This window comes from Vipera berus (genome assembly GCF_964194415.1).
Source record: "Vipera berus genome assembly, chromosome: 9".
Taxonomy (NCBI): Eukaryota; Metazoa; Chordata; class Lepidosauria; order Squamata; family Viperidae; genus Vipera; species Vipera berus.
In genome coordinates, this window is record NC_138212.1 from 6,005,730 (window position 1) to 6,065,729 (window position 60,000).

The following is a 60,000-nucleotide window of genomic DNA, read 5'->3' on the forward strand; positions in this document are numbered from 1 at the left end:
TGTCCAGATTTCCGGTCTATTGCCTAAAACCTGGGTTTTTCCTTGCCCCACAAGTGTAACTGAAATCATGCCAGTTTAATTTTGGCTCCACTTGCCTGAGGCTGTTCCAGTAAAAAAGGAAGCTAGCCTTTGGATCCATGCACATTTGATGCGATGTCGGTGCTTGCTCTCTGCTAAAAAGCCCCCAGACATTTAGCAAAGCATGCTAGAGATACACATCTTTTATTTACAGTTTGCAAATTTTGTGCTTGACATGCAGAGCTTGGCTGTTGACTTGCACCGAGATTAGATTAGAATTTCCATCCTGGTTTTTATGATCTTGATCTGCAAGTAAACTTTGAGAGATTGCAAGACATTTGTGATTTGCAGGTAGCCTTCGACTTTTGTTTAACAACCAAAGCTACAATGGTGTTGGGAAAAAAAAGACTTATGACCAGTCCTTACACTTACGAGCCTTGCAGCCTGGTCATGCAATCAAAATTTAGGTAACCGGCATGTATTTATGATGGTTGCAATGTCCCAGGTGTCATGTGATCATAAATTGTGACCTTACCCCTGACTTCCAACAAGCAAACTCATTGGGGAAGCCATCATAAGCCACAAACGTGTGATATCTCACTTAACAACCACAATAAAGTAGGTGAAAATTCAGGCGCAGTCATTCAATGCCTCTCTTAACAGCTACAATGCTTAATGATGAATTTTCCAATCCCAATTGTGGCCTTACATTGAGGACTGCCACGTTAATAGAACAACAGAGAGAGAAGTCATCTCATCAGCAGCAAAGGTAACCATTCTGATGCCCCCCCCCCAAAGCCCACCCTGTGATTAAAACCCATTGTCCAGTTTCTGCACACAGCAGAATGAATTGTGGTTTAATAATTTCACTGCTTGCACTTTGAACTTCTCCCATTTCAGAATAAACACTTTGGGATCAGGGTGTCCTTCTGTCTAACCCGCAGAAAAACCGGTGTTAAGTCAATGTCATTTTGCATGTTGCATGGGTCGTAGGTTTTCATCTTTTTATGTAGCAGCTTTGAACTCATCTTTAAATTCTTTTCCAGGGGAAATGAGCCTTCTGTCCTACCTGAAGCAAATCCAGAAAACTGCAGGCTGCCTTCTGCTGGCTTAGTTCCTCTGCTTCATCAAGCCACACTTTGCTTTAATCATGGTTTAGAGAAGCCAGCATCACTGAGTTTACATAAAACAGTAAACGATAATCCACCCTCTACATATCAGAGTGGCTGGATTCCCATCACACACTAACCCTGAATGAATCCAACCACATTTTTATTGACCACAATGTGTGAATCTACCTGGCTAGATTTTAGATGAAAGCGTTTCTAATCTTACGTGGGGAAAAATGCCCCTGTGCATTGCAGCCATATACGTAGAAAGATGAGCAAAAAAATATATGAATATTTGATGTTTGGACTGACAACAGTACCTCTTAATCTCCTGGGCATGGATCTGGTTTGCATTATAATAAAAAAAATATCCTAGGACAGTTTATTCGGTCTTTAGATTTGTAGCAGAGGAGAGAAAAGGTGCTCCTGAATTTTGTAAAGGTAAGAATGATTTCAGGATGGAGTTTAGAGCAAAGAATCCAATTAGGAATCGTTAACCTTTTCCAGAGCTATTGTTCTGCTCAAAATTTAAGCCATAGGACTCGTGATTGATACAGTTAGAAGAGTGTGCCGATGAAGCTCACAAATCTTTTTTTTTTTTACCTTGAACTTTCCAAAGAACAGGATAAGCTCTTTTCACTCTGCAAATTACACCTGAGCATGCAAACTGTCCTCTAAGGATGACCTTCCAGATAACATAATTCCAAATTAGGGCAGAAGGGCTACTAATGCAGTAATTTGATGAGTTCAAATGGGTACATCTCTATGATTAAAAGGTGATTGTCCCCTTGATCTGGTTTAACCTAAAGGGGAACGACCGCACTGGCCTTGTATCCGTTCCCACCCTGTTGTTTTGTCCTCATGTCAACACTAAAGATCATGTCTTGAGCATTGTAGAATTGCTTTGCTCTGTTAGATGGGCCATGATATTTATTCTCTAGGGAGGTGGGGGGAATAAACTTGATAAGCAATCAGACCAAGGCAATCCCAAGAGAAAGTGCATGAAATGTTAATCCAGGATTCTTTGCTGCAAGGTAAGCGCTCTCATGGTGATAATGATGAAAACAAAGTTTAAAAACAAAGTTTTGGGAGGCTTGGTCTGGCTCCAGTGATTAGCCAAACACATCCCCCATGCTGAGAAGCTAAAGAATACTCTTGGATTTCAATTGCTGGGAAGAAACAAAAAAGACAATGCAAAGTTAATGGTTTACAAAAAGAAAAGGGAAAGTTTTGACCTATTAGATGGGATATTATACTATTAAACAGATGTTTGAATGTGGTTAAGAAAATAGATAACTGTTAGAAATAAAAGTCTTATTATAATTAGAAGAATAGGATTTGTAACTAGAATATTATGTTTTGTTATGAGATAGGAAAGATGAAAATTCTAAAAGGGTTTGAATAAGGGAAGCTTTTGGTTACCCAAATATAATTTATTATGAGCAAATTATAAGCAATAGATTTTGAACATTGATGGGAAATTAAAATTTTTAAAAAGCGGGAAAAACAGGATATTGATTGAACAAATGGACTCAGGAATTCTGAGAGTTGAAGTCCACAAGTCATAAAAGAGCCGAGGTTGCCTACCTCTGTCCTAGACAATCCTGCGGACCCTGCTCAAGCAACACTTATGTGCTACGTCCTGGGTGGAAGGGAGGGAATTGCCAATAATCTTTTCAGCCCTCCTCACCACTCTCTGCACCGTCTTCCTGTCTGAAGCAGGGATGCTTCTGAACCAGGCAGGGATGCTGTATGACTATTCTCCAAAGCGCCTGAAGGCAGGACAAGAAGCAATGGTTGGAAACTAACCAAGGAGAGAAGCAACCTAGAGCTAAGGAGGAATTTCCTGACAGTGAGAACAATTAACCAGTGGAACAACCTGCCTCCAAGAAGCTGTGAATGCTCCAATACTGGAAGTTTTTAAGAAGAGACTGGACAGCCATTTGTCTAAGCAAGGGGTTGGACTAGAACTAGATGATGATAACTTTATTGTCACTTTGAATGTACACCAATCGGCATACATCAAAATGAAATTTCGTTGCATACAGCTCTCAAAGGGTCACCACCTCCGATATATACTCCTTGTTCGGGGCCCGCTCAAATTTCACATTTGACCTCCAAGGTCCCTCCCAACATTATTATTATTGTTGTTGTTGTTGTTATAAAACTTATTCATTAAACATGAACCTCAGTCAAATGAACATTCAAATTGACTGGCACTAATGATTGACATGGGTTGCTGCCAGGTATCAACCAGGTATCTCCTTAAAATGTATAATAATAATAATAATAATAATAATAATAATAATAATAATAATAATAATAATAATAATAATAATAACAACAACAACAACAACAACAACAATAACAACAATTATTATTATTATTATTATTATTATTATTATTATTATTATTATTATTATTATTATTATTATTATTATTATTATTATTATTATTATTATTATTAAAAAATTCCACCTGGCTTAGCAACTGCAATTCTGGTCCTCATTGTGATCCTAAATCGAGAACTAGCTACACTACCTTGGGTGTAAATAATTTCCCCAGAGCCACCTTGAGAAGTCCTCCCGATTTTTGAAGAGAAAGAGCACTCTTGCTTATTTCCCCTTGAATTCTCCCTTATGCATACACTAAGGCAGGGGTCCCCAACCCCCGGTCCGTGGTCCGGCACTGGTCCACAGCATGACAGAAACTGGGCCGCACAAACAAACGAAGCCCCACCTCCAGGATGCAGGCAGCATGCGAAATCACAGCCCCTCCGGTCCACAGAAAAACCTCTCTCTATGGAACCAAACGGTTGGGTGGGGACCTCTGAACTAAGGTGCTTTGGAATTATGTTTTTTTTAAAAAATAAAGAAATCCGTATTCGTGCTAGGAATTCAAGGCCCAGGTCTGCCAAGCTGGGATCCAAAATCTTCACCACCAGGACGCACTCTTTCATAACTCCTAAGAAGCAAAAGTAGAGAGGCAGTTTGATGTTATGGTTAAAAGATCAGGGTGAGAAGCTGAGAAAACTTGTGTTCTACTCCCCGGCTAGGCATGGATCCATCTGGGTGACCTTGGACGGGTCCCTCCCTCTCCGCTCTAGCACGGCGGCATTGGCAAACCACTTCTGAAAAACCTGGCCGAGACAACTGCAGGGATATAATAACAATAACAGTAATAACAATAAAGTTGGAAGGGAGCTTGGAGGTCATCTAGTCCAACCCCCTGCTCAGGCAGGAAACCCTATACGTCCAGGCAATCTTCAGAAGTCACAAACGGACTCAAAGGCTGTGGCTCAGCTGGCTATCCCCATCCCCTCACACCTACCACACACTTGCAAGGATGGATTGGAGAAGAGCAAGGTCTGGCCTAGGTGAGCGGGTGAGGGCCAGGTTCTTCCTGGAGTCGGTTGTCCCTTCTGAAAAGAGGAATTCTGGGTCATGAAACAAGGGAGAAGTTGCATCCGCCATTGGTGCAGCTTGCAAGAGAAATGCTGACCCGCATTTAGTTATTAAAACTAAAAGGAAAGCATCGTTTCCAGAAAAGTGGTCCCCAGCATTCAGAAAGGAAACAAATCTGCCAGTAATCTCTAAAGCAGGGCTAGCCAACTTTAGCAACGTTAAGACTTGTGGACTTCAACTCCCACAATTCCCCAGCCAGGGGAATTGTGGGAGTTGAAGTCCACAAGTCTTACCGTTGCCAAATTTGGAGGCCCTTGTTTTAGAGGCTTTGTTCATTTGGTCAGGCCAGAAAAAAAAGAACCACTCGTGTTAGGGGTCCAACATTGGGACCAATTTTGCAAAACCTTCTTCCTCCTCTTCTTCTTCTTCGGCAGTCCGCACTTTCCATCCAGACCATCAAATTCTGTGACCTGACCCCATTTCAGAACCTGAATACCTTGACGCAAAGTCCCACATACGGTAGAGTTGTGTAACAAAGGTCCAAACATACACCTACATACACATATAAAGTAAGTACAGTATCTTATCTAGTTTGTTTGGGGTTTTGTTTTTTTTTGGACGTATCGCTTTTGGTCTCCCGGGATGCAATTCCCAAAATTTATCTTGGCCTTGAGAAATGGGGATTTTGGAGAAGGGACGGTCAACCCAAACCATTTGGGGAGCTTTGGGACGCTGATAGGGTAGACATCAGCTCTCATGAGCCCCAACTCAGGGAGGCTGAGGATTATGGAAGCAGAAGTCCCACAAGGATTTAATGCTGACTTGGATGGACTTTAAATCAGCCTTGCCATAACATCTTACCCTTGCTAGAAGCAAGCAGCCTCCCCTGGTGGTTTTTGGTGGAACTGCAGCCAGGGTATCTCCAGCTTTCATTGGCACATTTTTTTTAAACCGTCTTAGCTGTCTTTATTTCCTTCTTTAGCTCAGTATACAAATAACCACAATGGAACCAGACTTTTTATTGCTAAGCAAGGTGGTTAAAAACACCCTGCCCAATTTTATCGGGTTGTTTTTTTGTGTTGTTTTTGCCAGTTGCTAAGCGAAACAATGCAATCCTTAAGCGTCCCAACCTGACTTCAATGACTCTCTTAAAACAGAGGTCGCCAAACTTTTGGGCACCAGGGACCGGTTACATGATGAGAGGGTTTCTCCCCCCCCCCCCCCGTGGACCGGAGGGGGCGTGGTTTTGTGTGCATCCCGCGGATGGGGCTTTGCTTGTTTGTGCAGTCCGGTTGCTGGCATGCCACGGAGCGGGGATTGGGGACCCATGCTCTAAAAGAATGTAAACGGCCAGCTGTCTGCAAGGAATACCACAATCCAGTCAGAGCTGAAGGAGCTTCTTGGATAAGAAGTGAAATGTCTGCAAAAGCAAAACAAGAAAGTCCAGTTGCCTCCTGAAAAAGCACCTGGGCGACCGAGAACCTCCAGAGATAGCGCTTAAGTGAATTTGGCTTCCCCCATTGACTTGGCTTGTTGGGAAACAGCTGGGCAGGTTGCAAACGGCATCAGATGCTGCAACCATCGAAAATATGTGTCAGTTGCCAGCTCACCTGAATGAGCATTGGACAACTGTGGGAATGCTTTAATGGTCATAATTAAGAGGTCTGGTCACATACGTTGCTTTTTCCAGGGCCTTTGTAACTATGGACAGTCACTAAACCAATAGTTGTAACTCAAGGATCACCTGTATATCTACTTAATAAAACAGCTAAAACTTTCTCCTTTTTTTAAAGTGATTTTTTTACATCTACACCAGAAGCAGAAATCCAATACAATACAACAGCTTTTTCCAAGGTGGAACCAGATAAAGTTGGGGGGGGGGTTTGGTGTGGGGGGAAGGTGTGTCAGTCTAAGAATGCACAGCTCAGTCTCCAAATTTAGCACACCAGACATTTTCTAAGATGCATAAATGTTCCTGTTTTACTCTCCCTTCATTGTCTGCCCCCTCCCCCATTCTCATTTTTAAAACAGCCACCTCTTTGCTAAACGTACAGGTAGTCCTCGACTTACGACAATTGAGACCAAAGTTTATGTTGTTAAGCAAAAGACAGGGGAGCTTTAAAATCGTTCTTGCCACAGCTGTTAAGTCAATTGTTGCATTTGTTAAGTAACAACAGTTGTTAAATGAAGCTGGCTTCCCCACTGACTTTGCTTGTCAGTTGCCAAACATCTGAATTCTGAATCGTTGAACGTGTGAATGCAACAATGGTCACATGTGTGAACAACGGTCATAAGTCACTCTTCTGAGTCCCGTGGAATTCAAACGGTCACTAAAATGAATGGTTGTAAGCCGAGGACTGCCTTATCCCCGACTTTCAGCATCAAAACTTGGTTGAAAAAGAAAGCTTCCTTTTCATTTCAGCGGTTCGCCTAAATTGACTCCACAAAACTGGCAGTCCAATCTATTGCTTATTATTCATCTTTTATTGTTTTTATTATTTCATTTAAAAGGTTTTATAGAAAAAGCATTTTTTAAAAAAGCAAAAAAAATACATTGTATTAATGGTGCATAAAAACAAGCTGCACGTATAATATATTATTTACACAATTTCATTGCTTCTATAAATTAAAAAAAATGTCCCTGATTGTTATTTACAAGACATATATTAATTATCATTAATAATACTTTGCCCATCAACAAGTCCTTCCAGAGAAGCTACAAATATTTAAAATAATAATAATAACAATAATTAAACTGTTCCCACTCATCCCTCTTTATAACAGCATCCCTTGAGGTAGGTAAGTATTATTTCTGCAGCCTTGTATATAACTTGCTCACTCTTTGCAAGGACAGAAATTGCTTTCAGGTATAAAAACGGTTATTTTCAAAATATCAGCTCTCTCCCCTTTAGTTTCAAGCCCTTAAGTTGCAAACATAGTATCTGGAAATGTAGAAATAGAGAGTTCAAAAGCTGAAGGTATGGATAGCTGAGCAATATGTAACAAGAGTTCACAATACAATCTTTTTAATGTCATCATTAACAGAAACTGAATTAGCTGGGGATTCTCAAATTTGACAGTACCAGGAACCCTACAAGGATAAATTAATTTCTGCAAGCCACTATGAATAAAACAAAGGATTTCATTGGGGGTTAGAGCAGACTGTAAAAAGTCATTACTAATCTTTTTTTCCCCTCTAATCTTTTTCCCCCCTCTTTTTTTTTCCAAAGAGTCCTGTCCAATTCTCAGAGACTGCCAGAGAAATCTCTGCAGCTTTTTTTTTTTTTGGCAGTGGCTTGCCAATGCCTCTTTCCTAGGGATGAGAGAAAGTGACTGGCCCAAGTTCATCCAGCTGGTGTTCGTAACCACTTCACCCAAACTGCCTCTCAAAATTATTCATCATGACTTTCAAATTGTAATCTCAACTTCCGCTGGCCAATTGCTTGCCGAATGTTCCACAGGCAAAGAGAGAAAGGCAGGCGTCAGTAAAGCATGCCAAACTCAACTTTGCTTGTGCAAAGCCCATCAAACTGGGGGAGGGGAAAAAACCAATTTTTTTAAAAACAACCCACAGGTTTTGACCCTCCCTACAAAAGCAGGTTGCTTCTCCTACCCCTGATCTGCAGTTTGAGAATCCCTGACTTAAGCAATTGGAAGGGGGCAACAATTGAATCCAACATCAACAGTGAATCCCCTTGGTCTGCTGATAACAGCAAAAAGCTAGTTATGCTTTTTTTAAAAAAAAAAATCACAGGACACACCCACGTAATTGAGTCACGATTAGCCAGGTTTTGCAGAAGCAGTAAAATACCTTAAGCGAAGTTGGCTGGGCACAGAAGCTTGTCGACCTGGTTTTTCTTTCCCACCTTGTTCTTTGAGTTTCCACATCCAAACCTTTTCCCATCCTTGTTCCCTCCGCGTTCTGCTCTAACTCTTAGATCCCACTCCCCTGCTGAGTGCAACATAGAAGAAACCCAGGTCTCCAGTTTTATCCCTACTGCGCTGAAGTGCTAAATAATATACAATGTTAATGCTACACTTGTTTGGCACCATAGAAACAAGGCAGTGCCACCCCTCCCACCACAATCTTTTGGCTTGGGGAGGGGGGAGTTTCGAAGGTGAAGAGGGTAACTCTTGGTAATTCCCCACCTCAAGGAGTATAGCCAAGAGTTAGCAACCCCACCCGAAAGAGAATAAAACAGTTGTTTTCTTCCCAAAGGTCCCGATGTCAGTGTAAACAAGGCCACATTCTAGGCAGGATTTGAGATGTTGAGGGACCAAGATGTCCACTCAGCATGTCTTCAGGCTTTGGAGGCCCGTTTGGTAAGGCGTTTGACGAGGTTTGGGTTGGGTTTTCTGGGCACAGGTGATTTTGAGGGGACGTCAACGTAGTAGAATGCCAATGGCTGGTAGGTTGGGATGTAGCTGACCACATTTTGAGGGCATGGGACCCACAGAGGAGCTGGAACGTAGAAATACTGGGTAGGCTGGAAGGAGAGAGAGAGAGAGAAGGAGGTTAAGAGGAGGAGAACGCAAGGCCCAGAAGCTAGATCTGGAAACTCACAACCCATAAGATCTTCTCACAAAGAAGCAGTGAGCCCAGCCCAGCACACTGGGACAACCTGAATCAAATCAAGCGTAGCATAATAATTAAGATAACATGCTTCAAGGTGAGTTGAGTTCAGCTCCCAGGGTTTCTGTGGAAGTGTCATCAACTCACACCAAAATTTGTTTCTTCCAGTTCAGTGTAAAAGCTCTGGAATTTCCCAGTTATTCACTATCAAAATACTGACCAAGTCTATCCTGGTTTAACTTTCAGCTAGCTAGGTAAACATGGGGTAAGCCAAAGTCAGATCCATGTTCCTGCTAAACCAGTGGTCTCCAAATTTGGAAACTTTTGAGACTTGTAGACTTCAACTCCCGGAATACCCCAGCTAACATGTCCACAAAAGTTTTAAAGTTACCAAATTTGGAGACCCTTGAACTAAAACAATATTCCCCTTTTAATCTCAATTTGGAGCACAGCTCTTATGCAAGCCGATGTTCTTGACCAGAGCTTTTCAACCTTTCCACCCACTGTACCACTTTTAGGTTATGGCAACATCCGAGGACCACCAGTCGCCTAGCAAAGTGTCAAAAGCTTGATGACAAAAAAAAGGAAAAAAAGTGATGAAGTACAGGTAGTCCTCGACTTACAACAGTTCACTTAGTGACTGTTTGAAGTTACAATGGCACTGGAAAAAGTGCCCCCCAAGCCACAGCCGAGCAAGACACCTGCCTGCCCACCTGGCGGCGCTCTTCCTCCTGTCCGAGGTTTCCATTGTTGTGAGCATTTCTGTTGAGGATTGGCAGTGGGCGTGGGGTGGGGGGTGTTTGGTTTTTATCCCCCCCACCATCTGCTGGGTGGTTGCAGCAGGTTTTGGTCACTTCACATGACCCTGGGACACTGTGACCGTCATAAATATGAATCAGTTGCCCAGCATCTGAATGTAAATCACAAACCCCTGGAGATGCTGCAACATTCCAGCTGATCGGCGCTTCTTCTGGGCTCAGCAGAAGCGCCAGGATCAGTGCCGAGCTCCAGCTGAAGCCTGGCACTGATCCTGGTGCTTCTTCCGCTGAGCCCTGACAGCCCCGAAGAAGCGCTGATCCTGGCGCTTCTGCTGAGCCCTGACAGCTCTGCAGCTCTAGCCGTCTCTCGCTCAGGCTTGTGCGGTGCTGCCACCGGTTCAGCTCATTCTCCTCCCCCACTACCACTTTTCTAGGATGGTCGCGTACCACCTGCCAGGTGCCAATGTACCACAGGTGGTACCCGTACCACTGATTGAAAAACCCTGTTCTTAACAACTGTGGCACTTAAGTCGCACAGTGTCCAGAATGCTTTCTCCAGGACTGCCAACGTGCCCACCTTTGAGCCACCAGTCACCTCTCCAAGGAATTTGTCTTTTATCAACAAGAGGTTGTAATGGCATCACGAGGTGGCCTTTGCTTTTTTAGCTGGATTACAACCAAATTGCCCCGAGCTCCTTTGAACATTCAACCGAGGGTGGAGAAAATGTTACTGAGATAAAAAAAAAAAACTTCAAGGTCTTGCCTCCTCCCATTTTTAGATTGCAGAAGCAAATCGAAGGAGCCACTTTTTAAAGGTCAACACAACAACAAACTCCCAACTCTCGGCATTGTCCTTGAGGCCTCTCACCTGTTTGGGACTGTTTTTCCCAGCCGGCCGAGTTTTGCCCAGATTTGTTGTCTTAGAAAACTTGGCCAGACTTTCATCCTCTGAATTCTCGGAGGGGGATTCCGAATGATAGTCCGACGTCTCCGGCTCTGGAGTTGACTTCCCGCTGGTGTTCTCCTCTTCCTTCACTGTGAAGTACTGGTTATTCTCACCAAGCCTGGAGGAGCAGAACCGATGAGAAAGTTCAGACTAGTGGTCCTATAATCAAGGGGCTAAAATTCAGCAGGTGCTCTGATTTGGGGATTGGCTGGTTGGCTTGTGAAGGAAGAAATCCAAGTCAGCCACCTCTTTTTCTGAGAACTCCAGGAGAGGAACACAAGGGCCTGCCCACAAAGAAGAGGGGGAATCAGGCTATTCTGCAAAGCACCTGAAGGCAGGAGAAGAAGCCATGGATGGAAACTCATCAAGGAGAGAAGCAACCAGGAACTAAGGAGAAATTTCCTAACAGTGAGAACAATTAACCAGGGGAACAGCTTGCCTTCAGAAGTTGTGGATGCTCCAACACTGGAGGCTTTTAAGAAGAAAATGGACAGCCACTTGTCTGGAATGGTACAGGGCAGGGGTAGGCAACCTTGGCTCTTTTATGACTCGTGGACTTCAACTCCCAGAATTCCTGAGCCAGCTGTGCTGGCTCAGGAATTCTGGGAGTTGAAGTCCACGAGTCATAAAAGAGCCAAGGTTGCCTAACCCTGGTATAAGGTCTCCTGCTTAAGGCGGGAGAAGAAGCAACGGATGGAAACTCATCAAGGAGAGAAGCAACCTGGAACTAAGGAGAAATTTCCTTGACAGAACAATGAATCAGTGAAATGGCTTGCCTCCAGAAATTGTGAGTGCTCCATCACGGGAGGTTGTTAAAGAGATGAAAAAGAGTTAAAATGACCAGCAGTCATTTGTCTGAAACGATACAGGGTTTCTTGCTTCCAAGGTCCCTTCCAACTCTGCTCTTCTGTTCTGTTGAAATGACAGGATGCAGCCCAACACACTGACCTGCAGCAAACCTCCCCAGGATCAATCCAGATGGAAATTTCCCTGGGCAGTGCTAATTCTGAATAATCCAGACCGCAGGCCGTGCACGCCTTTAGGAGGGAATCATCAATGTGGTGCTTCCTATTGATCCGGATGCATCTGGGAAGAAGGAGAACAATTAACCAGTGGAACCACCTGCCTCCAGAAGTGGTGAATGCTCCAACACTGGAAGTTTTTAAAGAAGGGATTGGACAGCCATTTGTCTGAAATGGTATATTGGGCAAGGGTCTGCAACCTTGACAACTTTAAGAATTCTGGGAGCTGAAGTCCACAAGTCTTAAAACCCTGGTATAGGGTTTCCTGCCTGAGCAGGGGGTCAGACTAGAAGACCTCCAAGGTCCCTTCCAACCCTATTATTAATATTGTTGTTGTCAATTCAGAAAAGGGTTTGTTTCAAGGTGGACTTGTGACAGGACCGTAGATTGAAAGGGAAGAACCATATCACAAAACAAATCGATTTTTTAAAAACATTCTTTGCATTGTTCATTTTTTTTTCAGTTGGTGGTGGTTGTTTTTTTAAGAATTCACCCTTCCAGAAAAGAATGGTGCCAATAAAGCCACAATCGTTCCACAGGTGCCACAACACCACTGTGCAAATCTGTGTAATCACCAAGAGCCTTGGTGGAGCAGTGGGCTAATGCCTCCTTAAGTAACACCAGCTGCCTGCAATTAGTGCAGGTTCGAGTCCCACCAGGCTCAAGGTTGACTCGGCCTTCCATCCTTCCGAGGTAGGTAAAATGAGGACCCAGATTGTTGGGGGCAATTAAGCTGACTTTGTAATAATGCCGCTTGGGGGGGGGGGGCGAAAGCCCTAATAAGCAGGCATATACATAGAATGAAGGCTATTGCTAAGCACATTGATTTGTGCTTCTTAGATTGTAAGCCGCCCTGAGTCTTCGGAGAAGGGCGGGATATAAATGGGATTTAAATAAATAAATAAATAAATAAATAAATAAATAAATAAATAAATAATGCAGATGGTGTCAAATGCCCACGCTAAGTGTCTGTGCAGATTCTCAAGTCATCCAGGTCATGCTTGTCCCCAGTGCTTTTTTTGTAAAAGAAAAAGGTGCCGGAACTCACATATGTCATACAACCCGCCTTGCCTACCCTACAAGGTTCCATCCAAAAAAGGTGCCGGAACTCCGTTCTGAGCGTTCTATGAGAAAAAAAGCCCTGCTTGTCCCAAAGATGTTTCCCCACCCACCCACCCCCAGTGTCATTGTAACTTTGGACAATCACTAAACAAACTCTTGTAAATCAACAAGGGCTGTCTGTAGGAGCAAGTCCTTTTGTTCCCCTAATTTTTCATCCCCCTGCTGGACATCGTGGTATCTGGCTGTCCCCTTTTGTTCTTGCTGGACCGAGAACTTTTGCTGCCTTTTAAGACTCACTCCTAAAGTGTGTAGCTGGGATTTCAAAATAAGGATCACGTCAATGAAGAGAGGAGGTGCCGAGTCACACCTTCGTTTTGGAATCAAAACACTGCTACTCCCCCCCCCACACACACACACATTGCTTGGAAGCTCAAGGGCGGCATTGGCACCACAAAAATCATGTGGACGAAAGCAGAGCCCGTCTACCCTGTGCAACACTCTGCTGCAACAAGTTCCAGGCAGGGCACAGCACACACAAATTGTGATGTGACCTGCATGCTAATAATCCTCCGAGTAGCCCAACCAATATGCAAACTGTGCCCTATCAGTTTCACAAACAGCCTTGAGATGTACAATAGTTATTTTACAGCTGGCTCTGCAAACAAATGACTGCATTTTTTTTAAAAAAAGACGACACTCATTTGTTGCTTCACAGTGTACTTAAAAGGCTGGGGGTGGGAGGGGAGAAGAGGAGTGGGCTTATGCTGCAGAACAGGAAGTACCCACACCTGGAGCATGAATGGCTGATCTCCACCTGTTTTCTTTTTTCCTATTTAATTGGGAACTTTTAAAAAAATCCCAAGTTCCTAGTACTTATGATTCAAGAAGCAGGTTTAGCATTTCATGTACAGGTAATCCTCCACTTACGACCAAGTGCTTAGTGACCGTTGGACAGTGTGCCTCCCCCGCAAAAGTTACTTACACCCCAGTTCCAGAGTTCCAACAACTGCACACATACCCACAATCAACATGATTGCCTTGCAGTTGCTTGGCAAGGGCCTCACCTTTTTGGCTAGTTATAAATTATAATAATTTATAACTTTTTTTTTTTGCCCCTTTCTGGCCTTTTCTAGCAAAAAAATACCCATAGGTACACTGATTTGCTAAATGACCAGAGCGTTCATTTAATGACCGCCGCCAAAAACCAAAAAAAAACAGGTCCAGTCGTGTGGGGCCTTGGCTTACAATGGAAATTCCATCCTCCATTATGCTCGTAAGTCAAGGACTACCTGTAGTTCATCTGCTATGCTGTGTACTAAGCTCATTATCTCCGTTGCCTTTCCTTCTTAAGACAATAAGAAACAGGACGCCCTGAAAGATGGATGCAGTCGTAGCTCATCCTGAAGGGGTTGAAATCACACCACCCAAATTCATCCACCTCGACGCCATCTTTGTTAGACTGTTCAGAAGAAGTTGTGGGTGCTCCGTCGTTGGAGGCTTTTAAGAGAAGACTGGACAGCCATCCGTCTGGAATGGTACAGGGTCTCCTACTTGAGCAGTGGGCTGGACTAGAAGACCTCCAAGGTCCCTTCCAACTCTGTTAATTCTGTTAGGATGGGAAGGCCCAGGGTGGTGGTGGTGATGGTGGTTATCCAGGTTCATCCAACCATTCATTCAAACACGCTAGGTTAGAGCGATTTTGTAATGCCTGAAACCCTGTCCTAAGAAGTCCCATCGAAGGCTGAGGTCCCCGCTCTAAACTGAGACAACAGAGCAGGAGGGGGGGAAAAGCCATCCAGTAGATGGACTTCAGCTTGTATCTTCTCGACATAAAGTATGTTCCCCCACAAATCCAGATCCAGTGAGAAAGAGGATCAAAGGAACCAAACAGGCCAGGCCTGAACAGGACAATTAAACGGTGGAACAGCTTGACCTTCAGATGCGGTGGGTGCTTCATCACTTGAGGTTTTTAAGAAGAGACTGGACAGCCAGTCCAGAGTCTCCACCTTGAGCTGGACTAGAAGACCTCCTTTTGATTGATATCTGCTGATCAATGTGGCTAAACTACCCCCTTATCCAACTTCTAAGATGTTGTATCTAACCCCTTATCTTGATTACGGCAATGTTTTTTTTTTCAACCTTGGCTACTTTATGACATGTGGACTTCAACTCCCAGAATCCCCCAGCCAGCCAGGGGATCTTAAGACTTTGCTTGAACGGCCTCGGAGGAAGAAAGTAGCGACATAAATATTATTAAAAAATCTGTGCTGCTTCTGGAAGCTGCTTTTGGCTTTTTTTAAAAAAAAAAAAGCCCACAGAGACTCTGAAGACAGCTGCTTGGCTAAACGGGAAGTTTCAACTCCTTCCTGTCACAACTAGGGTAAATGTAACAAGAAAAAAAACAACAAAAAACCAGCAACCACTTCCATTTCCTCCCATTTCAGCGCGCCACAATCTTGTTGACCAACAAAAGGCTGTGAAATTACATTTCATCTTGGCGAATGGTGTAAACTCAGAAACCTCAGCAAAGGCCCCAAATAACTCTGGTGTTTTCTACACAAGTGTAATAACGCACTTCATAAGGAGAGGCACCGGTTTGGCGGTGAAAGCACCAGGCGAGAAAAACAGGAGACGGTGAATTCTAGTTTCAGCCTTAGGGATGAAAGCCAGCTGGGTGACTTTGGGCCCGTCCCTCTCTCTAAGGCCAACCCACCTCACAGGCTTGTTGCTGTGAGGAAAATAGGAGGAGGAGGGGATGGGGGGGGGAGAATTATGTATATTTGTTACCTTGAGTTACTTATAAAAATAATAAAGGCAGGATCAAATCAAAGTCCAGGATCAAATCAAATCAAATCAAATTTCCTATCTTACGTTGCGGTTTGCAACCTTTCTGAAGAAAAACGGACACACAGGATTATATCAAAGTATATAACCCATGACTTTACACCCCTTGGGAAGCTGATATTATCAGATCAAATCGGCACCGTTTTATTCTTTGGATTTGTTCACTTTGTGTTTTGTTTTTTAAAGGCCCTTCCATTTGTACCGTCTTTGGCTGTCCTGACTTCATCATGCAAATCGCAGAAAAATTATTTGCAAGGCAGGGGAGCGAGTCTTCAATGTTTCCACCATAAGCAAAACTTGTATTTTCCCCTGAAGGCTGCAATTTGACAAGCTGCCAGGTACAGTAAATCTAATGTTGTCAAAAGTTAAAAGGGCGGGCTGGTTGTTTTTCGTGCTTTCTTTCAAAAAAACAAAACAAAACCAGTTTCAGGTCGCCTTGACTTTCAGCTGCGTGCCAAGCTGGGGAAAAAAAACACTGCTTTAAACTATCCGAATTAAAATACACACACACACACACACACACACACACACACACACACACACATATATATATATATATATATATATATATATATATATATATATATATATATATATATATATATATATATATATATATCATGGGATCTCGGCTATATCCGTTGTATTACTAGGCAAGCCAGAGGCAAACTATGCTAAAAGCCCCATCGTGAAGCTGCACTGCAAACAATGTGAATTTCCCAGCCAGCTAGGAGTTGATGTCCAAGCCATCTTCAAGCCACCGAGGTTGAGAAAACGGCTGCTTTAGAACATCGGCAGCAGCAGAGTCCCGACGGTGCTTTCCAAAAGGCAACTAAGCCTTTCTTGGTTTCTGAAAATGTTCCACTTCTCATCCAAGAAAGATTCTTCCCTTCTGACTGAACGACGAGGAAGTTTCTGGGATGAGAAGCGAAACATTTTTCAAGGAGGGGAGTGGGAGGGGGGGAAACCCAAGAAAGTCCACCTGCCTTTTGAAAAAGCAACTTTGGGACAACTGTGACCTGGATGGATTGAGAACCTCCGTAGACATCGGGAACAGAGCACAGACATTTTGCTTTTCCCCAGTGTTACGATAAACCAGCTTGCTTGCCCCGAAGGCTTGCGCGGTAGACCGGAGCTTGCCAAGCCCACCCTTGGCTTACCTATACGCCTGCCCTTTCAGCGGATTATCTGGATACCAATGCTCATTGAATCGCTCGCAGAGGATCTTGGCCAGGCACTCGCCGAAGCGCTCCACTCGGTCTTTCTCCAGCTTCTCGTGACGGTTCACCAACCGGGAGATGAACCGAGTTCCAATTTCAACCTCTTCTTTCATCCTGACGCCTCTGTTGTTGTGTGTCCTGCGGGGGCAACAGCAATTCCATTCAGAGACCCAGCACTCTGCTAAAGGGAGGGAGGGAGGGAAGGAGGGGAGCCCCCTGCGAAGAGAAGACCCGAGGGGGCTTCAGCAGGGAGGGACGCTGGGCGCTCACTGGGTGAAGCTCCGCGGCGGCTGAGATCCGCTCGAGAGGAGCCCGTCTTTTGTTCTGAGGTTGCAACACAGAGGCACCGAAAGGTGAGTCGGATTTGTGACTCATCAAGGAAGGGGGAAGGAGAGAAGATTGCGAGGCTGTTACATCAGAGGCTGCGAGGCTGCAGCAACTGGGTCACACGGAGGCCCTCACTCACACGTATACACATCGGCATTCCTCAAAGGAAAACAGACGCAGGGTCACTCAGAGGCCGTCTAGCCCAACCCATCCCAAGTGAAAGTACGAGCAACATGGCTGGGGCAACACGGTCTCGCTCCAGCCTTGGCCTCTGGTTTGTGGACACTGTTCCCAACTCACCAACCACCCCTTGCCAAAGAGGCTGCGAGCAATTAAAAACTCTCCCGATCAGGTTTTTTTTTTTAGGTTGCATGGACTTTTAATTCCCAGAATTCCCCAGCCAGCCAACCTTACTTAAAAGACTGATATCATGATTAAGAGGTTGATATCATGACTATTTTTGGTCCCACTATGTGTTTTCCAGGGCTTATTTTTTCCCCTCTATCAATTCTTCAAAGAAAAATGTATGTGTTAGGTTTAATATCCAGCCTTTCTTCGCAAAGCCTAGGTATATATGTAGCACTCCAATTTCCCCCTAACAAGCCTGCAAGGTACCCACGTCAGAAAGAAAATCAACCAGCCTAAGACACCCATGGAACTACCACAGCCAAAAACAACTTTAATGCTTCTCTTCCCAGTCTGGATCCCTCATAACCATCGTTACCCTACTAGTTGGGTTCACACAACTTGCTGATCCTTAAACCCAGGTGCTGGGTTTCCCTCACTTGCTAAACTCAAACAAACACACAATATTCCACTATAACAATACGGCTGGCTTTGGACCAGAAGCGACCAATCCTACTTTAACTCTGTGTGTGTGTGTGTGTGTGTGTGTGTGTGTGTGTGTGTGTGTGTGTGTTGTGTTGTGTGAACCTGCTAGGGGTTTTCTTTGGTATAAAAATTCTGAGAATTTCAACAGGCCTTGACGCAACCAAAAAGCTTCATGAGGAAGGAGCATTTATGAATCAAGTTATAAGGAAGGGGGAAAAAAGTTAGTGGTGAGTTTTGCCTTCCCCACCAAACCCACAAGTTTTCCAAACCAGAAGGGGAAACCACCCCACCAGTTCTTCTTCCCAGGAAGCATACTCAGTCCAAGCGATGCCTCTCCAGATGCTGGCAGAAAACAATGGGAATTAAGAGTCCCGCACATCTGGGGTGGGTGGGTGGGGGTGTCATCTCTCAAAGCTAGGTTAGTGTAGCTAAAGCCACAGCAGCCGGATTGGAATCGTCTGTTAAAACGAAGTCCAGCCAGATAGGTCGAGCTAACTACAAGTAGTCCTCAACTTACGACGGTTGAGGTTTGCAATGGACCCCGGAAAAGATATTATTTAGGCTCATTTCTTACAGTTGTCACCCTCCATCTGTGGACACAGGACTGCATGCGGGGCACTTGGCAACCGGCTCGCATGTACAGCGGTTTGCAGTGTCCAGAGCAGGCACATGACTTTGATTTACGATGTTTTTTTGCTGAAAACGGGCATATTTCCAGCTTTAGGCCAAAACCGCTAAACCATGGGTTTGCTTAATGACCTCCACACACAAAAAAGGTCATAATATCAGGTTAGTCACAGTGGGTGTCCCACTTTATGACAATTTATACCTGTAATGAGCAGGCTCCGTTACGGTCAGACATCACGGACTCCTTGTACACAATTTGAAGCTCCCACCGTTTTTCAAAAATGGAACCCCTTAATTGTAACTTATTTAATTAATTTAATATAGCTGCCCACTCCAGTGGCCTCTGGAGAACAAAGAAGAAGCTAAACTGTGCATTTCATTCCAGCCTCCGTTGCATCCAGCACAATGTGGGTTATGCATCACATAGGTAATCCTTGAGTTATAACCATTAGTTTAGTGACTGACGTTACGCCGTTGGAAAAAGTGACTTAGATCATTTGAAGAGAGGATTAAGAAAATGCCAGAATGTGCAGAAACTAAGAGAGATATTGAAAAACAAAGAAAAGGAAGATACAGAATAATATTAATATGTATTGCCAAGTAAAGAAAAAGTGACTTAAGACCATTTTCTCAGCACTTATGACCGTTGCAGCATCCCCGAGGTCATGTGATCAAAATTCAGACGCTTGGCCGCTGACTCGTATTTATGACGGTTGCAGTGTGTCCCAAGGTCATTTGATCCCCTTGGGCGACCATCTGACCAAGCCAAGTCAAGATTCACTTTACAACTGCTTTAACTAACTTAACTTCACTGTTTCACTTAACAACGGCGGCAAGGAAGATAGTGAAAAAATAAGAGGCAAAGCTCGCTTTAACAGCTATCCCATTTAGCAACCAAAATATCGGGGCTCCCTTGTGGTCAAAGTCAAGGACTACTTTGTGTATGGGGCAAGTGTGGCTTCACACAGTGTGGCCGAGAGGGTGTCGCTCAGGATCACACAAAGGAGGAACTGCCGTGATGCCTGTGCTCAGGCAGACACAAACAGCCGTAGCCCAGATAAGAAGAATACGTCCAGCGGTCTAGTCACAGGACTTTGTGAACAAACTCTGCACCGTTTCCTGGAACGGCCTGTTTGTGTTTCAACAAAGTCCCTGCTAGTGAAAGAACACAGATATACACACCCACAACGGTTGCAACATCACAGGCAAGGCCCAAGGCACGCCAGAAAACAAAACAAAGGGAGAAAACGAGTTGTGTGTTTGTCTACAAGCGCCAAGCACATGTGAAAGGTGCACAGATCTTGATATGCCTCCAGCCCAAGCCAGCGCTGTGGGCTGGTTTGTACACATACACACCCTTCCCACCAGCAGTGACCTTTCTCCCTGAGATCGCGTGTGCAAGACAAGGGATTTACAACTCACTCATGCAGAAAGTTCCCCTCTCTGCCGATTTTTAAGAAATGTGAATAACCCCCAATAAGGATAATATTGTCAGGATTGCAGCAACGATGCCCCACCTTGCCTTACGGCCTCCAAAGCCAGGTTTCATTCCGAGGTATTTTGTAAAATCTGGCCAAAAGACGGTTGGTTCCTGGTTTTTGCCCTTTACTAGAATCTATGCACATGTCCTTTATTACACGGTTGCCCAACCTAATGTCATCTAGATGAGTTGGATCTCAACTCCCATCATCCCCAGCCAGGGTGTCTAAGCTTACATGAAGCAAGTAACGTAGCAGATGGGCTGAAGAAGAAGAAAAATTAGCTGCAGCCCAATATGGGAAGTCTGGATCGGATCAGGAGAACCTCAAACCTCAAGAACTTCCATACTCAGCTGCAGTCTACCTCGAAATAACAGAAGAAAACAGCAACTAAGATGATTAAAGGCCTGGAGACTTAAAACATATGAAGACCGGTTGCAGGAACTGGGCATGGCTAGTCTAGAGAAAAGAAGGACTAAGTTATGACATGATGCCAGTATTCCAGTATTTGAGGGGCTGCCACAAACAAGAGGGAGCCAATTTATTTTCCAAGGCAAGACAAAGAAACAATGGACCGGAAACTAAACAAGGAGAGAAGCAACCTGGAATGAAGGAGGAGAAGCTTCCTGACCGTGAGAACAATTAACCGCTTGCCTTCAGAGGTTGTGGGTGCGTCATCACTGGAGTTGTTTTTTTTTTAAAGAAAAGGCTGGACACAGCCACCTGTCTGAAATGGCACAGGGTCCCCTGCTAGAGCAGGGGGTTGGGCTAGAAGACCTCCAAGGTCCCTTCCGCTCTATTCTGATTGAAGACTGAAGACAGGTTAAGCATTGCTGCTGAACGCCTCTGTGGCTATCCGCAAAGTATCTCTCTGATAGCCCTTCTAGCTTTAAGCATATGAGCATTATCCATGAGCATAATAAAGAAAAGTCCACAGAATTTTTTTTATTTTATTTTATTTTATTTTAATTTTTATTCCATTTATATCCTGCCCTTCTCCGAAGACTCAGGGCGGCTTACAAGCTTAGCAGTAGCCTTCATTCTATGTATATGCCTGCTTATTAGGGCTTTCACACACACACCCCAAGCGGCATCATTACAAAGTCAGCTTAATTGCCCCCAACAATCTGGGTCCTCATTTTACCTACCTCGGAAGGATGGAAGGCTGAGTCAACCTTGAGCCTGGTGGGACTCGAACCTGCACTAATTGCAGGCAGCTGGTGTTACTTAAGGAGGCATTAGCCCACTGCTCCACCAAGGCTCTTTATATGACCAGCTATATTAAATAATTATGATAAAAAGCCACCTGGGGTGCTTTTTTGGGCTCAGTTGTGGTCATAAGTCAAGGACTACCTCTGTTAAAGGTATTGTTGCAGCATGTAAGCTGTTCCCGAGTAAAGCCTCTGAAGCACTAGTTGAACACCACCTGCCTTGACAAAAATCACCAATCAGCCAACTGCAAAAGGCAGCTTTACTTGGAACAGCTTATGTACTGCAACAACACCTTTAACACAGGGAGTCCTTGACTTACGACCACAGTGGAGTCCAAAACTTCTGTTGCTAAGCCAAAACATTTGTTAAGTGAGTTCTGCCCCATTTTACAACCTTTCTTCCTACATTTGTGAAGTGAATCACTGCAGTCGTTAAGGTAAGAACACGGATGTTAAGTCAATCTGGCTTTCCCCATTGGCTTTGCTTGTCAGGAGGTTGCAAAAGGGGATCACGTGATCCGGGACACTGCGACCGTCATAAATACGAGCCAGTTGCCAAGTGTCTTGGATTTTGATCACGTGACCCTGGGGGATGCTGCAACGGTCGCAAGTGTGAACAACGGTCATAGGTCAATTTTCTTCCAGTGCCACTGTAACTTCAAACCAGTATTATTAAACAACATCGATCCATCCCAGGTCCTTGAGAAGGACTCTCTTTAAGCGTACAAAAATACCAAATCCCTCTAAATATCTGGCTGGCTCTGCAACTAACCAGAATTAACTATAAGAAGAATGGAAAAGAAAGCAAAGATAGTAGCCATAGTGACAGTTTGCAATCCCAAACCATCTGGAGCACCACTTGAACAATATTGGCATTGATAAAATCACAGCCCTGAATAGCAAAAGCAGATTTACTGTACTGGGAACGGCTTTAATCCTGCAAGGATACCCTTCGTATTATTAAATAGCAACATCTGCCCGATCCGAAGTCCTTGGAAAGGACCCGATAAAGTGTGCAAAAATGTCAAATTCCAGTCTAAACATTTGGCGGACGACTGGGCCGGGAACCATAATAATAGAACAACTGAAGGCCACCACCAGCTAATGAACAGGCAGCTGTCACTTCACCTTGCTGTGAACTCAGCAATAGATAACAGCCACCCCCTCGCAAGAAGAAGGCAAAATCCTCCCCTTTTTTGCAGCTTCCAGAAGCTTCCCAGAAGGAGCAAGGCCCAAAACCTTGATCTTATTTGGGGAGAACTTTAAAACACACACACACACGGCAGAATTGGCTTTTTTCACATTTTAAAATCCTTCAACCCTGCTGGGCGCCAGTCCCAGTGCAGCCCAGGAGCCGATGGCAAGCACCAGACCTCGACTTAAAATTCATTTAGTGACCATTCATAGTTACGACTGGGGGGAAAAAGTGACTTCTGATGATTTTTCAGTTACAACCTTTGCAGCATCCCCAGGGTCAGGTGATCAAAATTCAGATGCTTGGCAACTGGTTCACATTTGTGACCGTTGCTGTGTCCCAAGGTCATATGAGCCCCTTTTATGACAAGCAAAGTGGATCGGATAACCAGATTCGCTGAACCACCAGGTAATTAACAACTGCAGCGATCTGCTTAACAACTGTGGCAAGAAAGGTCGTAAAAATGGGCAAAAGGCACTTAATAAATGTCACACTTAACAATGGAAATTATGGTCGTAAGTCGAGGACCCCCTGTGCACACTCCCACCTTATAGACCAGGAATCCGGTCCTTGACCATTAGCCAGAGAGAGTCCACACTCTCCCTGAGGACATCTAGGCTGACCCCAATGCGTGGCACAGAACTGTGTTGCCTGGAGAATACAGGCAGTCCTCAGCTTACGACCGCAACGGAGACCAACATTTCTGCTGCTAAGCAAGAGAATTAAATGAATTTTGCCCCGTTTGACAAGACTTCTTGCCTTAAGACGGTGAAGTGAAATCACTGCAGTTGTTAAGTGAGCAACACGATTGTGAAGGGGCTTCCCCCATTGAATTTGCGCGTCAGAAGGCCGCAAAAGGGGACGAAGTGACCTGGGACACTGCAACCGTCATAAATAGGAACCATTTTGCGGAGCATTTGAATTTTGATCGCACGACCGTGGCGATGCTGCGCGTGAACATGAAAAAACCTGGTCACAGGTCCCTTACTTCAGTGCCAACGCTTGTAAGACGTGGAATATGTGTGCCCTCCTACCAGTTTTTGGCCAGCCCTGCCAGGTAAAAGCTCCCAGCTACTGCACACCTGCCAGATTAAGCCAGTTTCCAAACAGCCTGAAGCACTTGGGGAAAAAATTCACAAAATGTCCCCACCCAGTCACAAGACTGGCTAATTGCCATCCCCGCAGCCGGCTAGTCTAGTCCCAGCATCAGCCAACTCACCTGGAGTCTTCCTTGTCTCCAAAAGACAGGTGGGGGGGGGAGACCACCCGATGCCACTTCAAGAACCTTGGTGCTCCAGCAGAGATCTCCTTATCTGAAAAAGGCCGGAAAGAAACAATTGAGATTCCTCCTTGTTTTTTTTTTTGGGGGGGGGGGGGGGGAAAGAGGATAAAGAGACAGGAAATATTTGATTCTAGCCCTGGGGTGGGGAACCTTGGCTCTTTTATGACTTGTGGACTTCAATTCCCAGAATTCCTGAGCCTACCGGACGAAGTGTTCTCATCCTCAATTACATCGGTCCACTCCCACCCAGTCAGGCAGGAAAAGAATATTATGAATTCCACTGGTTCTAAGAATTTTGACTGGGAGGGTTAGGAAGAGAGTTTTCTCTGCCACTGCCCCCTCCCCCGCCCCCAGGTGTGGTCGGTCCCCACTTATCTGTTCTTCCAGAAGAGTTTGAAGATTGGACTCTGTCAACTGGCATGGGGGAGGGGGGTCAAAGAGGGCCATGCGATCTTGGGGGTGGCTGGTGACTTGAGGGTGCCCCTTCTATCCTTTAAGCTGTCCTTCAACTTGCTTTTTTAACTGTTTTTAATTGTATCTCATTGGTTTTGCAACTTTTATTCGTAAACTGCCCAGGCTCACCTACACAGTGAGATGGCCACTATCTAAATTTGATAAGAGAAATAAACTCAGGTCTGTCTGTCTGTCTATCTCCACACTCTCTCCATCCATCATCTATCAATCTGCCGGTCCATTCATCCATCTATGCATTTCTAAGCAAACCTCAGCTTGAATTACAGGGTTACAGATGTTGCTGTGATTGCCAATTGGATTTAGGGGACCCGAAAAAACGGCTTGAGTTTGGACAAGTTAGAAGTTGAAGGGGCTCTAAGACAACTGTCCCCTATTGATAGACGAGAATATTTAAAGTTTCAGGGTTGAACTGTGGGTCCTTGATGCTCTGTGCCTGGTTGTTTTCTTGCAGATGTTTCATTACCCAACTAGGTAACACCACACCAGTGCTACTGATGTAGTGTTGATGTTACCTAGTTGAGTAATGAAACTTCTGCAAGAAAACCACCAAGCTCAGAGAGCACCAAGCATCCCCAAATTGTCCCCTAACTGGAGCAAAGAATCATAGCGGCTCTTTTATGAATGTAGAGCCTTTCATTAGCATTTCTGCAAAAAACCACGTGTTTCCCCTCTGAATATTTGCCCATCATTTCAATCCCTGGGAATTTTTTTTCTCTCTCTCCGATTTTCCTTTTTGACTTTGACTTTCTGTGGACTGCCCTTTCTATCTATAGTCCCATTGATAAATATAGCTCATTCTCGGGAAACTCCAAGGCTCCTTGCCAAGATTGTGGGTTGGGGAAACAGCAACAGAGGCAGCAGAACTAAATTTGGGAAACCATCAGTCCAAATCTTATCTCGGATACACAGGCGCGCGCGCACACACACACACAGAAAATCACTAGATGACAGACTTCACACAACCTAAGCTCTAAACTCATGTTAGCTAGCAATGCAAAGGCAATGCAGACTAGCATGCAAGTACCCTTTGCATCCAAATTCTGGGCTTTCCTTACAAGACATTCTTCTATTAGGGTATTTTGCCCCTTCTGATCAATCGCGTCCAATTCTCAGACACTAGCTGGACAAGGCTCTGCAGTTTTCCTGGCAAAGATTTTCAAAAGTTTGCCATTGTCTCCTTCCCAGGGCTAAGAGAAAGTGACTGGCCCAAGGTCACCCACCTAGCTTTGTCCCCAAGAACTCTTGTTTTCTAGGCTGAAGCCTTAAACACAACACCAAACTGGCTCTCTCCATTAGGCTTGGCTTCAGCTTAACAGATGGTAGAAACTTTAGCCAAAGTTGATTTCATGGCTCAAATATGACCTCGACCAGGTTGTGATTCAATCAATAAACTCTTGATTCACAGAATATGGCTTAACATGATATTGCAACGCCTGTTTAATTCTCAGAACGCTCGTTATTGTTAGGTTACCAGAACAAACGGCCAACCCACTGAAATAGCTGGGTCAGTTTGGAAAAAGGACATTTTTCTTCACACAAGAGGAGACAGCGCCGTTTACATCTTTTCAGACATCCAATCACGTGCCAATCTAGTCCATTTCTCTGTGAAAATTCAAAAAACTAAAGTACACTTTCAAAATGGGTAAAGGAATCACAAGGACTGGAGCCTCCCAGTTCAGAAGTAGCGTACCTTTAAGCACTAAAATCCAGCTTGTGGGCAGCTCCCCCCCCCCCCCCGCGCGCCACTGTTAAATTTACACAAATGCTTTTCAACTTTAGGAACTTTTAAGCCAGTGTGGATTTCAACTCCCCGAATTCCCGAGAATTCAACTTCTCTAGGAGTTGAAGTCCAGACAGTTCAAAAGTTCTCAAGGTTGAAAAAACACTGAATTACACAGGAAGGACATTTTTGGGTGAGACACGCCAAGAAATCAAACAAAATACACACCAATCTGGCAGGTGACCTGATGGACTGGCAGGCAGCGCAGGGAACAGATCACGTTTAATAACAATGTTCCTTGCAAAGAGAGGGTGTGTCAGGGGCGGCCTTCAACGATCTTCCCATGTCAGGCACTGATAAAGACTTGGAACTTTCAGGCGTGTTTCATCAGCTTTTGGGAAGGCCAGTGAGTGTGTGTGTGTACACAAAAGAATAATCAGGAGAGGATAAGCATCAGTAGGAGGGTAGATAAAATGCAAGGGCAGATTGGCACTCAGTAAGGAAGTGGACATGGTGATGGACACATGCAAGAGCGGAGAAGGGTGGGACCAAAAAGCACAGGAAGGATGATTTTCATAAAGGGAAAAGCTAAATCTGGGGGGGGGGGTTTCACCCTTTAAACAGTATTTCTCAACCTTGGCAACTTTAAGATGTGTGGACTTCAACTCCCAGTTGAAGTCCCTTACAAGTTGCCAAGGTTGAAAACTGTTGCTTTATGGGTCAATTCATAAGGCCCTCAACAATTGCACGTATGCAATTTGTCTAGCTTTCTTTTCGCCTTTATTTTATTTTTCTGACTTTTCACCTTTATTTTTAAGGCACTGGATTGAACTCGGGAACATTGGGGAACATTTAATTTGAGAAACGAAGCATGTGTTACATAAATACAATTCCCTCCCTCTCTGCATTTGGATGTGTCTCCATACACACAAGTCACATGGCACCTACAAAATGAAACCAGTTTGGCCTCAAAAGCTGTCTAAGCATGACAACTCTTTAAGACAATGGTATACGATTGCTTTTCAAACCCAGAAATTTCAGGATGCGTGGACTCCAACTGCTAGAATCCACCAACCAACATGCAAACTGGCTGGGAATTCTGGGACTTGAAGTGCACATACCTTAAAGTTGCCAATTTTTTTTTTTAAAAACTGATATATTCCACCCTTATCTGCCTCCATGCACTCAGCAGAAATGATGGGAAACGTTGTATGGATGCACAACGAGTGACCTTATGGCTTATTCAATTATTTCACTTTCCCAAGTTCACTCAACACACACAACCGGGCTTTATGGGTTATCACATCCAAGCCTCAAAAAAAAAGAACCAAGAGGTTGGCTTAGCATGCTAATACAACAGCTGGATTCCCATTCCAGTTTACCAAACTCCATTTTACCTTGGGAATAGCGTGTTGTGCAAACCCAGCTCCTGAACCGCAAATTAAAATTACAAGGACCGCTTTCACATGAGATGCCAGGCTAAAATGTAGTTTTTTTGTTGTTGTTTTTTGGATGCAACTTGTCTGAAAGCAATATCTGGGTTTCAAGGAGAGAATGGGAGCCTCGTGCAGGCCAGCAATTAATTATGCAGCTGACCTGGGGTGGTGGAAGCAAGCGTGGGCCTTGGGACTCTTATTTATCCTTGAGAAGAGGTGGGCACCTGGAGGTTTGCCCTAGCCCAGGGGTAGGCAACCTCGTCTCTTTTATGACTCATGGACTTCAACTCCCAGAATTCCTGAGCCAGCCAAGCTGGCTCAGGAATTCTGGGAGTTGAAGTCCATGAGTCATAAAAGAGACGAGGTTGCCTACCCCTGCCCAGCCTAGCCCCATCAGGAACGGGGGAGGGGGGGGGTTAGCATCAGAAACTATTGGGCAGGTCAGCTGTTGTCCTTAACCAAACGGGAAGGGCTGAATCCATGAAAAAAAGAACCCCCAAATTCTTCCTGCCCCACCCCCCAAAAAGTTGCTTTAGATTTGCCCAGACTTATCCTTCTCCACCTCTTCCCAACGAGGCGCAGAACTTGAGCGAAAGGGGGGAACCACGCGAACATTTCCCCGCTCCTTGCCCCGAGTTTCCCCCCCCCCCCAAACGGCTTTGCCGTGCAACGCCTCCCGTTCCCAGCCGGCTCTCCCGTCTTGCCGGTCCTGGGGGTGGGGGGGAGAGAAAGAGTTGCGTCCCGAGGCTACTTAGCAGAGGGCGCCGGGTTGGAGACGGAGGAGAAAAAGGCAAGAGGAAAAAGGGCAACATTGGGGGGAGGGCAGGGGAGGGGGGGGTCAGGGTGGAAGCAGAGCCTGGCGGAGATGGGGAATGGGGGGGGGACGACGACGGGAGCGTGGAGCGGACGGTAATCGAGGCGCAGGGAGGTCGGGAGAAAGGCGCCCGGGAGAGTTCGGGGAATCTTAATAATAATAATATTTATTTATTTTATTTATTTGATTTGTATACCGCCCTTCTCCCTAAGGACTCAGGGCGGTGAACAGTGAACATAAATAACAGAATGCACAAATAGTTATCTTAAAACAATAATTAAAACAGAACCCATCAGACCAGACCGGATTGCTTAAACAGATATGTTTAAGATATAGAGAGAAAGATATAGATATAAAGTTGGAAGGGACCTTGGAGGTCATCTAGTCCAACCCCCTGCTCAGGCAGGAAACCCTATACCATTTCAGGCAAATGGCTGTCCAGTCTCTTCTTAAAAACCTCCAGGGTTGGAGCATTCACAGCTTCTGGAGGCAGGTTGTTCCACTGGTTAATTGTTCTAACTGGTTAATTGTTCTAACTTCTCGGGACCACCACCACCCCCGCCAGACGCCCCCCCACTCGCGTCCCTCCTGGCCGATCCCCCCAGTCCCCGATCGGCGTTTCCACGTGGATGAGAGAGAGAGACTGCCGCGCATCTGAAGCTCCGAAAGCGCAACGCTGTCCCGCCGGGGAAGGGAGAAGCCCATTCAACCGGTGGAACGGACTCCCAACTCATAAAGCAGCCGAGTCCCGCGGAGCCCCCCACTGAAATAAACCCCCCACCCTCTCTCTCTCTCTGCCCGGGCGACCCCGGTCCCGCGCGCCCGCTCTTCTTTCCTCCTACCTCCCGCGGCAACGTGCGAGGCTCGCCCGCCACGCGGTTCTCCGTCTTGCGCTCTCACGACCGCTTCTGCGCGGCTCTCTCCGGCGCTTCTGATTCATCCCCGGGGACGGGGGCGGAGCAAGCTGGGGGGGTGGGGGGGGTGGGAAAGGGGAGGAGATTCCCCCGGGCCCCGCCCCCTTTCTGGCGCGCCAATCGGGTCGCGCGCCGTATAAGGAGTTCCAGGCAGCGTGGGAATTTCCCAGCCGAGAGGAATCCGGGTCTGGCAGGGCGAAGGCGATAGGGGGCGCTGCGGCTCCCCCCCCCCCGCCCGGCCACCCCCACCCCCGGCGGAATGTCCCGTGTTTATTATGCAGAAGAGCTAGCTCAGGGGTAGGCAACCTCGGCTCTTTTATGACTCATGGACTTCAACTCCCAGAATTCCTGAGTCAGCATAGCTGACTCAGGAATTCTGGGAGTTGAAGTCCATGAGTCATAAAAGAGCCGAGGTTGCCTACCCCTGAGCTAGATAAAGGGGTTCGGTTTGCAATAGAGGCAAACGTGCAGCGCTTGAAGTGGGAAGTTGATTGCAAAGTGGGTGTGCCAAGGAAGGTGCTTGACATTCTTGCTCTCTTTTTTTAATCTTTTGCAAAAGCAACCTCTGTCGATCAAGTGACCTTCTCTTCTTGATGCTAAAGAACCCGAAAGGGAAGCCGTCCTAAGTTTAGATTTCTTTATTTTGCCCAAAGTTCCTTTTTGCTCTTTAGTGCTTTGAGGTTGTACCAGACAAATGGGTAACCCCGCTTCCTGCACAGTCTTCCGCATTCGGGTGGGGAGGGGGGAAAAAACGCAAACTGCAAACTGCATTGCCCTTCAAAATAAACACTTTGAATTTAATTTTATTTATTTTATTTTATTTTAATTCCATTTATATCCCGCCCTTCTCCGAAGACTCAGGGCGGCTGACAAGCTTAGCAGTAGCCTTCATTTTAGATTGATTATTTATTTACGAAATTTAGAGAGCGGCCAGTTCACTCAGAGTGATTTTATTAGGTTATGTGCTTTTGTAAAGATGTTCTCGGTTTGGCTCTTGAAGTTTCCCTTGTAAAGCCAAGTTATAAATATAAAACGGTTCAATTTTTCCCCCCTTACGAACCTCTTTCAGATTTGCCCCTTTTTCAGTTCTGCTCTTTATTTTTTCCAAGAAAAACTGGTTGCTGTAGTTAAACCTCTGTTCTGCACGGCTTTAATTTATCTTTATTTTTATTCCATGTTATTTTTTTAAAAAAAAACAACAACTCCAAGCAGCAAACATATCTAATCTTCCTTCTCCTATTTTCCTCACAACAACCCTGTGAGGTGGGATTGGGCTGACAGACTGACCCAAAGTCACCCAGCCGGCTTTCATGCCTAAGGCTGGACTAAAACTCACTGTATCTGGGTTTCTAGTCTGGAGCCTTCACCACTAGACCAAAGCTGTTAACTATTATATTTCATATTCTTTTACATACTTGTATTTTTGCAGAGAAATGTGAAGCAGTTACAAATATATTATTTTATATCAATGGTTGCTGATTACTTATCAGCCTGTTAGGCTATTGCTTCTGTGGCTAAATGTTAGTATGCATCCTAGAAGAACAGGCTACAAGTAAAATCAGTTTGATGTTCAAATGTTATTCATTTCTTGCCTTTGTTTTTTAACTAAGGAAATAAACAACTTCTAATTTGTAACAAGTTCAAAAAAAAACATTTTCATGGGCCTTGGCATTGTTGTGCCTAATGGATACATCAATGCTGGGGATAAACCAAGGAAATTTAAAAAGAAAAGGTTAAAAGAAAAAACAATGGAGAAAAATGCAAAAAATCCATGTTTGTTACTGCCTCAAAGCACTGATAAAGTCTGGGCTGACCCCATTACCCATCAGAATTTGTTTTTTATCTTCTTGGTAAACTTCTGAGGTTCTGTACTTCCTTATCTTAATAGCTATCAAATCTGTGAATGACCTTCCTTCTTTACATATGGAAAAGATAAGAGTGAGGATTGGTACATTTTCTTGGGGAAAAATAAAGGCCACATCTAAAAAGGGGGCAATTGTGAAAGAGATTCACAAGGACCAAAAGGCAAAATATTTAGCTTTATAACTTTGCTTTACACAAGGAAAATTCAGGAGCCAAACCAAGACAATAAACAAATAAATTTAAGGGACAAGGGACAGGTTTCTGAAATAAAGGTAGTAGAAGGCCAAATCCCTTTAAATAACATCCTGTCCAAAAGTGCTGGAGGGGATATTAAGTGTAATTACTGTTAGAAAGCTGATAGGGGATCCTTATCAAAAGGAAGTACTCAGAAGTTGCATTTTGCAGTGTTTTTTCCCCCCAAACCTGGCAACTTTAGCATGTGCGAACTTTAGCTAGGGGGAGTCCGGGGAGCTGAAATCCACCCATCTTAAGGTTGCCAAGTTTGAAAAGTACTGATTAAACGGGTTGAACCAGGTCCATGAAATATTTGGCAGTCAGGGGCAGCCACCTATGTGTGTATGTGTTATAATTCCAACCAGGGAGATGTGGTATAAAAAAGGGGTGAGCTTTGATTGTGGCCTCTATTTTTTCCAGAATAGAATACAGAATTTATTTATTTGTTTGGCCATATCAAAACAACATATAAAAGTAGACTTTTTGATATCCCTTACCAGCAGCTGCATTTGCCTTGTTTTAAACCTGGGCATAAGTGCAACAGGTATTTCCTATTTTCTCAAATCCAAGCCTCCAGCAATGCCTTCCGTCCACCAGATGATTTCTCAACCCACAAGATGGTTTAAAGGCAGGAAATGGTCACTTTTAAAACACACCCTGTCGGTTAGCAGTGAGATTCAGCCTGGCTGAAGAGCTTGATGAAACGAGGGCATTACCTCTACAGATAGTCCTTGACTTACTGAGCCCCAAATTTATGTTGCCAAGTGAGACAATTGTTAAATGGAGTTTTGCCCCATTTTCTTGCCACAGTTGTTAAGTGAATAGCACGGTTGTTAAGTGAATTTGGCTTCCCCGTGGACTTTGTTTATCAGAAGGTTTGCAAAAGGCAAACACGTGGCCCTGGGACACTGCAACCGTCATAAATATGAGTCAGTTGCCAAGCATCTGAAATTTGATTACATGGTGATACCGCAATTGTCGTAAGTGTGAAAAGTGGCCGTAAGTCACCTTTTGAGTATTGTCGTAACTTCAAATGGTCACTAAATGAACTGTTGTAAGTTGAGGACTGCCTGTAGTAATTTTCAGAGCAACACAATCCAATTTTATCTTAAAGTGAGTTTTATGCGCATAGTCGTCAACTTTTTCATATGATAAAGGTTTTGAGCACCAGCATTGATAATGTTACCTGTTTGGGTCATGAAACCTCGGCAAGGAAACCAGCAAGCTCAGAGAGCTCCAGGGGCCGCTCATTTCTGCCCTGAACTACAAATATTCTTCTTTAGGGATGCAAAAAATTCCCTCTTAGGATGCCCTTCAGCTTTGTTTTCTTTTCTTGCACTTTTTGCTTTTCCTTTATTTCTTTTTTCTTCCTTACTTTATATTAGTTTGTGTTAGTTTTTATCTTTTTATCTAAAGGTTTTAATGGAAGGAAGGAGGGAAGGAAGGAAAAGAGGGAGAAAGAAAGAAAGAAAAAGTCAGAGAGAAAGAAAGAAAGAAAAAGACAGAAAGAGAGAAAGACAGAGAGAGAGAAAGAAAAACAGAAAGACAGGGAAAGAGAGAAAGAGAGAAGGAAAGGGAGAAAGAAAGAGAAAGAAAGACGAGAGAGAGAAAAAGAGGGAGGGAGGGAGGGAGAAAGGAAAGAAAGAAAGAAAGAAAGAAAGAAAGAAAGAAAGAAAGAAAGAAAGAGACAGAAAGAGAGAAGGAAAGGGAGAAAAAGAGAAAGATGAGAGAGAAAGACAAAGAGGGAGGGAGGGAGAAAGGAAAGAAAGAAAGAAAGAAAGAAAGAAAGAAAGAAAGAAAGAAAGAAAGAAAGAAAGAAAGAAAGGGAGAGAGAGAAAGAGAGAAAGAGAGAAAGAGAGAAAGAGAGAAGGAAAAGGAGAAAGAAAGAGAAAGACAGAAAGAGGGAGGGAGGGAGAAAGGAAAGGAAAGAAGAAAGAAAGAAAGAAAGAAAAAGAAAGAAAGAAAGAAAGAAAGAAAGAGAAAGAGAAAGACAGAAAGAGGGAGGGAGAAAGGAAAGAAAGAAAGAAAGAAAGAAAGAAAGAAAGAAAGAAAGAAAGAAAGAAAGTCAGAGAAAGAAAAAGAGAAAGACAGAGAAAAAGAGAGAAAGAAAAACAGAAAGACAGGGAAAGAGAAAGAAAGAAAGAAAGAAAGAAAGAAAGAAAGAAAGAAAGAAAGAAAGAAAGAAAGAAAGAAAGGAAGGAAGGAAGGAAGGAAGGAAGGAAGGAAGGAAGGAAGGAAGGAAGGAGAGAGAAAAACAAACGCCTTCCAGCTTCTTATCATCGGGTTTTCCCCCCACCTCCAGCCCGTCTGTTCCGTAAAGGCGTTGAGGATTTCCGAATTTCGCAGCGCTCATCGAGTATTGCAAGACCGCGCGTGGCGTCAGGCGAGCTTTGCCGTCTTTAATAGGGGCGCGGGGGGGGGGAGAAACCCAATATCCCGCGAAAGACGGAAGGGTGCAGGCGGCGTCTCCCGAGTCACGGCGCGAAGTCCGTCGCCCAGCGATACGTCGACCTGGAGAAGAAGGGAAGGAATCCGAATGGAGTCATTAGTCCAGGCTTTGGGTTTTGATCGGGCCAGAGCGCGGAGCGCAGCGGGCTGCAAAAGGGGGACCGACGGTCTACTTTAGATAACTTCCCATCGACAAAGGCAGCGGGGCGGAGGGGAGAAACGGAGGCCAAGCGGCGACGCTTGGGCGGAGGAGATGAAGGCAACCCGGCTCTTTCGGGTGCGTAGTTCGGAAGAGGAAGCGGAAAAGCCGCGGAGGTTTGCAAGCGCGAAAGGGGCGCGTGGCTTACTGCAGCGTTTTCCAACCTTAGGAACTTGAAGATGCGTGGACTTCAACTCCCAGAATTCCCCAGCCAGCATAGCTGGCTGGGGAATTCTGGGAGTTGAAGTCCACGCATCTTCAAGTTCCTAAGGTTGGGGAACGCTGGCTTACTGGAGCTGTTAAGGTGGACGGAAGGGGAAGGAGGGGGCCGCGCAGATGCTCTCTGAGTTCCCCTTGGGGGGGGGACATTGTATTGCAAACCCGGCTGGTCGTGCGAGCGGAAGGAGGGGTGGCTGGAGGAAAGGACATTGAAAAGCGTAGTCCTGTGTGGGAGATAACCAGGATGAGCCCGAGGGAGGGAGTCAAACCATCATCAGTCATGAAACCCTGCATATCCACAAGAGATCTGAGCCCCGCCCACCTCGAGTGCTTTTCTTATCTCGGGCTCATTTCCCTTGACCTTGAGGGTGTGGGAAGTCAGCCCCCCCTCCCAAAGAAATATTTTTGGGAATATTAAAAAGGCAGAATATTATATTTCCCCAAAGGATCTTCAAGGGAGAAACCAACCACCCCCGCCACCCCCAAGTCTCCCTGCCCCAAACAGAAACCAGGTCTGCAGAAATGCAAATGTGATAATCTTGTCAGAAAGATTGTCAGGAAGCTGGGATTAGAAAAACAAAGATCCCTAGAATCAACAATCCCCAACACACACACACAAAAAAATCCAACACAGGACATAGCCATCAGCCACAGCTCCAGGGAAGCAGTCCTTTGGGACATAATAGGATTAACCCACCACCATCAGAATGCCTTAAAGGCACACTCAGACTCAGGTCAGAGTTCATGCCACAGGAACAACTCCACACAAAAGCCCAAGAAGGTATAAAAACCCACCACTCCCTACTACATGTGGTCAGCTTCCCGAGAGCCACGCTTCTGTCTGGCTCTCCTCTTCAATAAACTGCAACCTTCTTTCTAAAGGAGTCTCCATTTTGTTCATTCCCGGCTTGGATTGGACCCTGATGAAGATTTTTCTTTCAACAACCACTACCTTAGTAGCTCAGATTCTTGTGGAGAGCTTAAGCTTACAGTAGGTTTTTATTCTTGTTTGAATTGCCTGAATCTCTTGATTTCCCCGTCTAAGAACAGAGAAGAGTCCAGGGTTTTGTTGATTATAGGGCTGGAAGTAAAAAGCACCCTTTTTTCTGATCAGCTCTGAGATAACGGGGTCAGGAGACTTTTTGGAGACACAAGTAATGAGCAGTCTAGGTACGGCAGCCAGAAGGACTCCAGCAAATACTGTTTCCATTTGCTTCTGATTAATTGTGCCTGATTCTCGGAGGCTGCCTGGACAAGTCCTTGCAGTTTTCTTGGCAAGATTTGGGAAGCGGATTGCCATTGCCTGCTTCCTGCGGCTGAGAGAGAATGTCTGGCCCAATACTAGGCAGTCCTCGACTTACAACAGTTCCTTTAGTGACCGTTCAAAGCTACAGCAGCCCTGAAAAAAAGTGACTTACGACCATTTTTCACACTTACGACCTTGGCAGTGTTCCCATGATCATGTGATCAAAATTCAGATGGTTGGCAATCCGGTTCATCCTTATGACCATTGCTGTGTCCCAAGGTCATGTGATCCCCTTCTACAACCTTTTCACAAGCAGTGTCAACGGGGGAAGTCAGATTTGCTAAACCACCGGGTTACTGACTTATCAGTTGCAGCGATTCACTTAGCAACAGTGACAAGAAAGGTCGTAAAATGGGGCAAAACTCAGCGAATGTTTCACTGAGCAACGGAAATTTGGGGCTCAGTTGTGGTCATAAGTCGAGGCCTACCTGTAAGGGAGCTAGGAGGGACCTTGGAGGTCTTCTAAATCTAGTCCAACCCTCTGCTCAAGCGGGAAACCCTATACCAAGGGTGGGGAACCTTGTCTTTTTATGACTCGTGGACTTCAACTCCCAGAATTCCTGAGCCAGCCTGGCTCAGCATGGAAACCTCTCCCTTTCCCCTCAGCTTGGCTGGCTCAGGAATTCTGGGAGTTGAAGTCCACGAGTCATAAAGCGGCCTAGGCCTAGGCCAGGGGTAGGTAACCTTGGTTCTTTTATGACTCGTGGACTTCAACTCCCAGAATTCCTGAGCCAGCATGGCTCAGCATGGAAAGCTCTCCATTTCTCCTCAGCACGGCTGGCTCAGGAATTCTGGGAGTTGAAGTCCACGAGTCATAAAGGAGCCAAAGTTCCCCACCCCTGCCCTATACCATTTCAGACAGATGTTGTTCAATCTCTTCTCAGTCCTACTTTGGGTGCAAAGCCAGATTTTTTTTTAATTTTATTTTAGCCTGATGTTTTAGCCACCCTGTCAATCGCCTCTGCAAAATACTTACAGAACTGCTAAAGTAACAAGCAGTGATATCCCAGTTATTCCCAGGATAAGCACAATAACACCCCTTTTCCTGAGATAATCAGGCTGGGACAGCAGATCTTGAAGAGACGGTAACTTGTTCACCACCACTTCTTCCTCTTCTGACGTTGGCGGGGAATTCAGGATGGCTTTAAACATTTCCTGCAACTTTTTCTCTTTTCCCAGCCTTTTTTCTGTCACTGCAGTGGAAAAAGGGACAACACACACACAGCACAAAACGGTTGGCCTGCCACTCACAGCTAGGCAATCACTGTGTGTGGGGGGGGGGAGATTCTAAGTCAGGGTCTCTAAAACTTGGCAACTTAAAGCTGGATCTCCCTCTGAAATGCAAGGCTTTCATAACCGTATCGTACCAGGTATATGAAGGAGTAATACCAGAAGGGTTTTGATATAGATAGTCCTTCATCTACAACACTTCATTTAGTGACCATTCAAAGTTACAACGGCCCTGAAAAAAGGGGCTTAGAACCATTTTTCCCAGTTGTGACCTCTGTATCAGCCCCATGATCATGTGATCAAAATTCAGATGCCTGGCTACGGGTTCGTACTTGCCACCGTCGCAGTGTCCCGAGGTCATGTGACCACCTCTTGCGACCTTCTGACAAGCAAAGCCAGTGAGCAAGCCAGATTCACTTAACAACTGGGTTGCTGACTTACCAACTGCAACGCTTCACTTAACAACGGTGGAAAGAAAGGTCGTCAAACGGGGCCAAAACTCACTTAGTGAATGCCTCACTTAGCAACCAAAATCTGGGGGTCAACTGTGGTGGTAAGCCGAGGGCTACCTGTAGCTTCCCTATTTACATATGGCCATCCCCGGTTTGAAGCAAATAGTCTGCACCGCGGGAAAATTTGGGGGCCCCCTCTCACCATTGACGTAAAAAAACTTCCTGACGACCACATCGTTTTCCACTTCAAGTTCGCAGGCAAAGGTCCCGTGATGGGATCCAAGGGTTGGTCGAATGAGAAGAGAAGGATTGACTCCAAAATTAAGGATTTGGAAGAGGAAGAGTTCGTCCGTCCGGAGCTGTGGATTGAGGTGGAGAATCAGGTCCTGGAAGTAATTGTTCTGTCCCAGCCCATGTCAGTCCTTGTTCTGCTCACAAGGAGAAACCCCTCTTCCAAGAAACAGGCAGGAACTGCAAGAAAAAACCAACCCCTTTTATTGTCACAGACCTGAGTCAATGTCCAAGGCAAACAAACACACTCCACAGAAACTCGATCCTCAACACAAATGGCTGCCTTCGGCAACCAGCACCCCCCCACACACACCTTCCCTTTAATAATTCAGCCAAGGCGTGGCTTCCTAATGCTTTCTCCTTTGCCTTTGAGCCACCCCATTGCATTCCTCTGTCCTACTCGCTTCTCTTGCCGGCGTTTTCGTGCATCCTGGATTTGTCCCAACTGTGCTTCATCACTGTCCAACTCAGGCTCCCAGCACAGCTGTGTCTCGGCCTGAGCGCGAGTAGAGGGGCCAGGCTCCTTGTCCAACTATAAGTCTTGGAGCTCCTCAGAGCCTTCCTCTGACTCTGATGTCACTCCAGGCCCCTCCTCCTCCTCCTCCTCTGATTCCTCAGACTCAGCTGCTGGATCCACCGGCTGGCGAGGAATCACAACGGTAGCTGCTTCAGGGTCCTTGGTGCTCTCTGAGCTTGGAGGTTTTCTTGCAGACGTTTCATGACCCAACTGGGTAACATCATCAGTGTGCTTATGATACTTAGTTTGGTAACGAAACGTCTGCAAGAAAACCTCCAACCTCGGAGAGCACCAAGGACCCTGAGCTACTATTATTTTCTCTTCTATGAGTTATAGCACTTTTGTGAATAGTTTATAAGGGATTATACTAGGGTCTTACGAAATGCAAATAATAGCCATTCCTTGGTACAGACAGATATGAGAGGAATTGTATTTTCCCTGTGCAGGTGGTCCTCAACTTGCAACAGTTTATTTAGCAGCTATTCAAAGTTACAACAGCACAGGAAAAAAGTAATTTATGACCCTTTTCTCACACTTAACAGCCATTACAGCTTTCCCCATGGTCACACGATCAAAATTTGGACGCTTGGCAATTGACTCATATTTATGACGGTTGCAATATCCTGGGATCATGTGATCCCCTTTTGCGACCTTCTGACAAGCAAAGTCAAAGAGAAAACTAGATTCGCTTAACAGCCACAGTGGTTGGCTTAACAAGTGTGGCAAGATAGGTGATAAAATGGGGCAAAAGTCACTTAACAAATGTCTCGCTTACTGACAGAAATTTTGGGCTCAGTTGTGCTTGTAAGTCGAGGATTACATGTATTCAAATGGGGTAATGCAATTTATTACCACTACTGATAAATCTATAAACAGGGTTGGACTAGATGACCTCCAAGATCCCTTCCAGCATCATCATCATCATTATTGTTATTGTTGCTATTATTATTATTATTATTTATTATTATTATTATTATTATTATTATTATTATTATTATTATTATTATTATTGTTGTTGTTGTTGTTGTTGTTATTGTTATTGTTGTTGTTGTTGTTATTGTTATTATTATTCCTTGATTGATCAATCTACAATACTTTGACTAGAGACAATGGATTAGACAACTTTATAAGAGACTGGAAGCCTTTTGTGGAAATTGTATCTGTTAAATATAGTGGCAGGTTGACAGGGATATGAAGTTTACTGTAACATTTGGGCTAACCTGTTGACTGTTGGATTTTTTTTTCTCTCTCTCTCTTTTACATAGATATTGTGATCAGATGTTGTGTTGATTTGATTATTAGACAGACTTCCACATCTGGGAGATTTCTTTGTTTAATATCGTATTTTTGCGAAATATCGATGGGAAAGTTTATAGCTATTTGTAGACCCGTGATATAAGGGGAGGAGAACATATTAGTTTTTTTTTTTGAAAAAAAATAATTTTTCAGCATCCAACTGGGGTAGAACATTTTAGGTTTAATGTTAGATCTATTTGACTTTTTTTTTCTTTTCTTTTTGCACACAAGATTTTTTTTCTTTTCGTTGTAAGTGTTGGCTGTTTGTTTTTCTGTCTTTCTGTTTTGTCTTTTATTTTTGTTGATAAAGGAAAATAAATATGTTAAAAAACAAAATCTAAAATACCAGTGTGTGGCCCAGGGGGCTATTTGAGGGTAAATTTCCCCTTAGAACAAAAGAACTTTATCTTCCCTTAAATCTTAAAGAGTTTCACACGTGATCTAACCTCAATCCACAAGGAGTTACTTACATCTTTGACAAATTTCCATCGGAAGGTCCTGTCTGAAGAAGTCTGGAAGGCGACTTCGCAGTTCAGAAAAGTTGCATCTCCTTCCAATTTGTGTATATCCTGAACTGGAGAATCATGAAGATAATCTCTGTGTGTGTGTGTGTGTGTGTGTGTGTGTGTGTGTGTGTGTGTTTTACTGCCACCAAATGCTTGCCTGTCCCTAGTTTACATTAGCTGCATTCACACAAAGCATTTAGCCAGGTCAGAGAGTATACACAAAACATACAGGTAGTCCTTGACTTATGACCACAGTTGAGCCCAAATTTTCTGCTGCTAAATGAAACGTTTGTTTTGTCCTCTTTTACAACCTTTCTTGCCAGAGTTGTTAAGTGAATCACTGCGGTTGTTAAAGTGGTTAAGGGAATCTGGCTTCCCCCTTGACTTCCCTTGGCAGAAGGTCGCAAAAGGGGATCACGTGACCCCAGGGTACTGCGACCGTCATAAATAACGATCCAGTTGCCAAGCGTCTGTGAATTTTGATCACCTGACCATGGGGATGCTGAAATGGTCGTAAGTGTGAAGAACAGACTTAAGTCACTTTTTTCAGTGCCGTTTTAACTTTCAACGGTCACTAAAATGAACTGTTGTAAATCGAGGACCACCTGTATTAAACAATATTGCTTGGTAACTTTGGCTTTGGCCCTTTGTGTTTGGTGCACAGCCAATCTGTTAGCTCAGACTTCACTGTGCTGGGCAACTTCAGAACATGCTTTAATTCAGAAGCCAGATGTCATGTGTGAATGGAGTCCCTGGACTGGCCTGAAGTTCTCAGGGGTTTCAGACAGGGGTCTTTCCCAGCTCCTCCTGGGGGGGTGGGGGCTTTGCAGCTTCTTTAGCAACTCTCTAGTTTAAATGGCAAATCTCTAGTTTTAAAAAAGGCTCTGTTACTGGGGCAATCGATGGGTAGCTGGCAATCCACGATGGTACAAGAAGAACATTTGTAGCGGTGGGCCTCTTTCTGGTAGCCTGCAAGGAACATGAAAAGGGGTTGTGAGAACATAATGCCTTGGTAAGGCCACACTTAGAATACTGCACCCAGTTTTGGTCTCCACGATATAAAAAAAATATGTTCAAGCTTTAGAAAGAGTACGCAGAAGAGCAACAAAGATGATCAGGGAATTGGAGGCTAAAACATATGAGGAACGGTTGCTGGAATTGGGTATGTCTAGTTTAATGAAAAGAAGGACTAAGGGTGACATGATAGCAGTGTTCCAATATCTCAGGGGCTGCCCCAAAGAAGAGGGAGTCAAGCTGTTCTCCAAAGCACCCGAAGGCAGGAGTAGAAACAATGAGATGAAAATTAACAACATAGACCTAAGGAGAAATTTCCTGACCGTCAGAACAATTAATCAGTGGAAAAACCTGCCTCCAGAAGCTGTGGTGCTCCAACACTAGAAGATTTTAATTAGACATTGGAAAACCACTTGTCTGAAATGGTAAGTAGAATTTTCCTCCAATGGGATTTTCCCATGTATTTTACCAGGAAACATAGATGGGGCAGGCTAGAAAAGTCAGTGCCCTCCTATCCATAGCCAAGTACTCTGAGTTGGTTGGCGACATCCATTGTCCTGTATGAGTTCATGGTGACCTAACCCTAACCCTAAGTGGAATTTTCCTCCAATAGGATTTTCCCATGTATTTTACCAGGAAACATAGATAGGGCAGCCTAGAAAGTTAAGTGCCCTCCTAACCATTCCCAAGTACTGTGAATTTGTTTGTGATGTCCATTTTGCTCTCGATGTTCATCAATCAATCAATTTCAATTTCTCGCCGGGGAAAAAAGGGTGTTCTCAAAGTTGGAATTGCTTGATTGAACTTTTTAGTCCCACCCAGTCTGCCGTTACCACCGCAGCTACGCCCACCCAATGGGCCACACCTACCCAATGGGCCGCCCCCACCCGGCACCCGACGATACATAAGTGGGTTTTGGGTTGCAGTTTGGGCACTCGGTCTCTAAAAGGTTTGCCATCACTGGTATAGGGTTTCCTGCCTGAGCAGGGGGTTGGACTAGAAGACCTCCAAGGTCCCTTCCAACCCTGTTATTCTGATATAGAAAGAGAAGTTAATGAGGAAGTGGGGTAGATGGGAGATAGTGATAACAATTGGGGAAGGAGGGCTTTAAAAAGCCAGATTTTTGGACTTACCACATGGTGGAATGCAAGGTGGTGCTGTAAAGGCAGAGGGAAAGCTGAAATGTAGTTTTTCTGATTTGACATTTGAGCACAACTTGAACGCACAGATGCAGATGGAACAATATGCTGGATCCCCTATTTCGTCGGATGGGTCTAAAGTATTGAGCAATCCACACAGTTTGCAATGTCCGACTCAAAGCAAGGTGGACTTTTATCCTTTTAAAAGCTAACCAATCCAGCTAATTAGTTTAATAATCCAGGCGAATTCTTCAGAAAAACTCCTAAACTAGGCGTGAAAGACCTTCTCATAATTTACCCGCCCTTGAAACCATGGATAGTTATGCCACCGGTTTAGCTGACCAGGTTACAGAAGGAGCAGCTGCATTCGCACAAAAATGCTAAACTCGGCTGGTTCCCCTATCGCCAGCACCCTCCTTTAGCATTGGTGTGAACCCAGCTTGTATGTATGCTGCGAACCCGAAAAAGGAATCAAGTCAGAATGGAATACAGCAGGTTGTGTAATCTCTTACCTGGAGGTATCCTCTTCTTTCTCCCTTTTTTGTTCCCTCCCTCCGTCTCCCTCTTTCTCTTTCTCTCTTTCTCTTTCTCTTTTGATTTCTCCCTCCCTCCCTCCCTCCCTCCCTTTCTCTCTCTCTCTCCCTTTTTCTCTTCCTTCCCCCCCCCTCTCTCTCTCTGTGTATGTGAGAGAGAGAGAGAGAGGGAGAGGATGGGCTCCTGCACAAGCCCAAAAGCTTGAAAGATTAGACTTCTGCTCCTGGAGATCAAAAGTCATCAACCAACATAGGAAGGTGGGGATACAATAAATAATTTTAAAAGCCGACAAGTGTATAAGACACCAAGTTAAAAAAAAAAGCACTTTTCTGTATTATATTATTTATCTTTTTGTTCGTATTCCACCCTTCCTAGGCTGGTCTATCTTCATTTAAAAAAAAAAAAGACTTGATTGATGGGTGGGAGTGTGTGGCGTTTGAAAACAGCAGAAACTGCCTCTTTGCAAAGCTAAGGATGAGAATCCGACACCAGCACTGATGATGTTGTCTAGCTGGGTAATGAAATGTCTGCAAGAAAACAACCAGAGAGCAGCAAGGACTCCTGGATCCAACATCAGGCAAAGTGTAGCGAAATCACTTTTCCTAAAGTGGCAGCTCTTACCTGCGTTGAGTTGTGCCACTTCTTTCTCCACTTCTTTCACAGCCTCAGGAACCGCTTGCTGAAAGGGGGCTGCAGAGAGAGGGAGAAATCACCCAGTGGTACTCTTTCCTTCGATCAAGCCATGCACAACCTGCTCCAGGCATGGATCTGGCTCTTCTGGACATTCAAGCAGCTACTGTGGCCTCTGCTTGAATTACTACTGTCTAGGCCTGAACAACTCACAGTTACCGAGGAAGTTCTGCTTTGGTTTTATTCGTTAAAATGCTTTGAACAGTTTACAAATCAGGAACAAGTAGTCCTTGGCTTACAGCAATTCTTTTAGCGACTGTTCAAAGTTACTGGTGGCTGCAAAAGGCGAACTTGCCACATGTTGCCTGGTGTTGGGTGGAGGGGGTCCCTGGTGCTCCCTGACCTTGGTTGTGAAAAGTGGCCTGTGACTGTTGTTCACACAACTATGGCGGCCTCCCCGTGGTTGTGTGATTAAAAATAGGAAGCTCGGCAACTGACAGGTATTTATGACGGTTGCAGTGGCCCTGGGGTCATGTAATCACATTTTGTGAGCTTCTGAAAAGTCAATGGGAAAACCAGATTCACTTAACAACCGTTTTTCCTGCTTAACAACTACAGTTGGTGATTCACTTAACAACTGTAGCAAGAAAGGTTGCAAAATGGGGCAAAATTCATTTAACAACTTTCTCGCTTAGCAACAGAAAAGTTGGACTCAATTGTAGCCGTACGTTGAAGACTCCCTGTATAATATGGGATTTATGCATTTACTATTTACTATACTACTATGGGATTTATGCATTTATTATTTACTATACTACTAAGGAATTTATGCATTTACTATTTACTGTAGTACTATGGGATTTATGTATTTACTATTTACTATACTACTATAAAGGTAGTATAGGGACGCGGTGGCTCAGTGGGTTAGGACGCTGAGCTTGTCGATCAGAAGGTCGGCAGTTTGGCGGGTCGAATCCCGAGTGCCGCGTAGCAGAGTGAGCGCCTGTTATTCGTCTCAGCTTCTGCCAACCTAGCAGTTCGAAAGCACGTAAAAATGCAAGTAGAAAAATAGGGACCGCTACGGTGGGGCATCTAGTCATGCCAGCCACATGACCACAGAGATGTCATCGGACAAGCGCTGGCTCTTTGGCTTTGAAACGGAGATGAGCACCGGCCCCTAGAATCGGAAACGACTAGCACGCGTGTGCGGGGGAACCTTTACCTTTACCTTATACTATTATGGGATTTATGCATTTACTATTTACTATAAACCTGTGCATGCAATATTTTCTAAATCTTCTAAATCCAGAAAATAACAAGTAAATCTTCTAAATCCAGAAGACTTCTGTAGCATACAGGTGTGGCCTGTGCTCCATATATCCCACATAGGCCATCTCACTTTCCTCAAAATTTCTCTTAGCTGGCCTTGGTCTTACAAAAAGGGTGGGACATAATCTCACCGATGCAGCCACGTTTCATGGAGCACACCTACCTTTAGCCATGCCTTTCTCTTCCAAATAAAAAACCACTCTGCCGAAAGCATCCTTCAGCTTCTCTATCTCTGATACATCTGGGGCAGAAAGAGAGAGACGGGGGGGTCAACTATGAGTCAGTTGTCAAGCATCTTTAATTTTGATCACACGACCGTGGGGATGGTGCAATGGTCGTAAGTGTGAAAAACGGACATCAATTATTTGTTCAGTGCTATTGTAACTTGGAATGGTCACTAAACAAACTCTTGTAACCTGAGGACTACCTGTAGCGTGGTTTGCTCTGCCTCACCTTTCAGGCTCGTGACATCTTTTTTCTGGCTGTGGACCTTCTGTGAAATAAGCTAAACTCCTCTCAAAAGATCCCAAAGATGCTTTTTTTCCCCACGAGGCAACTGGACTTCCTTGTTTTTCTTTGGAAGACATTTCGCTTCTCATCCAGGTGCAGCTCCGGGAGAGCTGAAGAAGCTTCCTGGATGAGAAGCGAAAAGTCTTCAGAGGAAAAACAAGGAAGTCCAGTTGCCTCGTGGGGAAAAAAGCACCTTTGGGACAACCATGACCTGGATGACTGAGAACCTAGCGACCTAGAACTCGAGAGAAATTTCCTGACGGTTAGAACAATTAATCCGTGGAACGACCTGCCTCCAGAGGCTGTGAATCCTCCAACATTGGAGGTTTTTAAGAAAAGATTGGACACCCATTTGTCTGAAATGGTATAGGCCAGGGTTTCCTGCCTGAGCAGGGGGTTGGACTAGAGGACCTCCATGGTCCCTTCCAACTTTATTGCTATTACTGTCTCCATAGACCCTCCTTTCAAACTGCAGAAACCCGACAAATGGTGCCTTTGAGCTGCTCCTTAGGCCCACTGAAAGCACCTGGAACTCTCCCCCGCTGGAGGTGAACCTCTAAGGCAGGTGTCTTCAAACTTGGCCCTTTTATGACTTGTGGACTTCAACTCCCAGAATTCCTCAATTCTGGGAGTTGAAGTCTACAAGTCATAAAAGGGCCAAGTTTGAAGACCCCTGCTCTAAGGCCTACCAGTGTCCAACCTGTCAGAGCATGCACAGTCTTATTGCGCTGAGATAACCCAGGAGTAAACACAGTAAACAGTGGTTTGTATTAAATGGTGGTTTATCTTACCCTAGCTACAATATTATACACTAGGAACAACATACATACACGTGCTAGTACAGCAGGATCCAACAAACCACAGTTACAGCAGGAAACAGAAGAGAAAGAACACAAGCAGCCAGAGCCTTCCTTTTATACGAAGGCTCTTAAAGGGATACAGACCCTGCTGAGTTATTCCCACCATTACATCACACATCTCACATGACATAAGCTGGTAAGCTGTTAAATTATGACCTTGATACAGCCTCTCCCTTCCCTGGACGGCACTTACCCACTTGAGTCTTGCTCAAGGGAGCGAAGGCAGTTTCTAAAGTCCTGAGACAGGCTTGGTGCTTCTCGCTCTGATAGCCCCAAAAATATTGACATATGCGAAGGCGCTGGGCTGCAGTGGAGAAGCAGGTGAAGCAAGCGGTTGCCCCGGAGGAAAAAAACAACCAGAGGATCAGGGCCTCTCCAGCGGACATGACGACGGAAGTCTCCAGAAAGATCCATCTGAGAAGAGAATTCTTCCATGAGGTCATAGGGAAACTCCCGGGGGCCAGTTATGACTTCATAGCTCCTGGTATGGCAAGCCGTGGGCTGTTGAGGAAGAAATGCCTGGGTTGTAGAAGACAGTTCAGCTGGTCCTCGACTTAACGGCCACAACTGAACCCAAAATTTCTGTCGGTTAAGTGAGACGATTGTTAAGTGACTTTTGCCCCATTTGACAACCTTTCCTGCCAAAGTTGTTAAATGAATCACCGCAGTTGTTAAGTGAATGACACGGTTGTTAAGTGAATCGGGCTTCCCCCCATTGACTTTATTTATTTATTTATTTATTTTATTACATTTATATACCGCCCTTTCCCGGAGGACTCAGGGCGGTTTACAGGGTGATTAAAAACCAAAAATACAAAAGTTAAAAAACCAAGTTTAAAAAAGATTAAATTTATCCCTGTATAAATAAAACCCCAATTAAAATAAATTAATCCTCAGCCTGGGCCAGAGAGCTCGAAGAGCCAGGTCTTCAGGCCCTGGCGGAATGAACGGAGGTCGGGGGCCGTCCTCAGCTCCACTGGCAGCTGGTTCCAAAGGGCAGGCGCCCCCACTGAGAAGGCCCTATCCCTGGGTGTTACCCGCCGGCAATGTCTTACCGGTGGCACCCTGAGACGACCCTTTGCTTGTCAGAAGGTCGCAAAAGGGGAATCATGTGACGTTGGGACAAAAGCGACAGTCATAAATTATGAGCCGTAGATAAATAACCACCAATATGTTGCCAAAGGTCTGAGGTTTGATCAGAGGAGCATATGGGTGTGCTGCAAAGGTTGCAACTGTGAAAAATGGTCACCAGTCACTTTCTTTCAGCGCTGTTGTAACTTTGAACGGCCACTAAAGGAACTGTCATAAGTCGAGGACTACCTGTACAGTCGTAGTCCTCGACTTACGAGCCTGTTAAGCGACCATTCGAAGTTACAAAGGCACTGAAAAAAGAGACCTGACCGGTTTTTGTACTTAACCGTACTTACAGCTTTTCTGGCTTCCTCCGTTTTTTTTAAAAAAAATTCGGTCCTAAGGGAAAATAATAGAAGGAAATGCCATGTTTTAATTGCAGGCCAGCCATTGGTGCAAGGAGGGCGTCCTGCCTTTGGGAATTACAGAAACTACTCTTTTTCCCAAGGAAAAATTAGGCAAAATGATCCTTCCACCCCACTTCTCTGCCCACAGGTCTCATCAGAGGATTTTTATTTATTTTTCCAGAATGCCTTCTTTTGAAATCAGTTAGACTTTGGGGGATTGCCAAATTCACACCTGTTCTGTGCTAGGAGTACAGCAATAATGGCTGAAGATTCTCTCTCTCTCTTTCTCTCTCTCTCTCTCTCTCTCCCTCCCTCCCTCCCTCCTCCTCCTCCTTCTTTTCTCTCTCTCTCTCTTTCTTTCTTTTCTTTCTTCCTTTCTTGTTCTTCCTTTCTCTCCCTCCTCCTTCTCTCTCCATCTCTCTGCCTCCTTCCCTCTCTTTCTTTCTTTCTTTCTCTTTCTTTCTTTCTTTCTTTCTTTCTTTCTTTCTTTCTTTCTTTCTTTCTTTCTTTCTTTCTTTCTTTCTTTTTTCTCTGTCTCTCTGTCTCTCTTTCTCTCTCTCTCTCTCTCTCTCTCACACACACACACACACACGCACGCACACACACACACACACACACACACACACACACACACACACACGCAGCAGATAAAGGGATAAATGCTTAGGTGTTCTCTGCTGAAACAAAGAGGAAATTCTCCCGGCTGTCACAAGATGAGCAGCGGGCATCCTGGGTTCCTGCAATTCTGGATTTTCCTGGCATCGTGACAGTCAGGCGTTCTGTGTGCAGAAAAGCCAGGATGGGAAAGATGCAGGATCTCTAAAGCCAGACTTCGGTCTCCATGGAAACCAGACAGTTCTACTCGAAGCTGGGGAGGTGAAGAGAAATATCTTTTAGACCGGCGGAGGGGGAGGACCGAGATGGCAAGAGGTAGTCCTAACCATGACAACTCGATCGATTAGGAAGGGGTTTAAAAGGGGAAAAAAATGTGCCTTCGCAAACCCAGCCGCCGCCGCCGCGTCTACCTGGATGGAGCCTTTGTTCTTGACAATTCCCAACTTGGTCTGGTTTTTACCTTCAGTGCCGGCTTCCTTACCATCCCTTTTGCTTTCAAAACACCTGCTGTTTGGGAGTCAGAGGCCGGGGGAAAGTCCCAGTGTGTCTTTGCTGCAGGAGGTGAGAACACCTCATTAACCTTGGCTTGGCTTGGCTTAGCTCACGGATGGGAAAGTACCAAGACACCCGAGGGTGTGTGTGTGTGTGTTACGCGTAAAATTGAGAAGTTGCACAAAACTCCCGGAAGACAATATTTCTATTGTTGCCCAGAAATTGCATCAGGAACTGAACCGGACATGACCATTTTTTAAAAAAAAGAAAAAGAAAGGGAGATGATTTAATTTCCTAATTCGTAGGTGAGGGGAATCTTCCTCTGGGAAGATTGCAAGTTTGTTCTCCAAAATGTGGCCTGCAGGAAACTCCCCTGCCTCCCTCAATCGGAGGCCCTCCAATATTGTTCAATATCTCTGGAGATTCTGTCCTCCAGGTCATAGTTATCCCGAAGATGGTTTTTTTTTCACGAGTTGCCACGTGAAAAAGCATCTTTGGGATAATATTGTTAGGACTACAATTCCCAGCGTTCTCAGCCCGCTGGGAAGAAAGTGGTCTTTGGGAAGGAAAGGACTTGTTCTGTTTAAAGCTCCGGTTAATCTTCCCTGGGGCATTTTGGGTCAAGCTCTGCACTTTTTAATTGCAACCTGGCAACAATGAGACAAGGCAGTTGGCCAGCAAAAAAAGGTTCAATCACTCCTCTTTTCACTGTAAGCTGCCCAGAGTTGCTTGGAGGAGATGGGTGGTGTAGAAATGTGATGGACAAATAATAATAATAAAAAAATACTTCTGATCCAGCAAGGCTGATTAAGTCCCTCCTGGATCTAATTTGGATGCTGTCAGATCCAAAAACGAGCACGGTGTAAATCCAAGTTGTCAATTTATACCTGCGCATAAAGCTATCAAGGGCTCAGGGGCTACATTTACATGACTGACATTGCTTGTCTTTTCATAATCAGGGTATCTGAAGCTCAGGCAAACCGGGTTTAGCACAAGAACCAGACTTCTGTGGATTCAGATAGGCAGGGAAGTGTAAACCCTGCGAAAAGAATGCCTTGTAAATGGGCTCAGAGGCAGTTTACACTGATCTTCCTTTTGAAAGATTTTAGTCTCTCCACATGTTGCACGAAGTGTCACTTGATGAGCGATAATACTGTTAAAATTATGAAATATGAAAACCTGGTTAACAATCCAAGGGGCGTCCTCCATTAATAGATGCAGAGAATTCCAAAGCTTTGTCTTCAGAGTTAAGCATTTTATTCTTGTATGTTTCCCCCAAAAGTCTCACCTCTGGAGTGAAGGAAGTGGCATATTTCAACCAGCAGTTGTCTTATTGTGTAACTGGAGAAGTTCTCTTTGCACTCCAGATAGGACAATGAGCCTTGGTCATTTGTGGCAGAGGCAGCAGTAGCTTTTAAACGGGGCGGCGTGGAGCACAACCGTTCTTTCGGCCTCCACATTTCCTTTTTAAGGCCCGTCCTCGTTTTATATTTATGAAAGGCTAGGGCTGAAACCATTATAGATGGACTCGACTTTTTTAGAAGTTTGTTTTGATGGGGATGACAGCTGTCTCGAGAGCTTTTGATAGGAAAGGTGGCATAGAGATGGGGCAGGCTCAGGTGCTCAAAGTAAATACTCATTTCCAAACAAAGTCTAATGCCATGGATTCCTCCTGTCACTCTTGCTAAATCCTTCTGGCTGCTGAACTCCTTTGAATGTTGCCCTCTGCTGGTTTTGGTTTGTAGAAGTCTATTGCAGCCTAGAGCAGAGGCCCCCAACTTTTTGGGGACCGGTTGCATGGAGACAGGTTTTCCCGCCGACCGGAGGGGGGCGTGGTTTTGTGTGCTGCCTGCATCTCAGATGGGGCTTTGCTTCTTTGTGCGGACCGGTACTGGTTCACGGACTGGGGACCCCTGGCCTAGAGATATACAGTATCATGGTTGGGCACTCTAGAAGCCTCTGGACAGCTGCCCCCAAATTATGCCCTAGACCAGGGGTAGGCAGCCTCGGCTCTTTTATGACTCATGGACTTCAAGTCCCAGAATTCCTGAGCCAGCTATGCTGGCTCAGGAATTCTGGGAGTTGAAGCCCATGACTCATAAAAGAGCCGAGGCTGCCTACCCCTGCCCTAGACAGTCAACTTTTCATAGTATGAGAATTGCTAATTACTCTATCAAGGAACCTGGGTCCCAAGAAGAAAAGAAAAAAAGACATACCTTTACAGGTATTCTTATATATTTAAAGTCAATTCTAAGGTCATGTAACCATGCTGCCCTAATAATATCACCTTAATATTATTGGTAATTATAAAATAACAAGAGAACTAATTGTCATCTTTCTCTTTCATCTTTCCTACTACCTTCTCCTCTTTATGATTTATTGTTTTCATCTTATGATTTATGATCTATGACTTATCACTTTGTCGTTTAGTATGTACACTGAGAGCTTATGCACAGGAGACAAATTCCTTGTGTGTCCAATCACACTTGGCCAATGAAGATTATTCCATTCCTGTCCTAAAGGGAGCTGAACTGGCATCTGCCAACTTTCAGTAAGCCCAAACCCAAACAGATACAGGTAGTTCTTGTTTAGCAACCAACTCATTTAATAATAATAATAAAGTTGGAAGGGACCTTGGCGGTCATCTAGTCCAACCCCCTGCTCAGGCAACCATGACATAAAGTAACTTTATGACCAATCCTTGTGTTTACAACCTTGCAGCAGATCTGTAAAGGAAAGCTAAAGTAAGATTGTGAGCTCATTTGTGGTTGAACTTAGCATCCCGCTTCACGGAACGACTGAGCTGCGGTTGTCAAATAAGAATTCTCTGTATTCAAATGAGAGCTCCACTAAGCTCAAATCCTGCTGAGGCAGTTCCAATTCCAGGAAATACGTGATCGAGATGCTCAATTCTCTGCCAAAATTGGTCTACTCTGGAAACTATACTCTCCTCTGGTGGGCCCTTTCCTGATGTGGAGATGAGAATTGTGTCTCCTTTGGTCTATGCATCATTACTTGAGCAACACTGCCCTAGAGACTTGCCTGAAGATCTTCCTGGGTCATTATTTCGATCATCCAATGGATGCATGGGTCAGCCTTATGGGTGTTGTGGACTAACACTCCTGGGGAATGAATGCTGCACTTAGAAAGAAGGTCTCATGGTCAATGTCAACCCATCCCACAAACAACTCTTGTTTGAGACAACTGTATACACTCTTCTGTGGTCCCTAAGTAACAGGCGTGACTCTCATATGTCTGAGAGGTTGGGAAAATGACTGGCTTTGTAACAGCAAACTGCTCCTGGTGGTGAGGTTCTTCACATCCTCTGAAGCAAACCTGAGTGAGCTATTCCAGTGTTTCTCAACCTTGGCCACTTCGAGAGATGTGGACTTCAACTCCCAGAATTCCTCAGCCTTCTGGGAGTTGATGTCCACACCGTTTGAAATAGCCAAGGTTGAGAAACAATGAGCTATTCTATTCTGTTAGCAAATACTACTTACTTATGCGGTGGATTTTTTTTTTACAGCTGCATCTTGCAAAGCTACTCAAAGTGGTCTACAAGTCTGATAAAACCATCACCACCTTAATCCCAGAAATCACCTGAGGGCAGAACAATGGGTGGAATCTAGAGAAAGCCAACCTAGAAGGAAGAAGAAATTTAATCAGAGAATTAAATCAGTGGAATAGTTTGCCTCCTGGAGTTGGGGTGCTCCATCGCTGAAGGTTTTTCACAAATAGACTGGACCACCATTTGACTGGGATGGTACACTGTCTCCTGTTCTTAAGCAAGGGGTTGGACTAGAGCATCTCTCAGATCCCTGCCAGCCCAGTAGTTCTGTGTTCTAATTATGCATTTTTCAAATTCTTTGCAAAGACCATCTTTGACGTCTAGGTTTTGCAAACAGTTCTCATGCCTGGAGACGACAGTGATGGCTCTGTTTTAAGACCATGGAAAAAGAAACAGCAGATGTCTCTACTCGAAATGAAATGCATTTCCCTTTTTTGTTTTATGTTGCAAATGTTCCATTACCTGCACAAAGGCTTTGGAACGTGATGGGTCATCGCAAAAGAAAAAACAACCAAAAAAAAAAACCCTGCACACAAACCTGGACAATACATTCTTTAATGGAGAAGAACGCTCTTGGAAATCTTTTCACAATCCTGTGCGCTTCCAGGGGACAATGGAAACCGGAGACTTGCGGAGGAGGGATCAGGCATTTGATGGTGCCTCCCCGCAAAGAGCCATTAAGGCACAGAGGCATCTGTCAAACCCGCTCCCTTACGTAGAGACGTTGCTTCCTTTGCCTTCTTCAGCTTGAAGGGTGACTTTTACTACTGGGGCACTGTCACAAACGTCCTTGGCAAATGTAGCTGCTTCTTGGGGTAGGTCTCCTCTGGACGTCCCTCAAATTTAGCTATTTTACATGTAGACGCTTACCTGTACGTTTGGCTGAGTCCTGGGAGATTGATGGGGGAATAAAACCTGGGTCTCCCTGGCGCCAGTCCACAACTTGACCACCATCCCAAACGGGGCTTTTCAAAACAATTAGCCTGTCCACCTACTGATCACGTGCCAGTCCTGTTGTTAACTCTTAGCAATATATCGATCAGTGCCTCTCAAGCTTGGCGACTTGAAGATGGGCGGATGGGTAATCCTGGGAGTTGGAAGTCCACCCATCTTCAAGTCGCCAAGCTTGAGAAACACTGATATGGATACATCCTCTCTTTGACTTTGTCTACAAATATTGACAGGAGTATGGATGTGTATGTCACGTTTTCTCTTATTTTTCCTCCACAATAGCATCTTGTAAAGGTTGATAGGGCTGAGGGAGAACCATTAGGCAGAAGTCCACCAAATGAGCTTTTTGTAGCTAAGCAGAGCTAAAAGCTGAGATTCCACACACTCAATCCAGCCCCTTCCCCAGACGGTTTCCAATTAAAGCCTGGCTGCAGATGTGGGGTCCATCCTAATATTAAGGGGCTTTTGCTTTCATCTGTGTAATCTTTAGCCAGGTTGGCCAGGAATGGGACCTGGTGTCCAATAGTAGGATTATAGCCGTCTCTGGGCGAATCACAAAGGGGAAGAGATCTCTGTCCGAGAACCAGGTCACCTACCTATTCCTATTCCGAGCGACCAGATTTTCCCAGATTGATCCCTTCCCCGTTATCACTCTCAAGAGTCCCCTAGCATGCCTATAGTTAGGGAATATGGGAGGTGGAATTCCAAACCCTCTTGAAGTTCACCAGCTTGGCAGAGGCAAACATGGTGGACGCAGCGTTTGCAACGGGCTGGGCAAGGACGTCGTATCCATGATGTGGTCATCATGCAAATTGCATGTACTGTGTGTTTTGCATTCCTGTGAAAATGTCATGGCTTGTCCTGGATGTCGTTAACATGTGTGTGTGTGTGTGTGTGTGTGTGTGTGACATTTTGCTCTCCTTTCCGCTTCTAGCAAAACAATTCTCATAAGTCTCGTGGATTAGAAGAGCCATACATTTTCACAAAGGGACCCCCCCCCCTTTTTTTGTCTACTGCATCCACTTGACTCCGTTCTGGTGGAACCAAAACGTAATTTTGTTGGCAGGGGACAACCCACTCAGTTCCCAAGGCCCTCACCTGTGACCTCTGGGCTTCCTCACAGGTTAAGGGTCTCAGGGACAGAGAAGATGCCGGAAAGGAAGGAGAAAAGCAGCAGGTGGAGTTTAGATAATGGGGACCAGGAAAGGGAGGAAAGTGTGTCTTCCACAGGAATGTCCTTGACCTGGGAAAGAAAAGAAGAAGCCAAATGAGATACAACATGCTTCAGAGCTGGTCAGCCAAGAATAAAAACAGGAAGCATAGTTTTAATTTCTCAGGGGCTGGTAGAGGGGGGAAAAAAAGCATATCTCACCTTAAGTTACCTGTCTTCTCCTAGTCCTGGGGTAGGCAACCTCGGCTCTTTTATGACTCGTGGACTTCAACTCCCAGAATTCCTGAGCCAGCATGGCTCAGCTTGGAAACCTCTCCCTTTCCCCTCAGCATGGCTGGGTCAGGAATTCTGGGAGTTGAAGTCCATGAGTCATAAAAGAGCCGAGGTTGCCTACCCCTGTCCTAGTCCACTGTTCTTTCACTTTGGTCAAAGCAGAAGGCAATGAGGGTGGCTCCTACTTCTGAAACCCTGGAGAAGCTTCAACAGAGCTGGTCCCCTTTCTGCCCTTAAAAGATTCAAAATGGAAGCAAACACCCTGTTGCTTTCAAAGAGAACTTTTCTCCAAACCCAGATGTGGATTCTGGCCCAGGGGTTTGCAGCCTGGTCCCATATTCATGCCAATCTGGAGTGGATTTTGAATCATCTAATCTTGAGACCGGCAAATATATAAAAAATAAAGAATGATTTGGACATCTGGAAACCAGTTTGCATGCAGAGCAATGAAGGTCTCTACTGATTTCAAGTCCCAGAGATTGGGGTGTGGGTGTGTGAGGGGGGAAATTAGGTGGCCAGAAACAGATAGACCAAACGACCCCAGATGTGTTTTAGGAAGCCAATGTTCTGTTTCTCTGCATCAGCAATCCATCAAGCTCGAACGAAACAAACAAACAAACATAAAAAAAATGGGTTCCCGCCATTCTTCCTTCATACCATCACCCTTGTGTCTTCCCTTTGCAGCAATCGGCAGCTCTGTCTCCCAGGCTAAGGGACAGTTATGGATGCTGAGAACAGACCTTGTTGGAAGAGATTCCTGGAAATGTCTTTTGCAGCTACTAAAAGAAGCACATATCTTGAGTACCGTCATCATTTAGAAAGCTGAGCCTCAAAGCTGATTCCCCGATGAGAATCCAAGATGGGCAGGATCAAAGCTGGTTAGTTAATAAGAACCAGAAGCTTAACAGGCTAAAAAGTAAAAATCGGCAGTGATATGAAAAGACAATAGTAATATGGAACAACGAAGTAAAATGTGACTGAACAGCTATACCCAGGAAAGGAAGGTGGTTGGGGGGGGGGGGGAAGAGAAGCAAGCTGGGGAAAAAAAAGAATTAGAAAACTATTGTGGGTGGTCCACAAAACATGTGAAAAGAATTATTATTTGGAAGTTGTGTTTTTTTTAAAGGGGGAGGGGCGCCTCTTGGAGCCAAACTTCGTTCTGTCTGCAGTTCGGTCGATGCCAGAGAGGTTTTCAAAAACTGGGTCATCTGCGGGCCCAGCAAGGAGATGCAGCTGGGAGATTTGGGCGGGGTACAAGTTGACGCTGATCTTGTGGGCACCGGCTTCAGATCACCACCATTCTGGGCCCTTGGCAACCACGGCACCTCTTTTGACTCTGAAAAGGCTCCTTGGCTTGCCAAGGAGGTGGAAGGGGGTGGGCCCTTGATTCTGGAATGTTCCAGAAAATGCCCCGAGGACACAGCTGTGGTGTCTGTCCCCCAGTTGCTGCAAATGGCAGAATCAACATCCATCTCTTCTTGAGATGGTTTCCAGCCCAATGAAGGACTTCCTGGGAAAGAGGCTGGAAAGAGTTGGGGAGAAGGCAGAATTCCAGTTCAGATCCTTCAAGAGAAATGTTCCATCATCTTTCGGGGTGTCCTTACCTGCAACCTTGGTGCTCTGAGAAGCTGTCCCATTCTTTAGTTCCTGACAGCCCCTCCCCTCCCCCTCCCTCTTGGTTTGGACTGCTCGCCCGCCTTGCTTCACACCAACAACCACAAGTCAACACTGTTCTGAGAGAGAGAGAGAGAGGGGGGGGGAGAGGATTGCTTTGGGCAAGGTGCTACCGGTCAGCCTATGAGGCAAAGCCGAAAGTCACCGGCTGAATGTGGCCATTGTGTGCAACCACCGCCAACCGAGCAGCAAACGGCCAGAGGCAGACTCTGGACCCCTGGCTTAGCCTGAGCAGCTAGAAAGCCAGCCAGCCAGCCTTCCTTCCGCACGGCCAAGCTTCTTTTCTTGGGGTTTAAGCCGCTGAGTTCCCTGGACTCCCTTCGCGATGTCGGCTACGCTGGCCAGCCCACCAAATGGGTTAAGACGCCAGGTTATGAGCGTGGGGTGGACCCAGGCACAGGCGAGGGGAATGCAGGAGAAATGAGCCATCACGCCCGCCACTCTGCAGTCCGGGCCAGTCCTTCTCCTCCGATACCGGAGAAGGTTTCTGGGCTCGTCTCTTTTTCATTCACCCGAACAAGCTGGTCTCTTGTGGCGGCTGCCGAAGAGAGCCCAACGCCAGCTCCGTCGTCTTGCAGGAAGCCACACAAAGAACGTCAGCCCTCTCTATCTGTGCAGGTTTCCCGAAAGGGCGTCATGCAGATCTCTTCGATCCACAAGAGCATCAATCTTGGCATCCTCTGCAGCTCCCTTAGGCCCGAAAAGCTAACGCGCAATCCCTCTCTATAGCTCGCCCCCCCCACGCCCGCTTCAGAGCTGTGCCCCACATTTCTCTCTTCACAGCAAACTGCCATCCACCCGAAACTGCGGGGTGGGGGCAACCGCTGTCTGAAGACACCCCGGTTCAGCCCCATTACCACCGCCGTCGCCGCCATGCAGACATGCCAACCGGTTGCCCAGCAGGTATCCTTGTCTGGTGCCGCGTCTGCTCTGCCCAAGAGGTTATTAAACCTCTGCACCTTCAGAGCTGTTATACACAGGGCAGCATCCTTGTCGCCTCTCTGACAGTCACACCCCTGGTTTTGCACAGAGCCTGTCTCAGTCTTGCCTGCTTCCCCATCGAGCTCTCTCCTTTTTCTTCTTCTTCATGCATTCACCTTGGCACTTGCAGCACACAAAAGCCACCCTCCTCCTGCATTTGCGTTCCACTCCATCCTCTTCACGAACAATACATTTCTTCCTGCCCGCCACACTGCCTGCATGTACAAAATGGCACATGCGTGTGACAGGACAGACCCTCTTCTTCCTGCTTCTCATGCTACCGGCCCCAGCATCTATCTCGAGCCCCCATCTGCCCAGCAAACACGACCCACGATGTACAGACTCCTCCGGGCATGTAAACACTGGGAGATGGATTGGGGGGGGGGGAAGAGAGAGAGAGAGAGAGAGAGAGAGAGAGAGAGTGAGAGAGAGAGAGAGAGAGAGAGAGAGAGAGAGAGAGAGAGAGAGAGAGAGAGAGAGAGAGACGGTTTGTCCAATCTGTCTGTCTGCACATTCCCCATTCCCCTCTTTCTTCAGTCGCGGTGGGCTTCTCTGAAGCTCTGTGCCCATTTTTAGAGGGAGAGGGAAGAGACCCAGGGTGTTGCTGTGAGAGGGAGGGGAGCACAGGGTGTCTGGGAATTCTAGCTCCTCGGGTGGGTGTGGCCGCCAAGGTTTGTGTCTACATCCAAGTAGGACTAAGCCTTTTTTTGATGCCCGTTCAACGGTGTGCCCATTGTTTGTGGGAAAAGGTGAGGGTTTTGGAGCAGAGGCTTGCTCCCCAGGGTGACCTGGGTGGGTGAGGGGGGGGGCATAATATTCCATTAGGAAGGGGCGGGGTGGATGGATGGCAAACCCTTCAGGAAACCCACAGGGGAAGCTGCCAGGCATTCATCTCCTCTTCCGTGGAAAGGGGGGGGGGAGAAAGCAGCACCCCTAAAAGAAATGCCCATGCCACTTCGAGAACAGTTGCCCCAGGTGGCAACTGTTGAAACTGCAGACAAACAGGACTTCTTTCCCTGCTCAGCTTCGTTCCCATTTGCCCCCCAAAGATGGCATTTTGCAGCCATGGCAGCAACCTCCCCCCCCAACACACCCCCTTTCCTTTCTGGGGTCATTGTCCTTCCTCTTCCCTGTCACCGCCCCCACAGCGCCGGCTCCCCACCCCTTTGCGCAGGCTTCCCAGCTTCTGAGCCGTGCCTTGCATGCCATCTGCCACCCCACCCGTGCCAGGACCCTTTAGAGACCCTCTGAAGACCCCTTCTGGCTGCTCCGGGAAAGCTCTTTCCCCAGCTTCTTGTTCTCCATCACCTGTTCCTAGCCCCCCCCGCCCCCCCCGCTCCCTTCCCTTGCCCTGCCCTGCTGGTCCTCTTGACCCCCTTGCCAATTTCACCAGCTCAAGGGCTGCTGAACTCCTGCGCCCACCACAGAGGAAAGGTTAACCTACTGGTGTCTTCTCTGCCATCCGCCTTCCTTGGTGGCCGTCCTCTGTCTTTGGTGTTAGCTCAGCTGCATGGACCAGTCTGCTGATGGATGGATCCTCTCTCTCTCTCTCTCTTCTCTCTCTCTCTCTCTCTCTCCCCATCACTGCCTTGCTCTGGCGGTACGTGTCTCTCTCTCTCTCTCTCTCTCTCTCCCTGGGCCACTGTCTATGCTGTAGCAACGCAATGCGGCTGTTGTCTGGAACGGAATGCAACTTTATCAGACTCCCAGGATCCAGACGGTAGGGAGGGCGGAGAGAAGGAGGGGAGAAGAGGGAGCGGTGGAGGGGAGGAGGGAGGGAGGAGGAGGCTGGCTGGCTGGCTGGCTGGCTGGGAAAAATTCAAATAGCAGCCAAGCCAGACAATGAGCAGCAGGTGAGGGAGCCAGGTGTGGTTTTGCCCACAAAACCTGCACTCTGTGCCCAACAGGCACGGGGATACCGGTAGGGTGCCAGGGACGAAGACCCTGCCCCACAGCTTCGGCTGCAGAAAGCAGAATAGACACACACAAACACAGACACCAAGCAAACACTCCGTGCCAGAAGGGCCAGACATGCTGCGATAGTGCTTTTGCCACAGGTCAAGAGTCTCCTATTGCCCAGGTGTGCCAGGGCCCAGGATGGAAAATGCTCTAATGCTCTACCTGGAATATCACACGTTCTCGGGGGGGGGGGGGCACAGTGGACCATGAAGCAGGGCCAGGAGAGGGACAGTGGGGCAGAAGAAGGAGGTGAAAAGAAGGTGAGGAAGAATCCATGGGGGATTGTACTGTAGGAGGGGAGCGGAGCCATCCTAGTCAAGGGCAGTATACCTCAAAGAGTATTCAATAGGAAAGACCAATGTAGATAATTGTTGTGTTCTTGCCCCATTCTTATGTTGCTGGAAGTATCTGATCAGCCACTCCAGTCCACTGGATTTAAGGACCTTTGTTCAAATCAAGGCAGGCCATTTTCTCACGCTTTTTACTATGTGTGCAAAACACAAGGTTGCCACATTAAGTGCATATACGGAGGGGGGGGGAGAGAGAGAGAGAGAGAGAGAGAGAGAGAGAGAGAGAGAGAGAGAGAGAGAGAGAGAGAGAGAGAGAGAGAGAGAGATTGTGCAGGAACCCCACATTGATATACCCAACCTGGCACCGCTTGGAGACAACACAAAGAGCAATTATAGCTCACACAAAGCATCCGGTGTGGAAGTGAAGCCACCACTCTCCGCCCACAGAGCTGGCCGAAAAAAGTCCACGCTCTGTGCCAGTTGGACATGCCTGACCCCCGCGCGTCGCAGCTACCTAGCCCCACACGTGTTCTTTGCAAGGTCTTTGTGCTCTTAACAAAGGCTCCATCCCATAATATAGCTTCCACACCATCCCAGACAGCCACTCGCGGCACACAACAAGGACAAATTCGGGTGACAAAACAAAGAGCCCTCCGCACGGTTTGTAAAAGATTACCAAACCCGTCGCCACCTCCCAATTCCAGCA

General features: G+C 45.7%; 2 protein-coding genes across 3 annotated transcripts; both read right to left on the minus strand.

Annotated features, from left to right (window-relative positions):
* Nucleotides 1–6,994: 6,994 nt before the first annotated feature.
* On the minus strand, nucleotides 6,995–29,266 carry LOC308672290 (protein BTG3-like). 2 transcript variants are annotated; one of them, XM_081335078.1, is made up of 6 exons: nucleotides 29,194–29,266; nucleotides 23,845–23,938; nucleotides 16,897–17,094; nucleotides 11,757–11,894; nucleotides 10,731–10,926; nucleotides 6,995–9,018 (listed from the first exon to the last, which is right to left on the minus strand). In XM_081335078.1, exons 3-6 carry the CDS (start codon nucleotides 17,067–17,069, stop codon nucleotides 8,833–8,835), a joined length of 693 nt encoding a protein of 230 aa, XP_081191204.1. In that variant the 5' UTR covers nucleotides 17,070–17,094; nucleotides 23,845–23,938; nucleotides 29,194–29,266; the 3' UTR covers nucleotides 6,995–8,832. The 2 variants fall into 2 exon arrangements, with proteins under 2 accessions (XP_081191204.1, XP_081191205.1); XM_081335079.1 differs by lacking the exons at nucleotides 23,845–23,938; nucleotides 29,194–29,266 and adding an exon at nucleotides 17,227–17,299.
* A 4,570-nt stretch (nucleotides 29,267–33,836) lies between these two features.
* SPACA6 (sperm acrosome associated 6) lies at nucleotides 33,837–46,228 on the minus strand (the record flags this gene model as incomplete). The annotated part of the gene is made up of 9 exons (XM_081334344.1): nucleotides 33,837–33,873; nucleotides 36,511–36,727; nucleotides 37,419–37,575; nucleotides 39,791–39,894; nucleotides 40,718–40,795; nucleotides 41,974–41,997; nucleotides 43,135–43,203; nucleotides 44,636–44,713; nucleotides 46,036–46,228. The coding sequence occupies 9 exons, from the start codon at nucleotides 46,226–46,228 to the stop codon at nucleotides 33,837–33,839; spliced, it is 957 nt and encodes a 318-aa protein (XP_081190470.1).
* Nucleotides 46,229–60,000: the final 13,772 nt, after the last annotated feature.

Coding starts and splice junctions, on each gene's coding strand:
- LOC308672290 (XM_081335078.1), bottom strand. CDS start 17,069: ATGAAAGAAGAGGTTGAAATTGGAACTCGGTTCATCTCCCGGTTGGTG. Junction 11,895..16,896: donor CTGAAAGGGCAGGCGTATAG/GTAAGCCAAGGG, acceptor CCTTCTTCCCAG/ATGCATCCGGATCAATAGGA. Junction 10,927..11,756: donor CCTGGGGAGGTTTGCTGCAG/GTCAGTGTGTTG, acceptor CTGCTCCTCCAG/GCTTGGTGAGAATAACCAGT.